This window comes from Pithys albifrons, chromosome 6 (assembly GCF_047495875.1).
Source record: "Pithys albifrons albifrons isolate INPA30051 chromosome 6, PitAlb_v1, whole genome shotgun sequence".
Lineage (NCBI taxonomy): Eukaryota > Metazoa > Chordata > Aves > Passeriformes > Thamnophilidae > Pithys > Pithys albifrons.
The window spans coordinates 26,851,438-26,923,526 of NC_092463.1; the positions used below are offsets into that span (position 1 = coordinate 26,851,438).

Consider the following 72,089-nt stretch of genomic DNA (forward strand, 5'->3'; position numbering starts at 1 on the left):
AAAGAGAGAGTCTGCAAAAGCACAACTTCACTGTAAACTGCATATGAACAAATAAATGTAGGCTAAACTTCTGTTGTGCTGCAGCTCAGTGCTAAAGGTACTTTTGAAGAAGATGGTTGTTCTCAGTTCCAGTTCTGTCACTAACTCATGCCAATGTCCTTCCTTTGCTTCTATGTCTGTGTATTGCCTTGGCAGAACACTCACAGCATAAGAGAATTTGAGGATTCCTTGAACAATTTTGGTTTCTCTTTCCCATCTTAACTTTTTTATTTTCAAACAGAGATCTATAAATGTAAAACTGAAACCACTTACCTTCAGAAATTCATTAAGGAAGTAAAACTATAATTATTGGTGAGTTCCACCCTGGCATAACATGAAATGTGGCTGCCTGCTTAATGCAATACAAGTCTGTTTGGTTTGGCCAATAAGAGATTTTCTAGTTAATAAAACAGCACTTTTTCCTAAACAAGAGGAGTAAAATGATCTGTAATGATCTCTGCTGAGCTCAATGGAAGGGAAGACCATGCCTGGTCTTGGCAGACAAAGGAATTGAACTCCAGGTCTTTGACACTTTACAGACTGTTTTGCAGAGGTATGCCTGCACTGACCATGCTCCTACAGAGGAATTTGGCTTGTGTTTATTTCAAGTGGTGAGACGCAGCTCCTCTAAGTTGGTGCAATGCTATTCAGAGATGCAGGAAGTGCTCCTTCACTGCTGAGCCTGCTGCTTGAACCTCCTCTCCCCACCTCTGCCAAGACACCGCTGCAAGTTGGATGCAAACACCTGCAGGCAAGAGTTGGGTGGGGAAGTACGTGGTAGGTTGTTCTGATCTAGCTGATGGGGTACTGAAATGTGAGTCTGGAAGCCTTGGGCTCTGGTTCCAGGTCAAGTAGAAATCTCCTGTTTTGCCCAGCCAAAACACTAAGGCTTTGCACCTGAAATATACATGGCTGTCCTTGTTGGGTTTGCTGGTGGTAGTGGGTGGGGTGTTTCTGATTTTGGTGGGTTTGGTTTTGTTTTTCTTTTTTATTTAATTTGATTTTGCTTTTAAGAAAAGCCTGAGGTGCATTTGGAAGTACAGAACTGTGAGAATAAAGAATATTTACTTTGGAGTCTGGGCCTGGGCTGCATTTTCCAATTTTTTTTTTTTTTCTGATCCCCAGAGTTGGGAAACTGAACCTTCTTTTTCCTGGAAGACAGGGGGAGGGTGGTGACAAGAATCAATGTGTTAAGCCATTAGCCACCAGCTGCTGAAGTACAAATATTGACAAGTGCAAAGGTTTGGTGGTCTTGCTTTTCTGCATGAATATCAGCAATCTATCACACAAAGCCTGCCTGTGTACTTCCAGGAGGCCTAGCCCTGTATAACATGATTATTGAAGTGCAATTGGGAGATAAATGGTTAGACATGGGTAGTACAGCTTCAACTGAACCTACATTACCAATGGCTGCTTATGCAGAGTTTTGCCTTTCAACATAAATATCATAAACTTTATGGTTCTAAAATCAGCAAATTGCTTTCCTGAATTATATTTCCTCATAAGGACAATCTTGTAAGTTCACATCTGATAATTTGATTGTGGATCTTGGGTGTCTGCTTTAAAAACATCAAATGCTCTGAGGGACATCCCCCAGGAAGAATGTTGTAACTATGTTGTTCACATGCTAGGAATAGTATCACTGTGGGAACTGAGCAATTTTCAAAACTGAAGCACCCTGCAGTGAGATCTATGAAATGGGTGGTCAGTGGTCTCTCAACATAGATCTGTGAGTAGAAGAGTAGATGCTAGTCTCAAAAATCTTGCCTGAAAAAAAGAAAAAAAAATGGAAAACTTTCCACTGTTGTTCAGTCTGGCTAAGCTCCATCAGCTTGCAACACTGAGTCATTATATGAGTCACTGGGTGCCGCAGGGAGTTTCAAATCCTTATCAATGAGAAAGGCTAGAAGCTCTGGTGCTGGAAATGTCTGCAACCTGTGAGACAGGTACAGCCAAGGAAAGAAGTGTCATCTTGGTCCATCATACTGTATACCCTGAGCCAAATTGCATACTCATAGTGCCTTCTGCCCATATCATTCTGTAGCTGAGCATCCTCTGCAGGTGTTGTCACCTCCTTTCTTTCTGAAAATCATGAATGACTTTCTGCACAAATCTCACTTTTTACCAGACTGTAACAGTCTGGAATCACTGCTTTAGTCTCCCTTCCTGGAAGCAGTACTGCTGTGAAAGGTCATAGGTAAATAGCTGCCAAACAAGGAAAAACAGCATCAATTAAGTCTTGCACTGGCAGCAGGTAAAATTCCAGTTCTGTTCAAAACCAAAGTATTAAACATACTTCCATTCCCTTTTGGTGTTCATAGAATCATACAATTGTAGAATGGTTTGGGTTGGAAGGGATCTTAAAAATCATCTAAATCCAGCTCACCTTAAATATCATCCAGTTCCAACCTCTCTGCAGTGGGCAGACACCTTTAACTGGACCAGGATACTCAGAGCTCCATCCAGCCTGGACCTGAACATCTCCGGGGATGGAGCATCTACAGCTTCTCTGGACAACCTGTGCCAGTTCCTCACTACCCTCACAGTCAAGAATTTCTTCCTCATATCTAATGTAAACCTCCTGTCTTAGTTTGAATCCATTCCCCCTCTTCCTGTCACTACATCCTCTTGTAAAAAGTCCCTCTCCATCTTTCTCATAGGCTCCCTTGAAGTACTGGAAGGCCACACTTAGCTCACCCCTAAACTGTCTCTTTTCTGGGCTGAACAAACCCAATTCTCTGTCTTTCCTTGTAGGAGAGGTGCTCCATCCCTTTAATCATCTTGGTGGCCCTGCTCTGGGCTTGTTCCAACAGGTTGATGTCCTTCCTGTGCTGGGGACTCCAGAACTGGACACAGTACCCCAGGTGGGGTCTCACCAAAGCAGAGTAGGGGGGCTGAATCCCCTCTCTCAACCTGCTGGCCACACTGCTTTTGATGCAGCTCAGAACACGCTTGGCTTTCTGGGCTGCAAGTGCACATTGCCAGGTCATGCCCAGCCTCTCACCCACCAGCACCCCCCAGTCCTTTTTGGCAGGGCTGCTCTTGGCCTGTTCATCCCCAGCCTGTGCTGATACTGGGGATTGCCTTGATAAAGGTGCAGCATCTTGTACTTGGTCTTATAAACCTCATGAGATACCCATGGATCCACTTCTTGAGCTTGTTTGGGTCCCTCTGGTGCCATCCCATCCTTCAGGAGTGTCAACTGCCCTGCTCATCTTGGTGTCATCTGCAGATTTGCAGAGGGTGCACTCAATCCTTTCCTCTAGGTCATTAATGAAGATATTCAATAGCACTGGTCCTGAGGAACACCACTTGTGACTGACGTCCATTGGGACTCTTGGTGTTAGCCTTTTCTGAAAACTACACTGTATTTGGTTAGCCTGGCAAATAGCTCCTTGGTGTCTCCATCTTCCTAAACTTGAAACTTGGAAATCCATGATGTGACCACATTTCCTTCTTGGAAATGCTTTTGCTTTGACAGCATGCATTTGTTATAGGTGGTTTATCTAGCTGCTTTAGGCACCTCTTCTTAGGATTGCTATATGGAACTCCTCTGTGTCCTTAAAATCTAAGAGGAGGTTTTGATTTCAGCTAAACTTTCCTAAATCTTCTAGCATTACTATTCTTAGAAGCAATCTTAATGAAGTTAATTGATCTTCTCTGAGTAACAAAGAAATTAGTTTGTTCTTGTGCAGGTTGCATGTTACATTCTTGTTAGCAGAAGTATTCAATAATGAAAACATTAATTCTTCAGTAGGGCTCCTGTGCTTTATTGGGTTTTGATCCATAAAGTTAACCCACGATATTTAATTTCTTTTTCTAAAAAACATTTTCTTCAATCAGTTGTGTTATATCATCTGTTACCTATCAGCTCTCTGGTAGATGTGGGCTTAAAGGCCACTGCCTACTGCTGGGAGCAGTGCAACGACTCTTACTCTCTTTCTTTGTGAAAGTTGTCACATCAATATAAATGGGAACCTTGTCTAAAAAGAAGCTGAGCTAACTGAGAAGCATCTGAATTTGGTTGTTGGGATGATCCATATGCACTAGGTCCTACATTTTCATCTATTTCAGTTGTATCACTTGAATTTAGGACATTGTCTCGTTCACTTTCTGATAATGAAGAGCTACAAACATGCCCCTTTGCATGCCCTTTTACTATCAGGCAGTTACATATCTGTCTGCCATCTGTGAATATTGCTGGAAATATTTTTAGCGTGACTTAACTGTTTGAAGTTTGAGTGTTGAGAATCAACTATTTCCATTATATCATACAGTACACTTTTGTCTTTGACACACCAACTTTTAGACTTGGTGCTGAAAACATGAAGCAACTCTGGTGATAAATGTGCAATTCAGTTATTCAAGTGACCATTCCTGAGATCAGGCCCTATATTTTTCAGACCCAGATGGGGACAAAACGTTTTTTCTGCAGTGAAACTACTATGCTGTCCTATCCCCGGGCATATTACAATACAACATATCATAGGGCACCATTCTGAGGTGGGAATGGACTATATTTCTATAATTTTTGCCTGGGACTTACATCTGGAAATTAATGTCTTGGTAATATAATATTTCTAAATTTCTATTTCTATAGTGTAAATCAAATCCTTCCTCTCATTTTTATCCCCTGACATTAGTTTTGAATTATATTCTATACAGACCGAGGTTGTACAAGTTTGAGAGCACTTGGCTATGAGTTCTGTGAAGGTGGCTATGGGGCTTTCATTTATAAGCAGGCAGTAGTGTTATTATAGTTTAGTGGTGGACTTAGCAGTACTAGGTTTACAGTTGGACTTAATGTTAAAGATCTTTTTCAACCTAAATGATTCTGTGATTTATTTTTTTCTTACTACTCAGTGGGTTGAAGATCATAATTTCTAAAAGATTAGAAGACTCTGTATTTGGAGCCCTTGAAAGATGGCATTGCATGTCAGATCTGTGTCCCTTCTGGTTATTCTAAATCTGTTCCACACCATTGCCCTAATTTTGGTTCACTTTTGCTTGTATCATGTAAGCACATTACACCAGGTAACTCCCCATCCAAAAGGCAGATAAAAAACCCTAAAGAACCTACACAAGGTTTTAAACAGTAAAACTTGCTACTCCTATTCCATCAGAAAACGCACAAGGACAAGATTTCTCGGGCAATGAGCTGGGATTATTACTGAGATTCCTTCAGCAACAGTGATAGAGCAATTTACTCATTATCTGATGTTTCCTTTCTGAAGCAAACCCAGTAATACTTTTCTACCTTGTCTGTAACTGTGAAGAGAGGGGCAATCTCAGGGAAGAAATTTGAGACTCACTGGCAAAATTCCTGCTTAGTGAGTAGACTTTTACTTCCATGCTGCAGTTTGACTGTGAAGAAATTCTTCCAGTTGCATGCATGTTCCCACAATTATATACATGCCTTGCCACAGCAATTTTAACAATACCTGGCAGTATGAAAAGGATGCGTGCCTCTGGAATAAAACCCAATGTATGGATGAGTTGATAGAACACAGACCACCAGCACTGAGATCACTTCATTATGCAAACCACATTCTCCCAATGGAATTCCCACTGTGCAAAAGGATTTTCAAGGAAAGCTCTGTGTGGCCTCACTAAATTTCTTTTTCAAAATGACACTTGTGTCTGAATGCTTTGCGAATGAAAGAAAGCAGGAAACAGGCTCTCACTCATTTTGCTTACCTGGTACTTTATGGTCAGTTTTGTCCTTTTCCCTGCATTTTCTGTTGGGTAATCAGTTTCTTGGGAAGTTTTGTGGCCTTTTTAAGACATGATATCATGTCTTGCTATTTATAACTGCTCAGGGTTGTGAAAGCAGAGGATTTATCTGAGAACGTAGACTGATGTAAACTATTTGCAGATCATAGGGTTTGTTAGAGGGACAGTGGGATTGCCCTGCTTTCTACTGCAATGTGTGGATTACCAGACTTGCTGATGACACAGAGCATTGTGAAAGGAGACAGTATGAGCAAGGAATGAAATGAGCTATATATGCAATGCATGATATGGATCACATAATTTATTACAAGTCACAGCAGCTATAAATAGATCAGATCTTGAAGCTGAGGTAAACAGCCACCAGTGGCTATTGTGTGGACATGGGTCAGATGTTAACAGCTAGGGAGAACTCAGATGTGTTTAGCTGTGGTTGAGCTCTTTGGTTCTGCCCTGCAGCAGGGAGAGGCAATAAGTGATCTTCTGAGGTCCCTTCTGGCCCTTGTTTCTGTGATTCCAGAAGCTACATGTAAATATTTTGTGTTGAACTCAAAAAGCTATCAGAAGAAAGATAATGGCTGTGACATGATCATTCATAGCTCACATACTTGTTTTTTCAGTATAACTACAGCAAAGATAAAATAAAGTAAATGAATTTGAATGAAAGTTTCACAATTACTTCCTGTATTAGCGAGATGATGGAATAAAGACAGCAGTGGATGCACTTGTATGTAAGTGACAAAACAGAAAGATACTCAAGTGAAAAACTGTCTTTTTGTTACTTTAGCTACTTACAATACTGATATGAACTATAAAAGCAGCACTACTAACCCCTTCATTGCTTAGGTTCTCAGGCTCTACAAAATAAGCTTGTTATGGGATAGTTATTACCTGTTACTGGTCTTGTATCATTGTGGGAAACAGCAGTCAGTTTGGACTAAAATGTCAGGAGAGATGCTGGTTACTGTAATGTTCATACAAGTAATGGTTTATGACATAACAAGCAATTCTTGTAATTTGTGGCCTTTATTTTACTTAATAATTTTGTTTAATAAACATTAAGACAATTGGAATGCAGTACTGTGCCCTATAGCATATTTTACCAAAAGTGGATAACACAGAATATACATCTGCAAAATCAGGTGCCTTGGTTATAAGGCACACCTCTCATGCTGAACAGGGCTTGACTGGACTAGTATCTGCATGGAAAATCCATTAGAGAGCAATTCTATAAAGGCATCCTCAAGAATGCCAAGTTTTCAGAAGTTCTGTTGTGTGAAAGATGGTAGTGCAGAGATGACAGTGGAAACGGAAACAAAAAAAATGACCATTGGAGCTTGACAAGTATATGGACTGTATTAGAGAGAAAAAGTACAGAAAAGAGACTACAGGAGTTGACTAGTGACTGCTTGAGGTCCTGAATGGTATTGGAGTTCATATTAGAATGTTCAACAGGCATGCTGGATCTGTATTTTTCTTTGCCTTTTATAGCTCTGGAACTAATTTTACTTATTAAATGAAGTACTTTGTCAGCTCAGTGTGTCTGGCACTGAACTTGTAAATCCATCCTTTCTATCAATCAGGCATGACAGTGTGCTGAAAGAAGTGACATGAATAATTCTTCCTTGAAATAAGTTCAGTATTATCCTCATGTGACTTGAGCTGTGTGGAGGCAACAAAGATCTATATTAGCAACTCTAGGTGCAGAAACATTTTGTCACAAGTCATACCTAATAATTAAAGAGTCACTACAATGATCTCTTTTTTTTTCAAGAAAAAAGTATTCTTCATAAAAAAGTATTTCAGCATCAAATTCACCTTGGGGTGAAAGAAATTTTGTCACTACAAAGCAACTTATGTCTTATACCCTTGTGCACAGTTACTAAAAAAGTTGCTAGTATTCATATTCTAGTTGGTCTGTCATCATAAGCCTAATCTTCTCTTGTCATATTAAAATGCAGTCTATGGATTTTTTGTTTTCTGTTCTTTTATGTACTTCTTATTTCTCATTTCATAACATATTTACTATTGTCAGCTACCTTTGCTATACATACAATATTTTCAATGTTAAAAAAGTGCTAATAGTTGACACAACCTGCTGCCTGTTTCCAGATAGCATCAAAAGGAAATGTTGTTGGTTTTTTTTTTTGTTTTGTTTTGTTTTTTTTTTTTTAAATTTAGTGTGGAAAGCTTATTTTGTCCTTACCACAAAAAGAAATGTACAATTCTGTAGTGATTTTTTTTCTGCAGAATGACAGAATACCACCAGCGGTCTTGCTAGTAGAATATTACAGTATCTTTAGCAAAATGAACTTGTATAGATTTGTCTTTGCTGAAAATATCCTGCATTAAGCAGTAGGTAATCTCTTTAGAAATGCTTAAGTTACCGATTTCACTGCCGTATACTTCTGTGTATCTCTTAATAGGGGTTCACATTTTGCACTATGTCTATCTAAATCTACTTAGAGAAAGGAATGATAAGTCAGGTGTATTGCATTGGAAGAACGACATCATGTTTTTCTCCTTTTCCTTACTTAACTCTAACTGTTCTTAGCACAAATTAAATAGCATAGGTAGGAAAACTTGTCTTTCTCATTTATACTGATTTATCATCTCTATGTATAGTATTAAATCCATGCCAGACAATTTTACAAACATGCCACCAGCTTCACAAACATAGGACTTTAAAAATTGCTGTGGAAAGTTTATGATCATGGATAATTATGACAATCCTATTTACCACACAGTCCCTTCTGTTTAGCATGGAGAAATGTTATGTCAGAGGCTTTTTAATCAATTGATATTTTACTTCAATATCAGTTGGTCTGGCAAAGGTGTGGAGTAATTCGTGCTGCTGTGTTGTGGGAACCACTTTCTGTAACTCCCAGATTATCTTCACATCATCTTTTGATTATTCCAGTGAGATTACCAAGACTGGGTAAAAGAGAGCAGATGGAGATATGGGTTTACATATTTTGCTGATGTTACAGTATTTGTTGACAAACTGCTCTCATTATTGGTATGTGGCAGGTCATAGACTACTGTATTTAAGTAATCTTTTTTATTTATTATTGATTTACCTGTTTTTTTTGTCCTAGTTGTGCAAATATAGCTAGAATTAATTATTTTTTTTCATTATGTTTCACAGTGGTGGACAGCTATTTATAGTGACAGTAATTAATTTTTTTGTTTAAGTCTGGCAGATTGCACAACTCTGGTTTTGCTTCGCAGTCTTTCTAGGCATAGCTGAAGCCATTCACAGCAGATTGCACCTCTCGTATTCTAAAGGCATAGAATTCTGGCCAAACTCAGTAGTCGAATCAAAGACTCATGCAAACATTTAGATTGGAAAAGACTTCTCAGATCACTTCAGTGGTGTAGGAATATGACCAAAAGTCAATTTCTTATCCATAGAAAATAGGTCAGGAGATTAAAAAAGGGTTGAACAAAGGCAGAATTAACATGAGTTGGAAAGCAAATTCTAGATATAGCAATTTATAAAACTGAAGTGGAACACATTTTGTGTGAAGGAACTGCAGTGATCTAGATACTTTGAACCTTTTGATTTATATAAGCCAGTTTATATAAGCTGACTCCTTTGAAGGTATGGGAATTAAATGTACAGGTAAGCTCTGTTCTTCAGAATTCAGTCAATGTGCTTTTCCCTAAAGCCAATGGTCCTTTTTAACACATCTTCTGGTGAAAAAGATATTTTAATGATTGGAGAATTAGAAATAAAAACCTGACATTGTCTTCTTCTTTCTTAGCCAAGCTACTGCTCTGCTAAACAAACTCTTCTGCACTTTCCAGGTTCCTGCCTCCATGGTCCAGTGTAAGGCAGTAAAAATGGAACTTGCACGCCCTAACTGTATTTAGACTGGTTTTCCACAAAAGCAGCTGAGTCTGATCTTAGAATTTAACCTCGCATATAAACCAATACAACACACCATAGCCATGAGCTCTTTAGCACTAAACTTAGTGATGAGGAATTCCCTAGATTATTTTTGCATTCCAGGGCTGCTACCACACAAGATTCATGGAGAAGTGAGGTAGATTCACAATGCTAAACAAACATGTGTGTATATATGTATGTATGTATGTATATGTCTCTATATATATATATGTATATACACACATAAAATTATATTATTCCTCAAACTGTTTGGTGAGCTAAAATTCTCTTCTAACATCACTAAATAGGTCTTGAAAAAAATCTGTGGTGTCACAGATGTTTCTGCAGAGGAAACCACACTGGTAAGCAAGGAGGAAATAGTAACAGTGCTTTTGTTAATTTAACAGAATAGGAGGTTTAACCCTTTTAGTGTTAGAACAGGGACAGGATCTGATGTGTTACATTAAATATTTTCATCCATTTCAAGATGTTAGTGCTTTTCCCCTGGAAAGAGTTTTGGCAGAGATTGACCAGACAATTCATGTAGGCTTCCTTACATTATGTCCCCAGGTACAAATGCCACTGTATCAAAAACTGGAATTTTGATTAGCAGAAGGACACTATATCGCAGGTTCTTTGGATTAATCTGCCTTCAGTCTCTACTGATAAAACTCAGAACAAAGTCTAACTCCACAGACCAGAGGGAAGAAAAATCACCTGTGATACAAGTAAAAATTAATAATGGAATGTCATTTTTCAAAATGTATGCAAGCAATTCTGATGACCATGCACTCAATCTTGTCTGTTCTCAGAAATACAGAACAACAGAAGGGTTGAGGATGGACGGGACCTCTGGAGATCATGTGGCCCAACCCTCTGCTCAAGCAGGACCACGTAGTGCTGGTTGCCCCAGACCATGTCCAGTTTGAATATCTCCAAGGATGGAGACTCCACAACCTCTCTGTGCCAGTGCTCACTCACCATTACAGTAAAAAAAGTGTTTCCTATTGTTCAGATGGACCCTCCAGTGTTTCATTTTGTGCCTATTGCATCTGTTCCTGTCACTAGACACTGAGTCTGACTCCATCCTCTTTGCACCTTCCCTCCAGGGAGTGGGATGATGAGATGTCCCCAAACCTTTTCTTCAGGTTAAACAGCCACAGTTCTCTCAGCCTTTCCTCATATGAGAGATACTTGAGTCCTTTTATCACGTTTGAGTCCTATTGCTGGACTGTCTCCAGTATGTTCATGTCTCTCTGATATTGGGGTGTCCAAAACCGGATGCAGTATTCCAGGTATGGCCTTATCAGTTCTGAGCAGAGGGGAAAGAATCACCTTCCATTGCCTTTCTCTTCTGTTTTCTTCCTTAAGCTAGGATCAAGGGCATTGTACCTTCCAACATGTTTACCCAAATTTGGTAAAAGATATTTACTCTTATAAAAACCCTAAAATAACCTTTTCTTGTCAAACTCTTGGGGAAAAAAAAAGATTTAACAACTGGAGTAGCCTTTGGGAAGTATTGTCTGCCCACAGGCATAGCAGAAACTATTGAACTTTCACAGTGGCACTTCCTAGTTTAATCCCTAGCTTGGGTCAAGACAGAGGACACTGGAAGGTTTCTGATGCTCATTTACATATTTCAAATGGTGAAAATTCTGTTTCTGCATTTAGTAAGTTATTCCCTTTGTTGTGCCCCCTATTGGTAATCCGAAATTGAAGCTTTGGCATGTAGCCATTGGATTGTTTTGTATGTTTGTATACCAAAGTAAGATTTTTCTCCCTGTGAAGTAATACAGTCTCCTTGGGCTACCTATAAAGTGGGTTTTCTGTCATTCCTATTATTCACTTTAGGAACCTTTCCTTTTCTTTTTTTTTTTTTTACATTGTCTTTAGGAATGACCAGAACAAGAATAGGACACTGGACTATTCCACTCATTGTCTGTCTGCTGTGGTGTGTGGTGGCACCAGATACACCTATATTAGCACATGCCACTTACGAATGCTTCTGTCTTTCAGAATATACACATAAGTTGGCTAAAAATGCAGCTGTTGAGACACAAGGGCGCTGATTTTGCTTACCAAAAAGTGTTATTGGTGGGGTATGGCTGCCTCTGAGCCCTGTTATATCCCAGCTCTTCTCTCCATGTGACAGTGTGGAATTTCATATGTGTTTAAGCAATGTCCGTGATCTTCCTTGCAGCTGTGTCCATTAGAGGTGAGCATGGTGACCACTCTGTGCAACAGGATGCTGTGAGCAGGTAGGGCAGGGCCTCACGGATAGGGCCATCCCACCATCCCAAACCAGGGGCCAGGGCAGGGTGGGGAGCACTAGGGGCAGACATATGGTCAGCCTGACATCTCAGCCTGTGGATGGGGGCCAGGATCAGGCCTAGTGAGGGAAACCAGGGTCAGACAGCCCTGGGATCGTTCAGCTCAGGGAGGAGGCAAATGGCAGAGATTTGGCTCAGAGCAGGTCCTGTGGAACGCAGGATCAGCCCTTGCTAAGGCTCCCAGAAGTGCTGCCTGGCAGCTTCTTACCACAGCCATCAAAGTGCCTTGAACCCTGCAGCTGGACCTCGGGGAGCAGGGATGCTCTTGGGGCCCTGTCAGCATAACATCCCTCATCATAATGGTGGGAGCTGGGGTTCAAAAACTGACTTTTGCTTTGTTTAATGTATTAATTTGACTGTCTCATTCCTGAGCCTATCATCACCCACTTGGACAAGGACTAAATAATTAGGTACTTTCCTACTGTTAAGTCAGGATATATGCTGCTGTAATGGAAAGGTCACTGGAAGTGTTTATGCCCAAGGATGGAAAACAATCCTGAGATGAATGAAGTGTAGCTGCTTCTGAGTGTTGTGTTTGCAGGACAGGTGAACAGTTTGGTGAATCTCATTGTTATACTGGCCAGCAATGAAACTAAGAACCCAAGGTGCATCATATCCTTGGAGCTGTGGATTTGCAGCAACAAAACATAGAGGCAGACTACAGTCCCCATATGCACTCATTACAAGTTCCTAATTGATTGTTGATGTAATTGATTGTGATTTTTTTTTAATCCTAACCCACCTACCCGGGAGATAACTGGGAGCTAGCATCTCCCATGTTAGCAGGTTACTGGGATTGCCTGTGTACCCTCAGCCTGGGGTGGAGAAGAGCATTAGGCAATTCAGGAAGCATTTGGCAAAACTGCTAGTAAGGACTTCTCCCTTCTTTAATTACCTAGTTGATACTCATGATACTAATCAAGATACTAGCTGTCCCTGTCTCTTCTTTTCCAGGCTGATGAAATGCAGTGCCCACTTCCTGCTGAAGGACACGACCGGCAAGTGACCACAGAGAGCGTTGAACAGTTCTTTGGGAAGTCTACAGACAAGTGAATGTGTCTTCTCATAGGGCTTAAGTTCAACAAGAAAACTACAGGAGAGGCAATCATTTTTGGTATATAAAATTTGCCACATTTGCTTTTAGCATGTGGGTGTACAGCCATTTTGGGTGGGGATAGGGAATGCAGTACTAGCTTGAGAGTAAGTGATCAAGATATAGGAGTGATTGTAAGGCTGCACCCTGGTGCTTATCTCTACTCTCCCTATTGTTCATCTCCTATCTATTGTTATGGTTATCACTTACAATAAAAGGGCACTGATCTACAAAACACTTGAACCTTATTAACAAGGCATTGTTGTAAGATGATGAAGTCAATTGGGAGTTCCAGAGGAGCATGAGGAGAAGGAGACTGGATTTGCTGTGATGTATGCATTTGTTGGTTGCAATGACTTGCATGCCTTCAGCTCGATAGGACTGGGCTTGTCTTTTCTCTATTATTATTTACAGTAGTTCTGTCTTGTGTTCCATTGTACAGATTGCATCTAGTTGCATGTCTTTCAGTATTTCTTTGCCATTCCCAGCAAGATGGCTATACTAGATTGGAGCAGAAATCCAATTACTTACCATTCTTTTTTTGACAACAGTAGGAACTGTAGGATTTGGCACATCTGTTAGTGCTTTGTTGACCTCTAGACATAAGCTTCCAAAATACACACTTGCCACTCTTTTTTTCTCCTATGGTTCAAACATTGACTGGAAATTTAGCAGAGGGGTAGTAAGATATTGCAGAAATTTGCTTCTTGAGGTCATGGGTGAACTGAAAAAACAAAGAACAGATAATTGTTCCTAATCTTTTTATTTCCCTGCTTAAAAACCTTTGTTTAAACCTTAATTATAGTCTTAAAACTTTGAATTTCTGTAAGCTGTCTTAGATGTCCTTTTCCCTTAGTTGCTTATATGTGTGCATCACATTCCACACCACATGTAACACAATCAATAAGTGTGGTTTGTATGCATCTATACATATAATTTACTCCTCTACTGTTTCATATGATGGCATTACAGAAAATTAGTTTTGTCAAACAAATCCAGTATAATACTCTTCATATTATTTAAATATTTTTCATTAATGAATTGAATTGCATGCTTAAGAAAGTTCAATGAATTGTTGTGTACTATGTCATTGAGGTAAAAATGCTGCCACCCCCAAGCACTGTCTTTTGCTCTTGCATTCAGCATTTATTTTGGCAATAATTGGGTGCCTTTGGGTGTTATGTGAGTATAGAAGAGGCCACTTGCTGGAAATTACTGAACTGTTATAAAAGAGGATTTTATTGAGTTTGAGAAACTTTAATGATCCATTTTCAGGAAACTGTTTGGGGGTTTGGGGGGTGTTTGTTTTAGGCAGTGGAGAGTCAGAAAAAAATCTTGCCAGAAAGGAAATGGAAGATGATTTGAAAGCATGTGAATGAGCTGGAGGAAAGAAAGGATCCCTGCATTTAAGTAAACATTACTTTGAATCCAAGGTAATTGTTCAGGAATTTGACAGAGATTAGTATCAAATGTTTTGTTTCTTGAGGAATAAAACTTCAGCCATGAGTGAGATTCTGAGCTCCATCTCTGTGTTAGGGTTGGACATGGACCAATGCTGGGCTTTCAGACAATTTATTGTACTTGTTCTTTGCCTTTCTGTCCAAAACAATCCATGACTTCCTCTCTGCATCTTACTGACCATGTAGTGAATGTTCATTGACAGGCAATAGAAGTGGGTAATGTAGTATCTCATAATATAAAAAGCCTTCATATCATTGGGACTTTGAATTATGGATAGAAGCACTCAAGAAGTTTGCCAGACACTTGACTGTGGAATGTGAGAAGACCTGCACTCAGATGGCTGTACCAGTGTAAGTCACCATATCAACTGCTCTGATGTGGCCCACTGGAAAGGGCTTGCACTACTAGAAAAGAGTGTGCCAAAGTGTCAGTAGGATGTGTCAGTGCCAGGTAGATATGGGCGTGGTGCACACACATTTCTACCAGAGCAAAATAAATTCTCATGGCATAATTTCTGTGCTTAGACCAACAATTCTGTCAAGATTTCATCACTTTCTCAGCCATGACCCTGCAAAGCAAACTTATTTTCCCTCACCTTTAAGGCTTTTTGAAAATCCCTGTGCATTCCAGAGCACAAAGTACATATAGTTCAACTATTATACATCTAAATATACATGCACACAGAGACTCACATCTTATCTATGTTCTTTGCTTCTTAGTGCATAGTTGATTTGCACTAAAATGTATGTTGTTGATACTAGACTGATTAATGTGATGATCCGCTTTTCTTTGTAAAGTCAGCCTGTCCTTTCATTGATGCTGTACTGGTCACATACTTAATAATATCTACCCCTGGTCATATATTTAATAATACACATATACTCGGACAACTTATTGATGAAACAGCAACTTACTTTAAAGATTATCTTTAAACTGTTGATTTATCCTTTCTGTGTTTCATTGAAAAGACATAAGAATGTATAACAGAAATGCCAAGAAAAAAGATGAACATGAATCAATCCACTGTGTGATCAATACATTGCAACCTACTGAGACTCTGGCCTCTAGAAAAGCAATAACTCTCTCAGAGGGAATCTCTTTTTTTCCCCAAGACTTTACCGAGGTCTCGTGCAAGATTTCAATGGACTTTTCATCAGGCAGTTTGTTCTTACACTTATAAGGCAGAGTAGCTCCTGGGATATAACATGCCTCAAAAATACTCTCCTGGGACCCCAGGATAGACTCATACCCAGACTGAGCCTAAGAAAATAGTGTAATCAACCTCTCAAATTACAATGCGATGTGGCACAGATCTCACTCCCAAGCCAGAACGGATAATCAGTAATTCCTGGTTAAGTAAGGGCACAGTCATTTGTTAAAAATCTTTCTTTGCAAAACATAAACACCTTTTTCTTCCTTAGGGAAGAGACAAAATGAACAATTTTAAGGCTGTTTGGGGGGGTTTTTTGTGTGTGTGTGTGGTTTTTTGTTTCTGTTTTTGTTTTTTTTTAAATTTTTTTTTTAGATTTAGATCATAATGTCAGATCATTCAGAGCACAGCAGATAAAAACCCAGGTGAAGTTTCCGTTCACCACGACACAATGGAGAGACAAGCTTAGTCATTCTCTGAGTTTTTCTCTTTCTTCCATGAATCCAGAAAAAATAGATATTTTTCTCTGAAAATTACTAAAGAATGAATCATGTAGAGGTTCACTTACTACAGACATAAAGCCCTGAGCATGTGCTTAGCAGCTCCAGTCTCTGGATACCACGAGTACCTGGTATCTGCTCAAATTATTCTAATCTAGGTAAATCTCCACTGAATATATTAACTGCTCTCATCTGGTTTAGGCACCCACATTCCCAAAGCTGGGATTGCTCTGTGATCTCTAGGCTTGACTTCCTTGAGACTGTGAGGAAGTGGAAACTCCACGGGGTTTTTGGCAGTAAACAGCTACTTACCCTCTGACTTGGAAATCCCCAGAAAGACAAAGAAGGAACTGTAAAGTGAGATTGATCTGTTTATTAAGTAAGAATGACATTTTGGACTGAATATAATTACTGCACTTTCTGTACTCAAAGAAATCCCTCATGGAAAAAAAAAATTATTGGTGACAAAAATGTACCTCTTCAAAGGAGATTATGGTCACCATGTCCAAGGGCTTTGTTTGCACCTATCAGCATCCTGACATGCTAACATTTCACAATCAGACAGTGAAAAAAAAAATCAGCCTCTATGGAGAGAAGATAAAAAACATGAATTAAAGTCAATTAATCCATTCTGACAATGAATTAGGAGTAACAGGATCCTTGCTTTTGGTACATGATGAGTTGTAGAACATTGGCTTGTCTACCAAATTAATGCTTTAAATGCATATACATTAAATATATGGTGACCTCCTTTGATTATAATATTTTTTACCCCTTTTGCTTTTATAACTAATTACACAAGACAGTCATTTCACAGTGGCCTGTCTCCACTAAACCCCCTTATTTATCAGTTATGTCACCATTTTGTGCCTGTGACACAAATTGCTTTTAAGTTTTCCCATAGGACATTGTAAACTACAAAAATAATTTCAACACTTACAAGAAAAGACATGCACAGTATCTTTTTTTCCCCCAGTACTTATAATCCCTTTAAGAGTTGGCTTTTTCTACACATGAAGGCTTGGATTTTCTTTTCTGCATTGCTTTTTGAAAGTTTTGCTGGTGAAAGATACTATAGGCTAGTTAGAAATACAAATGATGTTTGAAAAGGCAAGTTCAATTACAAGTAGTGAGTTTTTTGATGAGTTGCATGGGGTTTGGGAAAGGTGATGTCATTTGGCCAGCAAAGAGTATTGGAGCCCTGTGTCAGAGATGGTAAAGCCTTATGCACAGTGTTCAAACACCAGGACAAGGGTTTGCAGGTTTAAGAGGAATAGTGTGGTGTTTGGCCAACATGAGCTGAAAGCTCTGCCAGTGTGATTGGTAGCTACTCTGACTTCTGCTGTTAACTTTTAACATATAAGAATCACCTAATAACACTGATTTTTGTTGCTATTATGTGACTTGATAGCTTGTCAACAATGCATGAGACAGAAAAAAATTACAGAAGAAAAAAATTGCTCATCACAAAATCGAATGTGTGAACAAGGGGTAGCCACCCACAAGATCCTCAGAAGTGCATGAGTGTCAAGATTTTAATGAAATACTATTTACAAAAAAGGAAAGTTGTATTTTAAGTAGAAAAAACTCTATGTCCTGCCCAAAAAGTTGTTTAGTCAGGACAAACCGACTGCAGCTGTGTTTTAAGGCTGGCACTATAACTATGTATATGTATAAATTATCACTTTTATAACTTCATATGAACATGTATTTTATATTTTATGCAAAGTAAAACTTAGGCTCAGGGTAACATCTGGCAAACATCCTACAAAATAGATGAGTTTTATTAGAGAAATTAATTTAAGAGAGGAAACCAAACCTTTTGTGTAAGGTTTATTAGCAAGCCATTCAGAAGAGAATTTAGCAAACCATACTTTCATGGTTCTGCATTAAGGAGGAAAAATTGCTTTAATTAGATATAGGAAGTGATCAATTTTGCATGCTAAGATTAGGAGGACACCTCTAGTAATTATATATTGGATAAGATGTCCAAGTTCTGAACATCTGTTCCTAATCACCAAACTTACAATATAGAAAAAGCTTACTTTTGTAGTCATTCTGTATGACAGAAACCCAAATCCAAAATATTTTATTGTGATCTTTATGCAAAAATACCAACTCTATTTTTAATAAAATAATAGTCAAGTAAGTTCTATATTTTCGTTAACATAACTGAAAAAATATGCTACAGCTAAGCATCTAGGAAAGAAGAGGTATTGTATTTATGGTCTGGCTATTCACAACATGTATAATCAGTATTTTTTAGATTTTTTTATAGAATAATTCTATTAGTATAACTACTGATGTGGGTATAAACACAGTAATATGAATGTGCCTTATTTTTAATAGGATTTATTCTCCTTCTGATGCAAAGAAAAGCCTGCTCTTCATGCTGAATAATACCAGTTCTTTCAACTTGTCTTCATCAGAGAGGTGCTCCACCCCTCAGATCATCTTTGTGGCCCTCCTCTTGGCCTGCTCTAACAGGTCCATGTCCTTGTGCTGAAGATTCAGACCTGGATGCAGTACTCCCAGTGGGGTCTCACGAAGACAGAGTAGAGGAGCAGAATCACCTGCCTAGACCTGCTGACCTCTCCTCTTTTGATGCAGCCCAAGATGGGGTTGGCCTTCTGGGCTGTGAGCACACACTGTTGGCTCATGTCCAGCTTTTAATCCATAAGAATCCCCAAGTCCTTCTCTGCAGGGCTACTATTAATGTCTTCTTCTCCCAGTCTGTACTCATGTCTGGGATTGCTCTGATGCAGGTGCTTCACCTGGTACCTGGATATGTTAACTTCATGAGGTTCTCATGGGCCCATTTCTCAAGTTTGTCCAGGTTCCCCTGAGTGGCATCTTCTCCTTCTGTTGTGTGAACTGCACTGCTTTGTGTCATCTGCAAAGTTGCTGAGGGTGTACTCTATCTCACTATCTATGTCATCAGTAAAGACATTAAAGAGCACCAGTCCTAAGACAGAGCCCTGAGGAACATCACTCATCAGTGGCCTCCACCTGGACATACAGCCATTGACTAAAACTCTCTGGCTCCATCCGTCCATCCATCCATCCATCCATCCATCCATCCATCCATCCATCCATCCATCCATCCATCCATCCATCCAGTCTCCTTATCCACTGAATACTCCCTTCAAATGCTTCTCTCACCAATTTAAAGATAAGCATGTTGTGAGGGACTGTGTTGCAGGGTTTACAGAAGTCTAGGTACATTGCATTGATTGGTTTTCCCATGTCAACTGTTGCAGTCATTCCACCACAAAATGCTGTGATGATTTGCCCTTAGTGAAGCTGCATTGTCTGTCTTGGATCACCTCCTTGCCTTGCATGTGCCTTAACACTGCTTCCATGAGGATCTGCTCCATGATCTTAGCAGGCACAGAGGTGAGGGATATCAGTCTGTAGTTCCTCTGGTCTACCTTTCTTCCCATTTTAAAAACAGAAGCCAGTCAACAGGGACTTCACCTGACAGCCATGACTTCTCAAATATCATAGCGAGTGGTTTGGCAACACCAACCAGTTCCCTCAGGACTCTGGGATGGATCTCATCAGGCCTCATAGACTTGTGTCTATTCAGTGTCATCAAGGGGTCTTGAACTTGCTCTTCACTTTCTGTCAGAGGGACTATGCTCCCCCAGCCCTCCACCTAGAGCCTGGGAGACCGAGAGATATGGGAAGCCTGGCTGCCAGTGAAGATTGTGGCAAAGAACCTGTTGACTACCCCAGCCTTCTCCAGAATCAGTGTTCCTTCTGGTTTATCAAGACATTTGGTCCTGCCCAAGGGGGTCAGTCCTAATGATTCCCTTCCTTCCAGTGCAACTCACTGGACCAAGATAATTTAACTCCCCAACCAGGCATACAATGACTCTTTCTTTATTGTTTTACTCACAATTGCTTTTTTTGCCACCTTAACAAATAGGATTGGCCATGGAGTCCAAAGTCTGCTAAAGCAAGTGCAAAGAGAAGTGTGGGGGAAAAGGTGCTGAATGAGTAGCTAGATCAGCTCAAGCCATGACAGGTACCTTTGCCCTCACGCCTGCTTTCACTATGACATAACATTAGGGGTGCTGACAAAGGGGCTTTGTGAAGTCTCACTGCTGTAGTCAGAGGAGACACCACACCAAAACATGACTGCTCTGTCAGGAGTTGGTACCTGCACAGCAGGCAGAGGAACAGGACAGGTGCTAATGCCTGAGCTGTTTCTAAGCCCCCAGTGAAGGTGGGTGTAAGACTCTGGACTTTGCACTTTTGAAGAGGCTGAGGCAGAAACACATGTTCTCTTCTGTCAGCCCTGCGGAGGAGAGGTTGAAACCTGCAGCAGAGGAATGGAAAGGGCAAATGGGGTTGGTGGCCTCTCAAGAAGTCATGGTAAGGTGTGCTAGTGCTGGTGTGCCATGTCTGCACAAACACTACCTGTTCCTCATCTAGAGGGGTTGTATAACCATACCAACATTGTCAGAAATGTACCTTTGGTAGGCAGGGCTTCAATTAGTGTCTTACTAGATCATGAGACATCAGGTCTACAAATCCCATTGTGAGGTGTTAAAAACACTTTTTACAGTTTCTGTCTGATATAAAGAATACTCTTCCCTTTCTTTTGCTGGGGCCTTTGTAGTCCAGCCTTTGGCACGGAAGTGGTTGGGCTTTCTGAAAGAAAAAATACGAAAACAAGACTCCAAATGCTTAACTCAAAATGTTTGCTCTAACAAAGTGTGAAGCAGTTCATCTGTAAATTCTCTTGTCAAAAAAATGCATTAGTGTAACAAGTATGCAGCTTGACTGACACCAATTATTCTAATCCTCTGAAACAAATCTCCTTAAAATCATTCAGCCAGCATACTAATGTCCTGTTTTAGTCTACAGAACTTTACTATGTGCCATAGCAGCAGGTGTAAGCAACAGATACACAGGACTTAGAAGTTTTGAAAATGAGATTTTAGAACAGAAAATAAGAAAATATAGAATTCATTTTAAGGGGAAAAAATTTTGTACAGTGTAAGGATAAACAGAGCTTTACATAGGAGGGGAATTGTTAATATATAACAATATATTTAATTAAATTTTAATTAAAATGTGGTGATGCCTTTCATGCTTGTGATACATAGCAATGTAAACAAACTTTGTGTGTGTCCCAAAGTGCAGGTGACATCGTGAATTGCCTTCATGCTTTTATTTGTGCCCTGTACAACACTTACATTGTATGTCCTACATGACAGCTTTATTCCTCTGAGTGGTTCTTGTATAGGATAGCATACAATGAGGACTGCTTTGCATCTTCATTGGAAAGTTCATGCTTTATCTTTAGAATTACTACAATTGCAGGCCAGCATCTCTCAATTCAGCTTTGGTACCCCTATGGGGAACGAAAGAGCTCTTGCAGAGTGTCTGTGGGCTAAGCAGGAATTTGTCCTTCCTTGGTGATGGGGAAGGTGTCTGATAGAGGCTGTGATTGCTTAGTTTACAAACTCCTTCCGGTATAATGATGCTAAGAATGTTGCTTAGTGCAGTTTGTATGAATGGAGAGTTTCTAATCTAAACAATCACAATCTCTATCACACACCTTCGTAATCATTATTCTTTCTTATTTACAACTCTGTGAACATCACTCTGCAAGTGGGGCTGTATGCTCAGTCTTCTAAGACAAATCTCTAACTCTCTAAGGTAGCTTTTTCTGGTGCACATCTGCCTAACTCATAATTTCAAACTCTCAAAAGGAGAAAAATAGAGCTGTAACGACCAACTTCAGCTACTGCCAGAAGACATCCCTCTCAGCCACTGACTTGTCAAAGTGGCATCATTACTCTTGATGGAAAGGCTAGGTCAGAGTCTACAAATACCTGATTCTGGCACAGGACTGTGTGCTTGCATGTGTGTAAACAAGAAAAGGAGAAAAATCCAAGAAAAAAATCAAAGGATTTTGGCGCATAATGGCTTTTACATGACAAAAATGTGTGAAGAGTACAACACTGTAGCAATACTATTTCCTAACATATCCAAATTTCCTAATGGTTGACATTTTGCAGTTGAACTGATCTTGCATCCCTTGCTGATTATAGCTGCTCTATGATAGCTGCTCTTAGCTTATCGTGCCTGACTGATTTTTCAGATAAGCATTAAGGGATTAATAAGATCCAGAATTGTACCCTACTAGTTATAAACCCACTTAAATGTGAAGTGTATACCTAAATCAAATAAAGTCCTTTGATAGCCCGTACCTCACCAGCTATGAATTTATCTCTAGACAGAGCTGTCAGGGAATAACTTTAAAGGATTACACCTGTGTTTAGTGCTGTGCACTGAGAGGTAGATGCTTCTGGACTCAAGGAGAACAAACGTGGGATACGTGACCCGCTCTGGCATGTGCCAGGGCCTGGAGTTTGCAGCACGAGCAGCATCAGCGGTACGGACTGCTTGTAATCCCGAAAGGATTCGCGACGGGGAGGAAAAGAACCAGCACGGATTTTGCCTTTTTTGGCGGTGAGATGTGCCGGGTTTCAGCTGAAGCACATGTCGCTCCCGCGCTGTGCGCTGCGCTGTGATGCGGGGCACGTCCCGTACAGACACGCACGGACACCCCGCGTCCTGCAGGGATGCCGGGCGGCAGCTGAGCCTGCGCTGCCATCGGTGGAGGTGCGGGGGGCGGGTGCGTGTGTGCAGGCACTGCGGGGCTGCGTGGGACAGCACAGCTCGCTGCCGAGCAGGATGGATGCCCTCGTCAGGCGGGCTGAGGGGTGGCGAAATGAGAGCAGGGCGTGATGTTGGGAACTCGAGAGACACCGGGTTAGGCACGTCCGCGCTTCCCCGCATGGTGTCCCGCCCGGCTTGCCCGCAGGCAACGTCTCTCCGCAACGTGTCTTTGCTTTGGTTTTGGTTTCTGTAAAGGTTTCGTTTGTTTGTTTAGCGAATCCCGGGCATGTTGCGCGTGTGAGAGGAGCTGACTGGCTATCTACTTTTCGCTTCTCGTGAGACATTTTTGCGTGAAAGCGCGCCGCTCAGTCGGGGACAGACAGAACAGCGACAGCGGGACACTACTTCGTGGCCGGCCGGTGCAGGGACAGTGTTGTCGGCGCGGGATCCCGCGGAAGAATGGCGAGTTTTGGCTGGGAAGCGAGGCACGAAATTGGTCGCGGTTTAACTGCTGTTGTCTCGGCGTGGCACGAAGCCGCCGACGGTCCCGCAGGTGTTTCCCACTGGCAGAGCCCAGCAACCTGGCGGGCCCTTTGGGGTAGTAACTCAGGAAGTGTTATTACATAAACCTTTATAGAACAGCGCATTCTCACCCAGAAAAGCTGTACCTGCCGCCTAATGCAACACTTCCGTCTGCTGCTGAAACGGCTGCTGCAGTAGACGGAGGTAAGAGGCGGCAGGAGAACCCCGGGGGCCATTAGCAAAGTTATCTGCACTGGCCCAAGAGCCGGGCGCGGTGCGGTGCGCCCGTCCCGGCTGCGGGAGGACCCGGCGGGGCCTGGGGGTCCCACCCGCGACATGCCAGGGGCGAATTCCCCAATGGCGCTGGCCCCGCCCACGCCGCGAGCGGCGGGACCGCGCCCCCTGCGCGCACGTGCGGGAGTCCTCGCGGCCCGTTCCCCGCGGGCTGGCCCCGCCCCGCCGCGCCCCATTGGCTGCCTGTGCCGCCGCGGGCGGGCAGTGGGCGGGGCCGGCGCGCGCGCCGGCCGGCCCCACCCACGTGCGTCGGCGCGAGCACACATCCCGCACGTAGCCGGCGTGTTAATCAGCGCGGGGCCATCTGCCGCCCCGGCCGGGCTGGGCGGGGGTGCCGCGCCCTTCCCGCACCGCCCCGGGCCGTCCCGCACGCTGCCGGGGCGGCCGCAGTAGCAGCGCGAGGCTCCGGCAGCACCGCCGCTCCCGCAGCGCCGGGCCGCGGTGCGTAGCCGAGCCCGCCGCGGCGAAAGTTTTGGCTCGCCTCGTCTGGCCCCGCGCCGCGGCGTAGCCTCTGCCCGTCTCGGCCTGGAGCCGGCGACGGCCCGGCGAGCATCGCCTCCCAGCCGCAGGGCAGCGGCGCGCCCGTCCCCGCCGCGCCATGCCGCTGGGGCACATCATGAGGCTGGACCTGGAGAGAATCGCCCTGGAGTACGTCGTGCCCTGCTTGCACGACATCGGCTTCTGCTACCTAGACAACTTCTTGGGGGAGGTGGTGGGGGACTGCGTGCTGGAACGGGTGAAGCGGATGCACCGCGATGGGGAGCTGGCCGACGGGCAGCTGGCCGGCCCCAGCCGCGGCGTCGCCAAGCGGCACCTCCGCGGCGACCAGATCAAGTGGATCGGAGGCACGGAGGAGGGCTGCGAGGCCATCAACTTTCTCCTCACGTTGATAGACCGGCTGGTGATGTACTGCGGGAGCCGGCTCGGCAAGTACTACGTGAAAGAGCGATCCAAGGTAAGGGTCCGGGGGGTCTCGTCCCGCCTGTCTGCCCGCTGGCAGCGTCTCCCAGCCGACCCGACCCGCCTCGGCGCTGCTCGTGGGACCTGCGGGAAACTTTCCAGGGGCAGGTGCCCATGACGCGGGTGCCCGTGGCTCGGGCTGTCCCGTAGCACCGCTCCGGGTGGCAGAGGCACTGTGCGCGGCCCGAGGGACGCCCGCGACGGCAGCCCCTTGACGGGTGCGGGGATCCTGCTGAAAGCGGGGCCGACCCTCGCGGGTCCCTCGCCCCACCGGTGCAGGTGTCGCTCCGGGGTGGCTCACCGCGGCTACCCTTGCTGCGTTTTCGCCGGGCTCCTCAGCTGCCGGACCCCGGCCTGTCCCTTGCCTGTTCCCCTGTGTGCCGTCGGCGATCACTTCGCAACCGTCCCGGGGGCTGCGGGTGGCTCTCCGCTTCTCGACGGTGGAGCCGGATCCGGTTGCACCCCCTCCGCTGACTGCTGCTCGCTCCAGGTGCGAAGAGGGTGGACCAGCGTGGGGTGTACCCACCAGAAACGTCTAGCCTTGACTGTTTCGGGGGTCAGGAAGCTCTCCACCCGCACCCTGCGAACGTACCCGGCTCGGATCCGATTATTTGGTTGTTTGCGTCCATGTGGTAGTATTATACAAAGACTAAACTCATGCCGGCATCCTGTAGCTGAAGATTATCGTTATTGCATTGGGTATGTGGCACAAAATAAGGGATGCTCAGTTTGAGCACCGCAAACTTTTGTCTTAAAGAGAAGAGTTGTTTTAATTACGCTTTCTTGCTCAGAAATGGAGAGGACACTTATGTCTTTATAGGACACTTGTATTATGGGTTTGTTTCCCAATGAAGTTTATTTGCACTTGCATTTGGGATAAGTTGCCTTTTCTTTCCTTGTCTTTTTTGCTGTGGCAAAGTGGACAGTCTTGGAACTAAGTTTACTTCATTGTCCTGAATGCTGGAAACATCCCCATTTCTTTATTTCTGACTTGAATTCTCTAATACATAGCACATTATCAAAATGTTCACTGCTTTTAGAGGTATGCCAGAAACAAAAACAATGAAACTTTTAAAAAATGACAACAGTGAGAAGTTAGACATTCCTTTTGGTTCTTACTTGCACTGGACTAAGGGAATGTGTGAATGGTACTAAGATTTATTATTCCCCCCAGAAAAATGAAGAAAACAGAATGATGATGTTTACAGTTGTTTGGGATCACACTGAAACCTGTGCATGCAGCCCTTCACATTTCCACACCGTGCTGGGAATAACAAAAGGTTGAAACAGCTCCTATGCTTAGCTCCACTGAATTACTGATCGTTAATTCAGTTAATGCTTGGGTAGATATGGTTTAAAATGTGGGTAGATTGAATTTCACTTATTCCTGTTGGAAGCCTGGTATTAGGAGGTATAAATAGCCATTCTGCTTTGGCATACCTTTAAGGTCATCCTTGTCCTTTCTCTGGGTGACTTCTGTTTATCTGTTTATTGCTGAAAGTGCGTTACTGGCTAATGGGATGTGTGGGGCTGCAGGTGGGTGTTGAGAGGGTGAGAAATAGGGGCCTACTTTAAAGTTGCATTGGAGTGAAAGGTATTTCGAAAAAGAATCAACTGGATGAATGAAGGCTGTTGGCACTGGCCAGGAAGAAGGGTCTTTTGGGGGAATCAGAGTCGCTTTAGGTTGTAGAGATGATTTTAAAACTGTGTTATGTTATTCTTGAAGTCATTTTTGTACAAATGGTAATAACAGAAAGGATAGAACTTGTTTTATAAATAGACATCAAGCTACTTGCTATAAAGAGGGACTTTTGTGCTTCAGTGGGGAAGGTGTCGGACTCCAAACAGCACATGGAAGAGCTACACAACAGTCCAGGACTAAAAGGGATTCAATATTGTTTGTAAAAATAAATGCAGAGAAATTTTTTATTGGACATTAATAGTAACCAGTCCCCTTGTTATTATAAGCACCATGTATATATGAGGCCCTGGAATAGCAGGTGGCATGTGTAAGTGAGATGTGGGATGCCTTCAGCAGAAAGATTATTCCTGTGACTAACCAACTGACAAGTACAGTGCATGCAGGTTCCCACATCACCTAGAGATGTTTTTCTTCCACCATTAAACCTTCCCATTTTGCTTATCATCCAAAGTCTTGTGACTGCATATACACAAATACCAAATTCAGTGTAGTTTTATTTTTTTCTGACAGATTATACGCATAAATGGATGCCCATAAAACTTTCATAGAACTTCTTTCCTGCAGATGTGCTATTGTGATTTGTTGTTCTGGGTTATAGATATTAGACTGAGCTAAGAGTCCAGAACAATTTGTTAAAAATGTAAGCCTTAGACTGCGTGGTAATGCCTCGTGTCATGAAAATGTGTCCATCTTGTATAAGCCCATCATTATTTAAAGGTTTATACTTTCAAATAAATAGTATGACTTTAGTCTTCAGCCTGAGTGTTGGAAGAGAGGGAGAGGTTTGCCTAGTACATGAACTTATGTCAGATTACTATCAACTTAGTGTGAAGTGCTTCATGTTTTTATGACTATGCAAAAGAAGACAAGAAGAACTTTGGTTCAATAAAGGAAACTGCCCTTGTAGCTACATGAGAGAAACGACTCAGGATTTTGCTGTTTCCAGATAAATTTCAAGAAAGTTAAGATTGCATCAAAGGGAACGGACAGAAGTAAAATTTTACAAGGATATTGGATGTTGTTATGAGCTGAGCTGTTGGTTGACATGTGAGGGCTGATAATGAAATGTAACCTTTATCTTTGCAGACTAGTGACAAAAATCTATCTTCAGAGTAAGTCATACTTTAAAATATTAGCTGGTTAGATGATCAAAACATGGTTTAACTATCAGAATAAACAGATAACAAAAGGACTCTCTTGTTGACACACCCAATGCACTGCTTGCTGGGTTTTGCACTCTCAACTAGAGCCTCAGTTTTCTAGTAAGAATACAATGGTTCCTCTTTTCTAGTAGGTAAATGGGTAAGTATATCACTAAGATGTTGACGCAGGTTTAGTCCTCTGCTCAGAGTGAGTAGATTCATGTCCTTGTGTGGAGGGATGCTCTGGCCTGGGGACAGAGGTCACTCTGGTTTTGAGGACCTGTTTCTACTTTGTTGGAACTTTGCTTGGTGGAGAAAAGCTGGTGAGTGAGTGGGGCCAGGAGGCAAAGCTGCAGCTTGGTCTGTGAGGCCAGTCACCTGGAGTGCTCCTTATGGTCATATGATGCTCCAGGGACCACATGTGAAAGGCAGATATGCTGCAGCTGCCAATTCCTCAGGTCCCAGAGTCCCTTTTTGGGGTTGACTGGCATTTGTGGTGGCTTGAGGAGGTGCCATGTAGAAAAAAAATCTCAGTATTATATATAAGTAAAAGCTGTAACTGTTTAAAGGCAGGAAGATATTCCAGAGGAGAAGTCCTTTCAATTTCTCCTTCAAGACTTGAGAACTGTTTTGGTGGTGGGTGGAGGTTTTTTGTTTTGGGGGTTTGTTTTATTTTGTTGTTGTGTGGGTTTTTTTGGGGGGTGGAGGAATGGCCGTGGAAGTCCCTGCTGTGAGGAGGCAGGAGACAGAGGATTGCAGGAACCAGGCTGGCTGACTGGTGTGTGTAAACCTAAAAGCTGTGTTTGCGGAGGTTGTGGTTATTCCTGCTTTCTCATTTTGCCTCTGCTGGAGAAGGGCAGCTCTCCCTGGGGTTGGGCAGGGTCCTGCAGCAATGCTGCCAGTGCGTGCTGCCCTGGGCCACCTCATCTGAATTAGCGCTTGACATGCTGCCAATGGGCTGCGTTGGTCCTCACAGGCAAGGGGTGGAAGGTACTTTGAACTGGTGTGGCTGCACTCTGTGTGGACTCTGCACCTCATCCTGACAGCAGTATGTTCTGCTCTGAGTCACAGGTAGCCTCTTGGGTACCATCAAGGGCTGAAATCCATTTCAGGGCTGTCACTGGGGACCTTAAGCTCAATCTTGCAGTTGCTGGGCACCAGTGAGTCGTCCTGCTGGTTAGAGAATAAGACAAGAATTCATAATCCTAAGAGCTGATCTGTTGTTAAAGAAAGACCATGACTGATGTTTTCAGCTCAGAACACAAACTGCTCCCATTCTGTGTCAAGTATATGGCCTGAAGTTAAAAAAAAGTTTTCACTATGAGATTAGTTAATTGAGAAGTCCTTGTGGTATTTAAACCTTGTCAAAAACTTACTTCCTCTGCTTGTAGCCATAAAACCGCTCTGCTCACACCACCATGCTGGACCCTCTCTGATGGTCACAGGAAAAGCAGGTCTTTTGTGGTGGCACTTAATGGCTAACAAGTGTTTGCTGAAAACCAGAGTGGGTTCTTCTGTCTATCACATGATGGGGTGTTCTTAGGTCAGTTTTGAAACATGGTCTGCCTAGCAGGTTGTTACCAAGATTTCTGTTCCAGAGGACTGAAGAAATAGATGAGATGTCACAGCAGCAGTTTTACAAAGTCCCCCAGAACTCAGGTAATGAAGTAAGGATTTTTGCATTTATGTGTGAAGAAAGAAAAGGTCTGCTCTAGTATTCGAATTCTATCCTTTGCAGTTAAAACAGTGCAGTGCTGAATTTTCTGACTTGAGGTGTAGATTTGCAGAGCAGGATAACAGAAAACTAGTGCTATAGTAGGCTGAAGAGCAATACTGCCTATAGAAATACACAGGGTTATTATACGCTGCAAAGTATTTTTCTTACTTTGGTAGCAACATGCTTTGCAATTAGTTTGCAAAGGTCCGATGAATACCACCGTCCAGAAGAAACATGCATCATTTCTTTCTTCTAATCAAATTCACATGTTCTGGCATAATGGATAAGTTCAAATCTGTTCCTCTGGCCAGCTGCCGACAGAGTCCAGAGACATTGGAACTGTAAATACAACAGACAAGTCATTTTATGATATCAGAAGAATTCAGCATTGGCACAGATCCTAGAGTGGTTGCTTTGGCTCGGTGTCAAAAGCTGATGTTTATATCTCTGTTTGTCAAGCAAGATTAGTTAGCCTGGTTAATTATACACAGGAATGTATAATTTTTACTTGACAATCAGCTGAGTATAAACTTGGGCATATTAGCACTTGTTTTTGTTCTTCATCAAATTATCCTCAATGACTTTTGAAACTTTCAAAAGAACTACTTCTCTGAAAGAGGTACTTGGAGAATCTTTCAGATTTGTTTTTTGTTCAGCAGCAACAAGGTATATTAGAGAAAAGGGTCAGTATTTTACAGTGATGCACATACCTGTGAGTGTGTTCAGAAGTGTGAGGAGCCTCTATGAAATAGTATTTGATGTAATCTGTGGGTGCTGAAGTTACAATCAGCTAGAATTCAGTACCTGTTATGTATCATCACTCTTGAAAACCTGATTGCAGTGCACTGATAGACCTATTTCTTGGTAGGCAGTAGCAAAACCATGCTGCCTTCAGTGCGCATTACACCAGAGCCTTTGGCAACCAGGTGGCTTCTCTTGCTCTTCCCTTCCCAGTTCTGTGGAGAAGCCTATCTACCCAGTGACCTTTCTCACACTGTGCTAGGACCCTGTACATGTGCTTAAAAGTTGTAGTCCCAGAGGAAGGCAGAAGGTGGTTAATTCTATAAGAGAACGGAAATAAGTCAGCACTCTCAGGCAATGTAAAGATCATAGTGGTCTATTTATCCTGAGTTGGTGGCAACAGGGCAGGTTACTTAAATTTTTTATTTCTGTAGTTTTGCAGTCCAGCAGTTCTTACCAGAGTCTTAGTAGGCTCTGGAGTTACACATTGATGGCAAAGCAGAGAAGTTTTCCATAATCTTTCCCATATTGGTAGTGCATTTATCAGAGTAACTTCTTATTCATTTCTGTGTTTGCTCTCATATCGGTCCTTGTTAGCACCACTATGCCAGCTCTTAAAGCCAGGGACTTGCAGTAGCCCTATTGGTGTGCTTGCCAATATCTTGATTACTTGCAAGCTCTAAGTATGTGCCTCTCAGTTTACTTTTGTATGAGGGCTCATTGCTCATTAAATGCCAGTGTCACTGTAATAGATGTGGCATTAAGGCCTCTGTGTACAGAGAGTGTTTGTCCTTTGGACTGGAGGGGAGTGTGCAGCATTGCCAGGTGTGTTATCCTGGGGAGACCAACCGGGGAAGTGGCAAGATTCAGAGTTCAGTGCTCACTCCTGCTGAGCTTTCATTTTGGGAGGGAGAAGAGTCAGTCACAGAATCACTTAGGTTGGAAAATACCTCTGAGGTCATCAAGTCCAACTATGACCGAACACCACCATGTCCCCTAGACCATAGCACTAAATGCCATATTCGCTCTTTCCTTAAGCACCTCCAGAGGTGGTGACTCTACCACTTCCTGGGCAGCCCATTCTAATATCAATCATCCTTTCTTTGAAGAATTTTTAATGTTAAAGCATTTCTTCCTAGCGGTCCTTGCTATTAATATTTGTATGCTTTTTCCCAAGGTAATTATTAGTGAATAATTCAGTCCATTACATACAGCTCATTGCTAACAGTATATGTTAAATGGAGACTGCTCATTACCCTGATGCAGAGGAGGATGTGCACAGTAAAAGTGGCTTTTTTCTTTGCATTAAGGATTCTAGCTGTGTTAATCCCAGTGTCATTATTTGATTTCACAATAAAATCTTCTTTGACTTCCGAATTTATCTGGATGGTGGCTCAGTGTGGCTCAATACAACCTTACCCTGAATGTTGCTTCCTGAGAAATTTGCTTGATTTATTATGTGGAAGTATCTTCTTCCTCCTCCTCTATGTTGCATAATTATTTTATTAAACTTTTTCCTGTGGTGGTGGGGCTGTTCAACAATGTCTTTACTCCCTCAGTTAAATCCTTTCTATATGTGTGTGGAAGGGGGTGAGATAGCTCGTGAAGACAAAACCGCAGTGATGCAAGTGTGAATGTATTTTTACTTGGGTGAATTTTTGATGGTAAGTGTTGCTGGTTTCAGATTTATGGAGATGGGGTTGGATTTATCATAACTGTAATCTTTTTGTGACAAAGCTGAAGACTGAAACAACATTGTTAGAAAGCTGCCACCAACACAAGCCTCTCTAGGCTTCTGTGCAAAGGTTTTTTTGGATTAGTAGGTGGGTTCTTGGAAAGAGGTGCTTTGGAAACTGCTTGTGGTACCTGTGCCTAGGGTAGGTGATGGCTACTGTGTTGGGCTCCAAGGTGAGTAACTGATGCAGTGCTACAAAACGTGACAGGGCTTGACAAAGGATTTTGACCGATGCATAGCACTACATAGCGGTTTAGTTTAGACTTTTGTGTGTGTGGCTCATCTTCGTGAACGAAGATTTGGGAAGGGCTGTCCCCACATGGGTGTGCCCTTCCAGCCTGCGCAGTGGATTTTTAGGTGAGGCTCAGCGTGCGCAGAACTGGCCCCACCGTTTAAGTCCTGAGGTCCATCTGCCACGGCCGAGCGAGCTTGGACAGTGCCAGTGAAGTCCTCAGGACTAGAACCTACAGCACCCGGCATTTTCCAGGAGGTCTCCCATCCAAGTACTAATCCGGGGCTGACCCTGCTTAGCTTCCGAGATCTGGCGGGATCGGATGTCAGGGAGGCATTTATTGTTTTGAAAAAAGCTGACAGGGAGTTGGTCAGAAAAGCAAGAAGGTTTCTCTGTTCAGGCAGTGAGGTGGAGTAAGACCATGAAGGAGGCTCATGCCGAGTAAATCATCTATCTCCTACTGTTTAAACTATTCACAGGCATGTCATCCTGTCAGCACACCACTCATGATCATTCCTGAGAGTGATTTGATTCTCTGCGTATAAGCCCCGTTTCCCCTCCATCACTCACACATATGCATCTACTATTTCTCAGTGACAGAAAGGAGCTTTTTCCCCTGCAGTAATTTTTCTCTTGATATTATGCTTTGATAAGATCAGTAGATGAAGAAACTCAGTGCCAGCATGCAAAGCAATTACTGGAAACCAGTTGATTAAACAAGCTACTTGTTACTCTGATTTTTTGCAAATAAAGTAATGCAGGAGATTTTTGCTGACCATAATGGTTCCATGGAGGCTTGCTAAATGTTCATGCCATCCAGCTAAAAATTAATATTGTAAATTACAGGAGTACAGCATGGCACACTGTCTGCACTGACCGAGAACAGCACAGTTTGTCCAAAGCTTTGTCAGTTGGAAATGGCAGGGTAGCCTCAACTTCTGCATCAGGGAGTTGCATCCTACTTTGCAGCAAAAAAGATAACCATTTGGAATCTTGTATCTATCTAGTTCATATTAATTCTTTGGTCACAATAGTCTGTTTTCTGTGCTTTCTTTCTGGACCTGAAAATCCAGAAAAACATGTCTGCATTTTTCTTGTCTCTAAGTCATAATTATTGCGTATATCTTCCTGCACTGTAATTTTTTATACAAATTGGTAAGACAAATATTTTCAAAGTTTTGACCCCAGCTTAGCAATTCACTTAACTGCTTTTATTTAAAGGCTCTTTCAGATAAGCAGGACCTGAAGCACATCCTTTGGTGCTTGGCTTAAAGTATGCTAGAATATGTTTAGAAAGCTTTAGGAAAAGTTGCAGTGATTTCTTGTGCTGTCCCTGGTCTTGGTGTAATTTTTTTTCATACATTTGAAATGCAGGTCTTATTTTATATAGTCTCTTGGGAGGCAGCAAGGAGCCTTGCTTGATGGAATAGATAGCAGTTACGATTTTTATGACCTTTGCAACTGACTGTCATATGGCAAAACTGTCTTATACCATTAACAGTAGCAGTTATTGCAGTAATGCATACAAAGAGATAGGCAGTGCATGGTGGGGAATGCCTCCCTGAATGGGGAAAGCCTGGGATGTAAAGATGGATCCCCGTCAGATAGATCATGTTGCTACTAACACCAAAGTTGTGGGTTTGATCCCTGTATGGGCCATTCTCTTAAGAGTTGGACTTGATGATCCTTGTGGGTCCCTTGCAACTCAGAATGTGATCCTGACTGATTCTGAGTGACAGTGGACTTTGTGGTGGCTGATGCCAGCATGGAGCCTTTCTGACTGTCCTGAGACTTCAGGGAGTGAAGAAGCACCTTGCACAGCCCCTCACTGCACCATGTGGGTAGAAAGAATAGTGCAGAACCAGGAAAATTTGTGAGAATTAAAGAAGCATGGGGATGAGGGAAATGTCAATTAGTCCTCAACTAGCCTGTTCTTTGGTTGTTAACAGTCTTAGGGTGTTGTGCTTGCTGCTGAAGACTATGTGTAACTGCACCTTCCTCTTCTGATTTCCCACAGGAAATCTGGTAGAAGTGGTCTGAGAAGTGGAAAAAGGAGAAGCTTCACTTTAAATGCTGTAACATGTCCTGTCGTTAAGACATATAAGCCATGTCATATAACCAGATATGCACAAACAGAACAGGATCCCCAAGGTTGTATCAGTAACTCTGTCCCTTACAATATTTACCAGTGTTTTCACCTCCCTAAGTGAATTTGTCATCTGCTGTCTGGAGCACACATAGGGTGTTTTTGAATCAAGCCAACAGGAAGGGTCACTGCCTGGTTAACTGTTTTATAGACTTCCTCTTCATGAAGGAGCAATGAGAGGACTCGTGAATGCTGGTCCTTATTGCCACATTTGCTGTAATCAACATTTCATGGTGGTCAAACAGTGGTGTCAAAGGCTGTTGTATTTCTGAGTGCATAACTTGATGTTTAACTGGTCACCTAAAGGCTCAGGGCCAGTCTCACACTTTTTTGGCAAGGTTAAAAATGTAGTTGACTCTGTTTTTGTTTGTTTACACTTAGATGTCTACAACTGAAACAAATGCAATTTTATTTCTTTGTTAGGTTAGTTTTGTCTCTTGCTGGCACTTGACTTAAAGTTTCACTGCTTTTCATCTATAGACACTAGTGCTGCTAGTTATGAACTGAATTAGTACGATGTTTTGGCTTCAGTTAGGAAGGCACAGGCTGTGCCAGTGGTGACCATAGCGATGGGCAGACATGATGCCTACTTCAACCCTGCACCTAAATGGGCGTGTGTAATCCTATAGCTTTGCCTTCCTCCCATGTATTTATCCTGCCTTTTCCCACTCTGTGTTTCCCATAACAGAGATGCACTTGTACCCCACACCCCTAGCAAAGCCAGCTGCAGGATCCCCACCAAGGGCTTTCTTACCCTGACTCTGACCACAGCCTGTCCTACCTGTGCAGTCACCATCCCAGGGAAGAGATAGGGATGAGGGCTGCTTCTTCCTGTGGCTGCCCAACCAGCTGGCACCCTGTGAGAGCAGCCCCTGTCCAACCTCCAGCTTGGCTCAACCCTGGCTGCCCCAGAGGTGGCTCTGAGGACATCTCTGTTACACTGACAGCCAGAGAGGAAAGATTATGGAGAGGAAGAGGAAAAAGGAGGAAAATGAGCCAGAAAGACCACTCCAGGCTTTCTGCATCCTCAGGAAACATCCTGAACTCACACTAGAGAGACCACCTCCTTTGCTCAACAGCTGCTGTGCTTCCTGCCAAAACTACCTTAAATGCCAAAGAACTTTATTACTTTGACTCAGTTCTAAGCTGGCTCTTGAGAAACTTCCAAAGGACGGCTGCTTCAGTGAGTTGTGGTGAGAGTGACTGCTAATATTCCAGAGGGGGCCCCAGCAAAGCAAGAACAGCAGGTGCGAGCAGGCTGGAGCCTGTCAGGCATGGCTGTATCCCTACGCAGGGAACCTGTCAAGCATGACTGTGTCCCTGGGCTGGGCCACTGCCTCAGCAGGAGGGTTGAAGCCAGTGCAGTGGCTGCAGTGGTCACAACACAGCCAACCTTTAGGGTTGGTCTCTTCTGTCAGGTGGTGGCAGCATAAATCCATGGGAGAGATTTGACCAGTGGTAAAAGGGAAGTGGGAATTCCGCAGCTCATATTCAAATCCAGAATCGGATGTCCTGCAGCTGGGTTAAGGACCAGACTTCCTTTTTTAAGAGTTGAGAGCTTTTATCAATATCTTTAAGGTGGGCAAACATAAGGCTGGAGCTCAGTTTGGGGTGTGTGTGTGTGTGTGTCTATGCAAGCATGCCTCATTCAGAGTTGCTGTCTATATGTACCTCACTGGTGTCATTACAAACAGTATAGATTGTGGAGAGGTGGACACACTACAACACTTAGAAAGAGATGAGTTTTTTACTACTATATTTTACTGCCTAACCTTAGAACAGGAGTAAAGTTATATTATTACAAAATTGCCTTGAATCTGAATCTCTTGTTTCCCTTCCTACATTGAACGATGGTGTGTGTGTGTCACTCCATGTTACATCCATTCCCTTTAACTAAGAGACTGCACTGTTTTAATGTGCACAGGTACTCAGAGCAGTACAACTTTATGTGCAGGCAAAGCCTTAGAGGTAAAGACCACACGCGCTGTTGCAGCATAGCAGAAATTATTTCAGATGGTAAGTCATTACGGGTAACTTTAATAAGTTTTACCCCTAAATACTTGTTCACACAAAATCCTATACAGGAAGAAATGTACTGTTAGGTAGGCGAGGCCCTCTGTAAAGATGTGGGTGAGCAAAAGATATGTGTGGGTCGAGGCTCCTTCCTTACAAAATTAACATAAAACGTAATTGATCTCATCAAATTAGCCTTGATTTTGTGCTACTGCTGTGATAACAAACCACTGATCTCTCTGTTTGTTTAGTGCAGTAATGTCTTAGCAGGCTCAGAAGCCCAGACGGCTCTGACAGTTTTGGGAGCACACTTGAGGAATATTTGGGGTACCTGCCAAGTGTGATGGTGCTTGTCTGAACCCTTTGTTCCTCTCTGGCAGTGGAGAGAGACTTTCACTGAGCCAAAGGGGACAAAGAAAAACATCTCCTGGGTGTGGTGCTGCCTCGGCCATGGAAGCATGTAAGGTCACAAGAAGTGTCCTGGGTGGTATCCCCAAGGAAGGACTGTGCTGCACAGCTGGGGCCTCCTGTCATCTTGATACGTCTGCGTCAAGGTGGCGACTCATCACCTCTGCTGCCAGGGTGCCCAGGGCTTCCCCCGGTGAACTCACTGGAAGTGTTTGAAGTGCTGCAGACCAATATGTGAGCTGTTAAAAGCCTTGTGGGCAGTGTTGCTCACCTGCCCTGGGCCCATAGGCTAAAAATAAATGGGTAATAATTAAAAAAGGATGTTGGCCAGTTTGGGCAACTCCAAAACTACCAAAAGTTTGCCTATGTTGTGGCTGTCTTTTGTGCCCTTCATCAGCACAACCAGAAGAGCATCAAAATGTGTAGAGTTCTTTAAATGGTGAGGGGCGGGAGAGAAGGGTGGTGTAATCCTCTGGGTGATTAGTAGCAGAACTGAGGAGGTCTTAAGTGCTGACAAAGAATAAAAAGCTGGAATATTTCAGGAACTGTGAAAATATCTTTCTGCCACACAGATGAAGATGTTTCTCAAGGATGTCTGTGCTGGTTACCATGCCTTTATTCCCTCCTGAGAACCTGAACATACAGGGATGGTCCTTGCAGATTTCCTTAATGAGCCTGCACTTGTGAGTTTGCCTTTCTGCGGGGATGGTGCTTGTCACGGTGTCCCCCCAGGGCTCATTACAGGGCTGCTTTCTCTATCTGCATCAATTGCTTGAGATGCTTTCTCATTAGGGCAATTTGGCCAGGTTTGGTTCTTGGAGTAGAGGAAGGGACTGAAAGAGTTTTCTGGCTGCTGAAGGAGGGCTTCAAGAACAGGCAAAAATAATCCTAAAATTTAATTCTCAGTTTATTGTTTGTTTTTTTTTAAGTGTGGGAAATAAGCGTGTGCATCTGTGTGTGCAGCAGGAGGGGAAGAGCACCCAGTAAGAACGAGAGCCGAGAAGCGCTGTGAGTGCCTGTGGGCTCGCTGCCTGTGTGGGTTTCCCGTCTTCCCTCCGCAGCCCATCTCTGAAGTGCACTCTGGAGTAAAGTTTGCATTTGATCGCCGATCGCCTCACGCTCCGCACGTAGCACTGTCGTTAAGCCATCATCCCGCTGGCCCCGAGCCAGCGCTCCGCGGCGCAGGGGCGGGCGGTCTCTCTGCACTGAAACAGCCTTTATTGATAGATCCTTGCACTGCGCATGTTTACAGCTGCTAATTGGAGACTTAATCTGAATATCCTTGACTGAAGTTATTCACTGGCAATAGCCTTTTAAACTGGAGGTCCTGCCGTGATGCTCTAATCGCTTCTCAGGCGGTAATGTCCTGTGCGTGTGCACGGCACAACTGCACAGTAGTGTCCCAGACCAAAATGTAGTTTTAGATCAGAGAAGGATGTAAAATAAAAATCTTATCTGATTTTGCCTTTGCATAAGATGAGGGAAGCACTGAACTGCTAGAGAAGAGTGTTAGTTGACATGTATGCAGACATGTGTAGATTAATTAAGCGTACAAGAAAGGAGGTTAATACTTTTAATTATTTATTAGAACAAAGATGTACACTGCAAGGACAGTTGGGATCCTATGGCAATTTCAGATTTGTTTCCTTAACTTTCAGTCTTCTGTTTCTCTCTGCCATGGCCAGAAGCTGAATATAGAGAGTTTGGGTGGTGGTCTGAAAGAAGTGTTATTTTTCTTGGCTTTTTTAAGTAAAGCAAGCAGTGTAGTCAGTATACAGTGGCAGATGAATATCTGTGACTCTTTTGCCCAGGAAATCACAAGTCAGATTTCTCTCCTTGGAAGCCTGGAGAACTTTTCCCATAGTTGGGTCCTTTCACAGTTTCTCAATTGCTCCATTACTTCAGGATTCCACAGGATTCTAGGAAGTATCCAGCACTCCAGATAGCTCAACAGAACTCATCACTGTCTCCAAAGTTTGGTTCGCAAATGCTCCCTATTCTTTTGACAGTTGCAGGTGGCCACCACTGACATGAGGTGTGGCTGTTCCATGCCTTCCTATTTGACAGTGGCACTGCTCTGGCAGTCAGCTTAAACTTGAAGGGCATCCAGATTGATCTCTAAGTGTGTGTTCTGCTGAGAAAGGACATTTAAAAGGTTGTCACAGGCTAAAGCAGTCTTCCACATTAATAGGACTCTTCAGACCATGAAAAACTAAATTTTGTTGCCAATTAGTAGAAAAGCTTCTTAAGCCCCATCACAGATGCATTTAACAGGGAGCTCATTTTTAAAGCAGCATCAGTCTGTGATCTGGCTTCCTAACAGACACATTCCAAAACATTTGAAGGCTTATTAGGGGCTCCTTGATGACTGGATAACATTGCCAGTCATCAACAGCTGTGTGGCATGGAGATAATCCATGAACTATCCATGAACTACTTTCATGGGTAGTTCTTTGTTTCTATCCTTATTTCTTAGAAGGAATTTAACAAGCAGGAACAGTTTTCCATCCTAGGGTAATTAGAATATTATAGGTAATAATAGACTTTTGGTTGGCAAGCAAAAATTAACCAGTATCTTGGCATCTTCTTCCTGCAGGTGAGAGAATAGTCTTTCTCACAATTCACACTCTCAGGCTGTTCCTCAAAAAATGTGCTTTTATGTACCTGGAAACAATAATCAAGCTACAATGGTGCTTGCAAAAGACAAAAAAAAAACCCAACAGAAAAGGAGATGGTTTCAGTTCTTGAAGGTTCTGAATCTGATGATCAAGGCTGCACGTAAGCAAGGAGAAACAAGTATCAGACCTCCTGGCTAGAATGTTATCCAATTCAAACTGGATTTTTGTACAGTTACAAGCACTTGCCAGTGGGAAGTTATTAAAAAAAATCCTATCAAAAAAACCCCAAACTCCTGATGGGCATCATGAAAACAGCACTGTGCTCCTGAGATGAGAAGTTGTGAGAATGGATGTATTTTCCCTTCTGTGATTGCATCTCTGGCCATAGAAATGTCTTCTCCTTTCCTCTAAAATGTTAAAGGTTGCTGACATAATACAAGAGCAAGGAGCAAAAATAACTGCGATTGTGTCAATCTTGTCTAAGATGTACTCCAGAGATGAGTCACTTACTGGTATAGGGTCCTGTCAGTCTTTCATACCTTTTTTGCTGTGGGTCTTCTGTCCCTTCATTAGAACTTGTGACCTGCATCCAAGCTAACTTTGTGTAGGACCCCTTCTGCAAGCTAAAAAGAAAGTGTTCAGTAACCTGTGCTTGGAGCTGAGTTTGATCTGCTTTGTGTTTCATGACAGAAGGTAACTGCTTCACCAGGGTGTTTGTTATTTCTGTTGGCTTTTTTGCTTTTCAGATATCTTCCACATGGCTTTGGTTTAGGCCTCCATATGAAGAGGAAAGTTGAAGTGAAAAGTTCCATGTGTCTTGCCCTGCCAAATTCTAACACTTTCCCCAGTATTTCTTAATTTCAAAACATAGGCTCCTTCCTCACTAAACTTTTCTTCTCTCTTGCCTCCACCTTTGAGCAAGAAGCTGATAAAAGAGGAGGTGGCAAGGTTTAGCTCTCTAACAGCTGTTTGATTGAAGGCTGATAATCAAGCTATGGGTGTGGAAATGAGGGACTAGTTTCTTATGCAATGCTGTTACTGAAGCCCATTTTGTGTGTTGCATGACTGCAGCAAGCAGGGTTTTGCCCCCTTTTCAAACTGGCGACCCCCTTTCCAACAGGCACAAAGCTAATGTTTGTGGCTTCTTGATGTTTTAACATAATTTTCTTCCCTCTGTCCCTTCCCATCTCTACAGAGTATTGAGTTAGACCAATTTTCCTAGTTCATCCTTTAGTATAGCAGTCAAGTGTTTTAACTTTCATAAATTCAAACAAACTAATATTGAATAATGTTCATGAATATTTTATACTTAACCATTATAAGCTACATGGCAGAAAACACTTGGGTGCAATTGGATGCAACAAGAAATTACTAAAGAAACACCCCGTTGTGCTTGTGTGTCAGACAAGCCTCAACTGAGAATCTCTTGTCTTTGATCGTGAAATGTCAGACTACTCATGTTCTTTTAATGTAGAGCATGCTGGGTGCCTTTTCCTTTCTGGACGTACACACTGTGTGTGACTATGAACCAGAATCAGACTGAGCACAGTACGCACTCGGAACTAACACCATCAAGTGAACCCTGGTAGTCCTCATTTCCTAGAGGACTGGTCAAGTGATATTTGTTTGCCTTCCAGTTCAGGACTGAGAACCACATATTGGGCTGAAATTTGGAAATTGTGCAGCCAAATAAAAATATATTTGAAAGCTGCAGTGGCTATAGCACTGTTACTTATTAATGCCTTGATTTTTCTAGGCAACCATCATAGTGATATTGTAGATCATACTGCTTTGTTCCTATATAGCACCTTTCATCTCACAGACTTTACAAGCAATTTCTGAATTTAACTGTTTGTTGTACAAGCTATACACAGGGATGATCTATACTAGGGATCAAAAGTAGCAACTGTTCAGCAATATACAGTACAAATCTGGTACAGAAAATGGGAAAGCATATTGTGGAGTATTTAGCTTCATCTGCAAAGGTGGTTGGTGTTGGCAGTGTAGAGTTACACAGGTCAGGATCTTCTCTGCTGGGTGCAAAGGTCATACTAGTTCTGAGAGGATAATGCAGGATTAGTATGGGGTTACAATACCACCTATGCACTCTGCCCAAGGAGTGCACTGGGACCCTCGCTTAGTGCTAGGAGGCACAGAGAGCTGCTTTCTCTGATCTGGTGTCATCACTGCTGCTTATTAAGTAGTGTTCATTTCTTCTTACAAGCATCTTCTAGCTGAACCATTTTCTGAAGTGTTTTGTTGCGTCAGGTTGCTCTAGCACTGCATATTTTGTGAACTGTAGCAGAGGCATGTCACACAGCATGATCCTGGCCATCAGCTAAGAGAATTTGTTTTCTTCATTGCTAGAAGCACTGGGAGTCAGGGAAAAATTCTCTCTATGGAACAGTTGTTTTTTATCTGCCTCCAAACTTTGCTGGTGCCTTGCAGTTTGACTTGCAGATTTCTCTGGCTGACTTGAGTGTAATACTTAGACTGAGTGATGGGTAAGTTATTTTTGCAAGCTCTGTGCAATGTGGAATTTACTGGTGATTCCTGGGCCCTTACTAAAGCTGGTAATTGCTGCTTGTGGTTGATTTGCACCCTCTTAGGAAAGCCAACATCCCTGAAAATGACAGTGCAGAAACTTCAGTCTTGATGATTTGCTTTTTTAATTTTCTGAGTTTTGTAGGCTGTAAGTGATGACTGTTGACTAGACTACCAGAGCATCGATCTTCATATGGTGGTGTGTACATGTGACTGCAAAGGCATCATCTGTATATGAGAGTTTTTCAGTGTTCAGTTGCTGTGTAAGACAAACTCTTTTAAGTTAGCAAAGGGGGTAGTGTTGCTGAAATTTTCTGAGTGCTTACCCTGGGAAGCCAACTAACAGCCATTGTAATGGATTGTATTGGGGAAAACAAAGTTAGGTACATTCCTGCTCATCACTGCCTGCTATAGATAGTTTAGGTTTGGAGTTCGTTAATGAAGAGAGGAGGAGTTGCATCCAAAAATGGAGTGTGCTCCTCTGGACACAATAACTAAAAGTATAAGAAACATTTTTTACTAATATTCCACATGTGTAACTCATAAGTTGTTTGATTACTGTGACCAAACCTCTGGCTTTTGTAGTTAGACCCTGCACTAAACTGACAAATAAGAGTGTTCACCAATTACCTAAATTAAGTCTGGGTCACGCATCTCATCTCCTGTTTCTTGTTTGCTTTGAATGAATCCAAAAGTAGTGCTAACAGCTGGAATCCCAGCTGAGGCCAGCTTGATCTGCTCTGAAGCTGCTCCAGCCAGTGCTCTGATAAAGCTTGATATCACTTCAAAAGTCTCTAGGAGGACCAGAATGATTTCCCTTAATTGTTTAAGGTTTCATTCAAATATTCTCTGTGCCAGGAAAAAAGTATATTTCACTTGTGCTTTTCTCCTTTTGCTTCTGCTACTAAAAAAACTTTTTTTCTCTTTTCTTTACTGAAAGTTAAGCTAGAGTGATGCAAGTGCTTTAGAATTCTGTGAGAATTGTTCCACTTAATCTCCAGGGACTCAGTGTTGCAGTTGCAAAAGGTGCACACTGTAAGTAAATAAATAAATAAGCGATGCATCAATGTGTCAGACACAGAGCACATGCTCTGGTAAGAGAACATATTATGTGGGGGAGGCTGGGGAAACACTGGCCTTCGGCCCAGATTTCCATAGTAGGTAAAGCACCTAAATGCCTTTATGGTTCTGGCCTGCAGTCTGTTGTTGTTCAGCAGCTTTTTGATTGTGGCATTAAAAAATAGTAGTAATATTGGATTGATTTTCAGGGAGTTCAATAATCTTGGGATAATGTCTACTCTCCAAAGAGAGACTTAAGACCTCTATAATTTGTGTTGTACATGGACTTAAAAATGTGGTAGTATCAGTCAACAAAGTTGTGTTCCCATCTGGCATCATCCCTCCGATACGGTTAGCAAAGCTGTGCTGAGCTGTGCCTCACAGTGGCCGTGTAGGTGCACATCCCCTTTGGAAGGAGCTCTGCCTGTGGCAGAGATTGAGCACCCAGTTCCCCCAGCACCGCCCACCTCCGTGCCTGTCTGTTGGAATCGCTGCCCCCTCTTCTTTGCACTCTCAGCTCCCAGCATGTGTTGGGTTTGCAGGGCAGTTTTGGTAGATGGGGGGGCTACCAGGAGGGTGGCTTGTGTGAGAAGCTGCTAGAAGCCTTCCCCCATGTCTAACAGAGCCAGCTGGCTACAAGGAGGACCCGCTGCTGGCCAACTAGAGAACTTGGAAGTGAAGTTGAGCCCAGGAAGAAGGGAGGGGTAGGGGGAAGGTGTTTCAAGGTTTTGTTTTATTTCTCCTTTTCCTACTCTGATTTAATTACCAGTAAATTCAACTAGTTTCCCCAAGTCAAGTCTGTTCTGCCTGTGACAGTAACTAGTGAGTGATCTCTCCTTTTCCTTATCTTGACCCATGAGCCTTTCATTACAATTTTCTCTCCCCTGCCCAGTTGAAGAGGGGAATGATGGAGTGGTTTTGGTGCGCTCCAAGGTCATGTTTCCCAGTGTATGAGGATCCAGTTTGCAAAAGGTTCCGTTCCTATTTAAATTGTTAGATCTAATTCATGTTTTAATTGTTAGATCTAATTCATCTCGCTGTGCATGAGATGGGTGAAGAGTTCACCCACATGAACTGCTGTGCTAGCAGCTGGGATGGCAGGGGATGCTGAGTTATCCTCAGCTGGGTTATCCTCACTAGTGAGGGCACAGCTCCCTCAGGCCATTTTTACATTGCAGATACATCTGACTTGTGGTTTCCATCAGACTTCAGCCTCTGAAGAAGTTGGTTTCAAGCACTGGCTGTAGGCTGGCCATTACTGCTGTTATCAGGCTGATAGTGAAATATAGGTGCAGCTGTGGAGCCATTTGTAACAGGAGAATGACAATAAAGCAGACAGGGTCTACAGCAAGGCATCTAGCCAACTGCCAGGTGTGATGGAAGAGGGCTTGTTACTTAGAATTAAAGGCATTTGTTTTTGTTTAGCATGATCTGCTGCCTCTACAGGCCACCAGTCTCCAGGCATCTGTGGCCTGAGGTGAAGAGCGGGCCCTGGTGACTCACTGCTGCCTGCAGGTACTGTTCCGATGCTTGTGGGGAGGAAGGAAAGTTAATTCATACATGGCTGACTCCTGTGGGTAGATTTTGTTCTTCGTAGCAGAGGGTTCAAGGAGTCCACTGTGCTGGCTGGCAGTAGCTTCTGTGCTGGTATTTGCTGGCATAATAAAATAACCTTGGTGGTTAAAGCAGTACATGGAATACTCTACCTGGTCATGTGTCCCATGAGAACAGCATGGCTTTGGCATGTGCTTGGAAGCAGAAAACAAGACTCCTGGGGTTCACTTGCTTTTAGTAAGGCCTATACTGTCCATCTCCAGTGCTATCAGCTGTGCATGGCAGGTCATTGGAGCAGGTCATGCAAATGGTACACAATCATCTCATCCTGTGGGGCAGGCATGGACGATACTCTTGTACCTGAAATTAGGATGTTATGGTCTGAATGGATGGAAAACTAGATGGGTAAAAAAGTGATTGGATGGTTGGACTTAGAGGGTTGTGGTCAATCAGTCATGTTATATCTGAAGGCTGGTAACAAATGGAGCACCACAGGGATCTGTCATGGGACCTGTCCTGTTAACCACCTTTATTTATCAGTAACTCTGAAGCAGATGGCTGAGTGCACTCCCTTCAGGTGTGCAGAAGACACCAAACTGAGCGGGCGATTTGATGCCTTAGAGGGCAGGGCTGCAACGAAAAAGGACCCAGATGGACTTGAGGAACAGGCCACCAGGAACTTTACAAAATCAAGCATGGGCAAATGGAAGTCCTGCTCCTGGGAAGGAAAAGTCCCTTGCAGGAGTACAGGTTGGGGGCTGCCAGCAGCTTTGCTCCCCAGAGGAGTATGGAAACCCCCAAGTGGTCTTGGAGGACAGTGAGGTGAACATAAGCCTGCAGCATGCTTCCTACACAACAGAGTTCAGGGCACTCTTTACAGGAGCACAGCACACAGATTGAGGGGAGCGATTATTGCCCTCTCATGTCTGGGGTAACCACAACTGGATACTGTGTGCAGTTTTCCAAATCACACTTAGTCCATCACCTCTCATCACCCTTACTGCTAATACTGGCAAGCAATGAAAGGAAATGTCAGAGGAGTGGGAACAGGACTTCTGCAACAACTTTAGTGGCGATTTGTATCACTACCAAGTAGCTCCAGTAGTGAAGAAGTGACTCTGAGACAAAGGTCTAGTACCCTACCAGCGGTCTCAGCTGCTCTACCCTGCATTCTGCTTAGGCTGCTAATGATGTCAACTAAGTTTTAATATGTTTTTGCTGTAAAAAAAACTTCTTAAGACATGTTGACTGTCATGCGGTTTGGCGTAATTCATGTTAGGCTTATCTCATCATTCAAGGTGAAATTTAAACTGTGAATTAAGTGATTGTATCAGCAAGTCTGAAGATGATCAAAGAGAGAAGTATGCTCTGAAAGCTGTTTGGTTAGTTCCGTGGCTCAGTCCATGAAAGCAAACATACACTACCCTGCACAAACATAGCACAAAGGAGTTGCAGTTTTTTGCAGACTTTGCTCTATGGACTTTTACCCACACTTCCTGGGGACCCTACTTTGTGTTGGACATGTGTATATGACAACGACTGGAAGATACGAATAGAGGAGGATGGGGGTAGTAAGGCATGACATCCTGGGATGGCTTTCTACTTCCTTTATGACTGGCAAATCCATTTTGCAGTGATTGCTTATCTTTAGAAATCCCAGAAAACCCTCAGCTGAAACTGCCTCAAAGTCATGTAGCTTGTAGATGACAATAGTCTTGTACCATACATATTAGTGCTTTAGTTGAATTCACTTTTTCTTCTATTTTAGTGTATGTATTATGAAGGGTATTTATTTTCCAGTTTGGAATCTCATGCTGACTGACTTGCCCTGTGAAAGAAGTTTGTACAAAGATACTTTGTAGTGTTGTCTGCTGTATGTTTTGGATTGATCATCTGAAAAATACTGAGCCAAACTGTTGGTGGGAGGATGCTTAGAAAATTAAAACTGAAGGTAGACTACTTGTAGAATTAATTATTTTACAATCCTTATCTTGCAGGCCATGGTTGCTTGCTATCCTGGAAATGGAACTGGGTATGTTCGTCATGTGGACAATCCAAATGGCGATGGGCGCTGCATCACTTGTATTTATTACCTGAATAAGAACTGGGACTCCAAGGTGAGTAAGCCATGAGGTTGAGTCAGAACATGAAAGAAAAACTACTTCAGAAAAGAGTTTTGGAGCTGTCGGTTGTTTCTGTACACTGAACTTCTGAACAGCTGGTCCATTCTTCATCTCTACATTTGTTTTTTCTCCTTGGTGTTTATGGGAGCCCTTTGGAAGTAAGAATCTGAATTGTTTCCTTATCATTCTCTTTCCCATCCTACACACATACTGGTTTGTTGCTATAAAATAAGGTTACTAAGCACTGGGCTTTGTGCTCTGAACACTTTGTTTAGAGGAAACAGCAGTGAAAGAAAAACAATCCACTAAAGAATACTTCTGGGAGTAGAGTAAAATGACAGCTCAGATTTGTAACTTTATCATTCTTGATTCTTCAGGTTAACCTGCAGAAGATCTTTAGGCAATACCCTTTGTGGTTTTCTTATTTATGAAGCAATGGGGCTTAGCAAGAGGAATAAGACACATGGTTTGGTTTGTGCTCTCCAGGTTTGATTCTACCAACAGGTCTCTTGACAGGATGGAGCTCTTGTTTCTGCCAATATTACCATAAGGCAGTTAAGTTAGCCTTGAATGTACCATACCTTTAAGTTAGAAACAAAAGAAGGGTTTGTAAAATTGAAGGATGTCTTTTTAGAATTCTTTTGTCATAATACAGCACAAACCATTCATGTGGATTATCTATTGAAAGTTGTCCAGTGTTTTTTGCTTCTCTAACCTATTTTAAGACCAAGATGGTCTTTAAGCACATCTAAATACTGTGAACCCTTATTAAGTGAGTTCAGATATAGAGGCAATGCCACTGAAAAATACACTGTTGCAGAAAACCACATTTTTACAGAGAGGTATGACAGTGAAACATCTCAATGTAATAAAATGGAGGAGATGTGTGAGGAAATACCAATATCCAGTTTATTTTGTGCACTGAACTCTTACTGAAAGTGAGGAAGCACCCAAGTGGGGAGTATGAAAAGCTAACCGAAATTCAGGACACTGATGGAGTTCATTATGTAGGTGCGATGTTATGCCAAGTGTATGCTGGAGAAGCAACATAACAATATAAGCACACTGGGCTCTGAAAGCAGCCACGTGACTTTCAACCTGACCTAATAGTTTCTCACTGAGGAGGTAGTTTCCCACATGGAGGTACTATGTTGGGTCAGTTCTGGGCTGACAGCATCTTCCGTGTCCTCTGGTGCAGAATAAAACCCGCCAAAGAGCCCTCTAACAGTGGCAGGCAGGAGGCGGGGTTCATCTTTCGAAGTTTCTACAGGGCGTGCAGGTCACCAGACCTGTTACCTGAGGATTGTGACATATGGAAAGGCAGAAATTATATGCTAGAGAAACCAGGCTATAAGTAGGGAAAATAAGGGATGGGAGTTACAATGAATTTAAGAGAAGGTTTACAAATCCAAAAAAAGAACAGACTTCACTCTTTCCAAGGTGTAAAAGTTAATTCCTATATGATCAGATGCAGGCTCTGAAATAACAGAAGCATTATCTAGCATTGCTAGGAGGAGAGTCTGAGTTCAGGCTGGTCAAGTGGAGCAGCTCTGTGGTATTCTCTGGTTCTAGAGATATGACTGAGAACTCAGAAGTTTCCCTGTGTTTGCTATAGGGCTAGTGGTTTCTTTAAATTGGTTCCATTTACTTTTGACAGAACCTTATGCTGAAACATTACAAACTGCTGGTGAAAACAGTCGCCATGAGATTCAGTAAGGTTTTCCAGTGTTGTCACGTAGCTGTCTTGGTTATCATTAGATGTTTATTCCCCATTTTTTAGGTATTAAGGAGGGAGAAATAAGTCATTGTTCACATGAATGTGTGGGTGTTTATATATATAAAAACAACGTTTCCTTTTCTTTCAGTTGCATGGTGGAATTCTTCGGATATTCCCAGAAGGAAAGTCCTATGTAGCAGATGTGGAGCCAATTTTTGACCGATTACTTTTTTTTTGGTCAGATCGAAGGAACCCACATGAAGTCCAGCCTTCTTATGCAACCAGGTAAGTAGCATATTTGGTATTGGTGTTAGACTAGGAAAAAACCCAAAGTATCTCTCCTACTGATATTTGTACCTAAAATTGTGGCTATCATGTTAAAATACACACATGCATAAAAAAAACCAGACAGATTTTCAGTGATTTTTCTAGTTTTGAGTCACTGGGAATTCTCTCATTAAATAAGGAAAAGCAAGCTTGAATGGTAAGTTTCCTTGTGTGATGGAAAAAAAGGCTTTTAACCATTGGCAGGAGAAATCTTCCAAGCCAGGCATAACTGTTTAGCTGGGAGGTGCCCTTATAATACTATAGGGGTTGTTGGGAGTACCTATGAAAAACTGATGTAATGCAGGGCAACCCCCAAGCTGCCTACAGGTGCCCCAGAACAGAAAACATGCAAAGGCCTGAAAGCTACTTTTGCCCTCTGTTACCAAGGGTTGTGGTCTCTTGTGCCTCCAAGCAGAAATTCTCACCTGTATTTCTATCTGACTTGGTAAATACACACTAAAATGCTGTCTGTATTTGTTTATAAAGACGAGCCATTTTCATCCTGTTTATTTAATCTAGTAATCCAGTTTTGATTTTTGCTTTCTTCATGAGCATAAAATTCCATGGCTCTATTTTAGTAGCAAAAATTGAAATGAATGCAAGGTTTCTTTCTTTTATAGATATGCCATGACTGTGTGGTATTTTGATGCCGAAGAAAGAGCAGAAGCCAAAAAAAAGTTCAGGAGCTTAACTGGTATGATTTTTTTTTTGTATATGTTCACCAGAAAGATTTTAATGCATTTTGATATTTCCAAAGTCAGAGACAGACCAGGAATGATTCTGTAGCTAGAGGGGTTTGTAATGCCTTTTTAGAAAGCTTTTTTCACCTCTAATCACTAGTCAGTTATTTTATACAAAATGGAGAAGTTGTGGCAGAAGAAGATTTAGGACTGGCCCTAGTATCCCTGATGAATGTGATGTGGAAAATGGAAGAGACAGTTTCTGATTTCTCTCCCAGATGACAGAGATTTTTTTCAGTCCCAGGTGGCTGTTCCAGTCACAGAGACTGAGCTCTTCTTTTGATATTTGGGAAATGTATTTCTGAGTGGAAATATTCATAATGACCTCGGAAGGTATAGATTCTGACTTGGAAAGAAACTAAGTTTAGAAATACATGTAAGAGCATCTTCTGGCAGACAGTAACTAGAGTAGCTGTGATCATAGTGCACTTCAAGAGCTACATGGTATCTTAAAGTCAGCCCAGAGACACTTTTGTGGAAGCCCACAAAGAGGTGGCCCAGCTTTCTAATGGCAGACACACTGCCTGCTTCTGTAGTATTGGCATATGAGTCATGGACTGAGTTGTCCAGATGTGCCCCAACACCCTACCTGGGACCATGATCAAAGGTTTGCTGTTTGGAGCAGTGTAAGATTTAGTCTTCAGTGGCTGCCTCAGGCAGTTCCTCAAAATACAGTATGGAGAGCACCTGTCTTTTTGAAAACATGTGCAGCTGGATCCAGCAAAGTTGTAAGAAGTCAAATGATTTTCAGAACAAGCTGTTGTCATCTCTGTAGCTTGTATGCAAAGCAGATACTGACTTCACCCTTAAAGGGGATCATGAGCAAGGGGCCAAAGAGTGGCTGGGGAAAGTATCACTGATCTGGAGTGTGGAATTTTATTGGACTGCTTAAATACTGCATGGGTCATGTACAAATCTTGATTTGACTCTATCATTAATGTGCTGTGGTATCCTACAGCATTTCAGTCCACATAGTGGATTCATATAATGATTCTGAAATGGAAAGTACTGACAATGAAAACAAACCAATTTTTTTGTGTTTTTGAATCTTCAGTACTGTCAGAACCCCCCAGGTTTAACCATGTCTTCTTTTTGTCTTATTTTTGATATAGATGCAAGGAAGAGAGAAGCACCTCTTAATGAAGACTAATCAACTGTTTCTGAACTCTTTGTGAGGAAATCGGATCCCAAAGATGACTTCCATTTCCAGCAAACAATGGCAAAACATTGTTATGCACAAGAATGTACTGGTTGTGTCTAGCATGTGCATCTACTGATGGTACTTAAGGCAGCCTCCTGTCATGCTGCATCTGGCAGAAGGAACATTTGTCTTCTCTTTGCCTCGTGCTGGAAAAAGTAACCAGGGTTAAAAAAAGTATCACTAAGCCTAGTGATAGTGGCTGAGCCAACTGGCTTTTGATCACTCTTGTAGCTAAGATAATGATCATTGGAACTAGTGGTAAAACCTGAGTCTTATTTGCACTTTATGAGGGAAAAAAAATCTAGCTCAATGGGAAGGAGCTTTGCAAGTTTAAAATTTTTGACAGACTGCTAATGGGCATGGAGATATATTGGGCATGTGAAATTAAATTGGATATTTGTAGAGTGTCATCTCACGCTCTGTCCCAAATGGACCTGTTGGTGTACTGTTCGTCACTTTGCTATGCAGAATGTTGGTTCAGCTCTTCCATAGCATGACTTTCCAAACAGATTTTTGTCTACACAGTCATCGCATTTCTTGGATTTTGTTTGCTTTTCAAGAAGCAAGTTCTAGCTAGTTGTGCTGCCCCTTTCTGTCTGAGGACTGAGGGGAAAGTAGTTAAGTATCTGCTCACAACTTTGTAAAGCCATTTCTTCTCTGTTCTGAGCAGGATGGGTTGTGTGTTTTCTATTCAAAGCTTGGTACAGCAGCTGTTTTCTCCCAAAAGTCTGGTAAACTTGGAAGGCTTATGGCACTCAATACTTTGGCACTAAAGGCCAATGATAATGTAGAGTTCAGGGTTTGCTTTGTGACTTGTCCATCTGCTGTGTTCCGTATGACACAAATATGAATCTGAAAGGAAAAGAGATGTCTGTCAGTCTGAAAAATATATGATAAATAATGGGCAACTCAGACTTGATTTTTATGCTGCTTATTCTTGGTTAACACACTTGTTTAATTTTGCATGCATGTGTAAGTTGAATGAAACAGCAATTCTGTTTCAATTGATCTGTTATGCCAGATAACTACTACTGTTGTGCCCAAGCCATGAAATCAGTTATTCAGTGGCAAAGCACACTTTTTTCTCCATTATTTTTTTAAACTTAAGAGACTCAATGAGTAACTGGTGAGCTATTTCCAATTTTTCTAAGCTTCTACAACCAGCACTTACTATGCAGTTCAGAATAGCTCTTACTGAAGCTGGGAGCTGGCAGTGGATGTGTTTATCACTCACACTAATTGTTCTCAACCTAATATTCTCACTAGCATTCATTTTTATCTCATGTTGTCAGTGTTTATGTCAGACCTTATTAAATGTTCCAAATAGATGCTCTCTTCAGTGTCCCGTATTTTCGTGTGACACCTGCCTGCACCAGGGATGGTGGTCTGTCTGAACTGCTGGCCCTGCACTGGTTCATCCCGCTGTGCTGGTGATGGGTGTGCAGGCCAGCTCTGTTGCATTTGAGCTAGGGAATGAAAAGTAGTGTGCAATGGCAACTGTTAAACGTCAGTCACAGAAGGGTAACAGCTGCATAGGACAGAAAAGAAATAACTTTCATGACTTAGAAAATGATAATATAAAAGGAGTATTTTTTAAAGCAGTTTTGTGTCTTAGAAAATAAACTGGGCATCCTTCAACCTGTCCTTGAATACTGAATGTAAATACAGTAGTGCTAAGAAACCCCTCATTCTCTCTGGCTTCTCCCAGAGATCCAGCTATGGTCTTACAGCCTGACCACTGTGCACCTTACGAGAGGAGTATGAGGGAACATGTGTGACAAATACTCTTACAACTCAAAACTAGAAAAAGACGAAATCTGATGTTATGAAAAACATCATTCCACTACAGTTCTAAGTAACACAACACAGATTTGAAGGGAACTTAATGATAACTTAATTCTCATTCTGCAATGTTCATGTGAGAGGAGAAAGAGTTAGGGCTCTTCCTTGAGAGTGAGGTAACCCTTTGATACATGTGAGGCATTGGAAAAGGGAGCCCACAGGATTATTATTATTAAAAAAAGGTGGTAGAACACAACCTGTTGTATTACTATGCAAAGTTGATAAAGTTATGTAAATTTTAAACTCCTACATGCGGAACCAGCTAAAATGGAACAGAGCAAGTATTGCTTTGGCTCTGGTAACTGTAACCTTAAAAATGCACTAGAAAGAGATGTTAGTACATATCTTACTGGAGTCTGGAACAGTGGAAAAAAAACGTTGCGGGGAGGGAAGGCTTTGTTTACAGCCTGAAAAAGGAAGGTACTGGTTACCACTGTTGCGGTGGATGGAGCATGGAGCAGTATGACTGCATTTATTGTAAATAAAGTATTTGTTTTCATTTTTAGCCAGTATCTTCCCCATCTAGATAGAAGACAGAGCAATTATGAGCAATTATGATAGAGAGCCCTGTCTTTATTAACACATGTAATCAAGTGCAAATAATTTGAGGGCACTGGATTTTGAAACTATTTCCTCAGTCCTCTGTTTCAAACCTTTACCCTGTTTCCAGATGAGTAGGATTATCTGCTTGAACATCCTGTAGTTTAATTGGGAGTGAGGTGTATGGAGTGTTGCTCATGTAGGAATACACAGATGTGATGTTTTCTACATAAGTTTCTCTTGCCTGTCTGGAATTGCTGGAAACTGCTCTATAAGAATGACATTGTCTAAAGAACTTGTAGGAGAAGCAGGCTGCGACAGAGGGGAGGGCATTTTGACAAGGCTCTTTCCTTGTCTTCACAGCAAGCCATTTAAATCATATGTGGCTAAACAGCACGTGTTAGTCAGTTGTAAAAAGGTGTTTTTAATAAGGCATTTAATTTTTAATCCTCCAAAAGTTCTGGGCTTTTTTAAGCCTTTAGATAATGTGCCTTCATTTGTATTTGTGAAGATGTGTCATGCCACATGTGCATGTCATGCAAGTTTTTCATGGCTTTTTAAGAAATATGGTTGCCTTTTCAAATGCAGTTGCACGGGAAAAAAATCCAGAGCCACCAAACCAAACTCAACAATTTTCAACAGGTGTTTTTTGTGCAGGGAGGAAAAAGGTCAGTAAACAGTGCTGAAAATCAAGAGACTATTCTTAAACCTGCAGCCACTGGCCTTTTGAGCAAAGTAGCCTCTAATAAATCTTTTTCTCTGGATTACTTCTGGCTCTATGAGAAATGACCTCTACAAAGTAGTGTTTAAAAAGATCCACTCTTTTTTCCTCTGTCTTTAAACAATTTTAGTGCTTTCCAATTGTGTTTTTTAGAATACTGGAATATATTATATGTATTTGTTGTTGTTGCAAAATAGCTGGCTCTAACACCACTTGCATCTAGAAGACAATGTATCTATTTGCAGGCAAATAACTACTCTACTTTGACTGTGATGTACTCCCAGCAGATATCTGAGAGTGAGTTACAATTACATCTTCTCTTGTCAGGTTGTATGCGGGTCAACAATGCTGGCACTTTGCATTGAATTCATATAGAAACACCTAGTAGTATTTTACCATACATCACATTTTGTGTTCCTATCACTATTAAAAAAATGTAGCAGGAATCAATAAACACTGGGTCACGTTAAACATTGTCTTGTGCAAATCTCTGTGGTCTTGTGTCTTACTGTGGCCAGGGATGTGATGGGTGGGTGCAGTGCCACGCAGCTGGATGTAGGGTAGTGGCACTGCACAGAGGTGACACTGAAATCCTTATCCACCACTGTCTTCTGCTGTTGGAAAAACCTTTTTCTTCTGCCCTCAGTTTGGCACATTTGGTCACTTCCTGCAATTTGGAAGTTATTTACCTTGCTAGTTACCCTCTTCTTGAAATGCCTATTTGTTTTCACACTCCTGTTGAACCAGATAACATTCTCATGATTCAATTGTTGTCTGATAAGTTTTATTTTTAACAGTGTTCACATCCTCCCTCTGCTACTTTTCCAGTCCAAGTCACACAGTTTTCTCCTGTGGCTGTGTGGGAGACTTCTCCTCGCTCCCACTAACAGTGCAGTTGAATGAAAGCCAGGGCATTTTCACCCGTTTAGCAGAGCTGTGAACTTTCTCATTCCTTTGCAGTATTATGAATAGTGAGAATTTCCCTTTTCCTTCTTAAAACATGCTTGGTATCATTGAGGGCTTGCATTTTATTTTCTTTGTTAAAAAGGAGGTGAGAACTCTAATTTAGCATTTATTTAAGCATTTCTTTTACACTGAGGAGTACTTAGGGCATGTGGAGAAGACCCAAGGAAAGCAGAGGCATTTCTCTTCTGAGCATGCTTCTCACAGACTAAAGGTTTGTAGGGACAACTTGAGAAGAAGCTGGCTCTTGGCCATCCAGCTGCCAAGAACTTTTTTCTGAACTCTGACTAAACTTTCTCTAAGCCAGTATGTTTGCAGTAATTGTTATCTTATAGCTATTTAGGGGTCTCTTTCCTCCCCCACCTACCCAAAGGGATATGGCTAAATATATTTGCACTGACAATTCCCATGACTCTTGAGAATACATCTGATATTAGAGGTTGTGCTGAAAATTGCCAAGTAGCATGACAGTGGAAGAGAAGTTAGTAAAAATTGATTCCCTTTTCCCACATAATGTTGCCTCTATGGAGTACTTCCACTTCAGAGAGTTGGTAAAACTGCCATCCTCTTCCACAAAGCATAGATAATTTTTTTTATCTGTCTTGTGGAAAGCAGGGATAATTTCATCTGCATGTGTGCTTATTTTAAAGAAAGTTGGAGATGCTAAACAAACTACACTGGGTCAATTGCAGTCAACAGAAATTCCTACGTGGTGGCAACTGCAGTCAGTGCCAGCATGCCCAGTGGACACCCACAGTGGTAAGTCTTTCTGACAGAGAAGAGCCAATTTGTGATCCCTGATCTTAGCAAAAACACTGGACACTAATTTGACAGGAGCGGAGTCCGAGTGTAACTGGTTCTTAAAAGCCTGCTGTACTGGGGACTGGTGAGAAGCATGGAAAGAAAGACTGTGTAGTCCAAATTGGCAGAGGTCTGAAGATCACTTGTTACATGCAGCTGTTCTTAATTCCTTTGACATTTTCTTAGCTCCTACCTGCTGGCTGTTTTGTGCTAAAATACCTCAGAGCAGCAACATCAGAATGGAGGTTTAAACTTGCGCGCTTGTGGAAAAGAGCTCTCCAAAGAGCAGAGCCAGTGTGTTTAAACAGAAGAGTTTCTGTGCCAGAATGTGTAATTTTTTTTCCCAGCTGTGGCAGTCTGATTGATAAAAAATGCAAGCCTTGTTTCTCTGATACAGCTGTTAAAATTTACTAACTTCCAGAATTGTGGACTTATTTTCCTGGTCCCTGCTGCCTATAAAGCAATGCTGCTGCATGATCTTTTGAACACCATAATGCTTTATGCAGCATAGACAATTTCTCAATGAAAAACCATTATCCAATATAGCAAAGCAGTGGCAGAAGGGATGGCACACTTAAGAACAGCTCCTTTACCCTGTAGAGCTGCTGGCAGTGCTGTGGCATGCAAATTTTGTTATGCTTATTTAGTAACAGCAATAGGTGAGAGTAAACCAGGGCTGGCAGAAATGACCACAGGCCAAGGGTGTGAGCTTAAGGGAGTGATGGACAAGTTGGCCCAGCACCCTTGAGCTGCCCTCTGCCAGTGTATGCTGCTTCCAGGCATGTTGTCTTGCCAATGTGGAAGAGCCCAGGTAATCTGATACAGAAAGCTGAGAGTGGGAGCCCAAGCATTTGTTTAGGGGTTACAGTATGGAGTTGTGACCACGCTCTGCAGGCTTTGGCTTTGCTCCTGGCAGTGGGGATTGAAGTCACAGCTTTCATTAGGATGCTGGGCAGAGGGAGCAGATCCATCCTCCATCCAGACTTCTCTGTGTTATGTAGAGGAGTAAAGGAGCTATTTGAGGAATGAGCCAGCAGCACAGCAGTAACAACCCTCCCCTGGGAAGTAATGAATGTGTTTTGAGCAGTCTGTTCAAGAACTGCAAATTGCTCTGGAATTGTGCAAAAAGGGGTATTTCCCCCCATCTTCAGTATTAGTGGTGGCCTGGCTGAGATATTTTACAAGCCTAGGCTGCTAGCTGACATGGCAGTCAAAGTGCCTCTCTTTTAAGTGAGGATGTTAGTGATCTGCTCTGGGAACTGAAGGTGTGACCTGTGGGCACTGCAGCATCCAACACTGTAATGCCTGCATCTTGTGAGCACTTAGTTTCAAATCCCTCCAGTGCATGAAAACAGTGAAAAGAGAAGTTTTTAAAAAACAAAAAATTGAGAGTGGAACTGGCAAGAGCCATTTCCCGTTCCATGGCGACACTTGCAGCTGGAGCCCTGTGGAGCAAGATTTCTTTCTCCTTCAGGACAGGACAGTAATTCACCCATCTGTCTTCCAGGAGAATGCCCAAGTGCCTTGCTCATCTGTGAGCACAGATACGTCCTGGACCAATCTACATGGGGTTGTGACAGCACCAGTGCTGGTAAGCTTTATCAGAAGACTGGGTGAGACAAAGATTCCTAGGGGTATCCATTGGTGTGTATATAGACTTGCCACCCCTCACAGGGTGAGCCACCTGACCACACAGTCTCTGCTGGCCACCCCTGCCTGTAACTCATATCCCCCCTTTCCTATGGCAAATGCCTGTGGTTGTCCCAGTTTTACATTCCTGTTGATTCACTTCCTTTCTGTGGAGTAAGGTTGTCCTTGCAGCTCCACTATCTGCTGCCCTGCCTGAATCAGGAGTGGCAACAAACTCTGCTTTCACAGTGGAGAAAATCTGCTTTGAAGCCAAGCCCCAGGTATCCCTGAGAAGAGTGCCTAGCACTGAGTCCACATGCCACCATGGGAGCCTATGCAGAGGCTGGTCACCCCAGGTTTTCAGGATGGATTGTCCTTTCCCTGGCAGAGGATGTTGAGCTTTTAAAGCTTATGAAAGACGACACCTAGTGTCATTGTCCCCTCTTACTCTGATACTGGTACAAGAAATGAGCTACATCTCTGCAGTGCTGTAGCAGAGACTTGGAACCCAGTACCTCTGGGAAGTGGGAAGACAAAAGCATCTGAGGTGGTGGGCAGGTGTGTGTGTCTGCATATGTGAGTGTGTGTTTCTCAGGGCAGCTGGAGGAAAGCCTGATTTCCAGGAGGAATTAATTTGAGAAAACTGAAAGGCACTCTTCTGTTAACAGCTGAGTTTGGTAATATAAACCAGTTTTTTCCTAAAAGGACTGCAAAATGAAACCACATCTTTGAAAGTGGAGTAATTTAGACAGCAGTAATTTTACTACTGAGGCCTTGTTATGGCCCAGCTAACCTCCCAGGCTTTTCACTAGCTACTGTTACCAGAGAAAAGATACATTGCATTTTCCAGTGTACAGAAGGGACTCATTCCCTTTGCCAAGACTCACATAGGAAGGGAACTATATTTCAAATATTTACTGTTCCTGAAAGGGGTGTCTTTGAAGTTCTTTTTCTGTTTGTTTTTTATTTTTTTCGCAAGTAAACTAAAGCACAGGAGTTTAAAAAAACAGTTATATCAAAAGCATCTGCTCTTGATGTAACTAAAACTTACTAGCGTCATTCTCACAAGGGAGCAGGCCCAGGTTGGACTGCAGCAATGTAGTAAACCACAGTTCTCCTGCCTGGTCTCCTGCCAGCTGTTTTGCAAGATGGCATTACTGCATGTCAGTCAGGAGCATGCCAAGAGGGAAATATTGGTGCTATCACTGTTGTCACAGTTGCCAACTCTGGATTTGCTTAACTCAGCTGCATCTCATGTCCCATTAAATGCCCCCATGGGGCAAAACTCAGCTCTGGGCTGTTTTACTGAGGCTGCCTGTGATGGACCTGACAGCTCAAAAAAATACACTCCAAAGTTGTATTCCCAGACAGTTTAATGCTCTTACCTGGAACTCAAGGCCTTTGCCAGCTTACCCGCAGCAGTCATCCCCTCACCACTGGCTTCTAAACTGTTGGGGATGAGCCCCTGTTCACCATACTGACAAGGCAAATGGCCCAGGATGAGCTTCAGCAGCCTCAGGCACTGACTTGCATGACTACAAGCATGTGTCCCAACTGCTCTGAGACCTCAGGGTCTGGAGATGCCTTCTGAGCCTATGGTCAGTGTGTTGGCCAGACTTCAAGGCAGAGATAAGAAAGGGCCATTAGCATGGAAACCTGAAAACAAGCATAAAAACTACTGAAATTCAGGAAAACTTCACAGCACTTCTGTATTTTGTATGAAAAGAAAAAGAAAAATAGAGAGACTGACAGTTCACATTTGGCCAAAAACTTGGGCTTGTTCAACCTGCCAATCTTACTATTTTTAACCAAGTGCAAAGAACTCAAGAGGGCTTGGCATCTCCCTGTAGCAGTACTGTAAAATCTGATCACTCATGGGAAATGCCTGCTTTTCTTCTCAGTGACTGCTGATACCCCAATAAAGTGAGGAAAATTCTGGCGTTTTTGCCTCCCAGAGACAGAGAGTATAATCTACATTTTATGCTGGAAATATTTTTGTTTTGATATGTGCTGTATTGAATGGAAAACACTTTCAGAAAAGTAAGAAAAGAAGATTTAATGTAATTTTTCTGGCAGGAAATCAAATCATTAAATCAAGAAGAGAATTAGAACTCCCATGTTGCATTTAAGCACTCTGTCTTCATTGTTAGTCCATATAGAGAGCAGAAAGTTACTACACAAAATTATTATATGTGCTATACAAAGGCGGTAAACTGGTAATGAAATTGCTTTTTCAATCCAAGTGCACTGGTTGCCACTGCTTTTTTCAGGACCCTTGAGGACATTGCTGGGGCTCCACTGAGGGTGCTTGAGGCTAGCTGGTGTAGGGTATGTTTTGCTCATGTGAAACTTTCCCCACACATGACCAAGAGGTTGGTTAGGTTCTTAAAAGGGACTTGGCCCCCTCTGTAGCACCCAGAGGTTGTCTGTCAATGATGCTGACATAGATGGGCCAGGCAAGGTGGCTGTGCCTGAAAAAGGTCTGGTCAGAATGTAACTTCAGGGGGATGTTGTGGTATGCAGTGACACCAAGTTGTTTTTAGTTTATTAAACACTGTACGCCAGCTTTGACACTTGTCCCACCTTTATGGTGGTTCAGTGGATGACCTGTGTTCATCACTGTGATATGTGTTAACATAGCACCCCATGCTCCAACCAAGGAAGAAAATGCTGTTGTTAAGAGGTACCAGGAGCTTCTCTTATAAGAAGAAAAATCAAGGAAGAAAAGAAAAAAACAAATCTGAACAGACATTTAGTAGTCAAAGGAAGAGTCTTAACAGACTTAAGCTCGGCTGTCTTCAGAGAGTTTTCAAAAGCTTACTGCAAACACTTCTGTTTCAAAGCTTATGCTCTGTTATCTATGAGAAGCTAAACACTGGCTAATTCTTTAATTAGTTCCCAACAAGATGTTTTTCTCTGTAGCCAAGACTTGCAACAGGATAATTATGTCTTTAGTTTAAAAAAGTGTCAATACAGAAAGTTGTTTTGATTTCTCTTTCTTCAAATGTTTTATTTTGCCTTCTACTAGGCTTACACTGTTGATTCTCACCTGCAATATCTTTCCTTGATTTCAGAAAGGTTGGTTATTTTTAGCTTCCTGCTCTGCAATTCTAATGCGTGGACATGAACAAGCCAAGCCGGTGTTGTCATACGTGGTACCATTGTATGCATGCAGTGCTTGCACCCCTCCCAGGGCCAAGGAAATAGAAGAATCTGAGCCACCATCAGCTGAGCAGCACAGCTCATTGAACTGTAATAACCATGTGGCCCTGGGTGCCCAAGTGCTACACTGCATGCCAAAGACCTACATTTGGAGCATTACCAGAAATTTGGTTGGAGAAATGTTTGTCAGGAACTATGTAAATAGAGGTAATTTTTTTTCTTGGAGCATGGAGTAAGGACCAACCAGACTAAGTGACATGTCCTGTGTCATGGCAATGTAAGCATGATTTTGGAGCCTAAGGAGTCAAGGTACTCCATGAAGGGAAGAGGTTAGGACTTGTCCTGTTCCAGCCAAGTGTTATGGAGACCATGAACACCCACTGTTGCAAGACTAGGTCAGGGCTGCCCTTCCCAAGGGATGAAGTTCGGCCTGACCCTGCCATGAGCAGCCGTTTCCCCCCCTCTCATTTATGGCCTGATACACTTGCAGGTTTCCATGCTGCACACACTGCAGAGCAGGTCTGCCTTGGTGAGCACATACCCTAGGAGACCCAGCAGCCTGGCACTGCTCTGTGCTGGGCAGCACCTCATCTTCCTGTGCAGTGAAGGGCTGAATTCACATTTTCCACAGCCACGAAGCATCAGTATCTCATTTTTAACCTGCTTGCAGTGTTGTGGGGGAGAGGGAGATGGTTCCTGCCTGTCGTGAAACTGCGGAGAGCTCAGACACAGATCTTGGCACTCCAAAAGCAAAATACACGAGGCTTTTATGAGGTCCTGGGTGGAAGGTGCTGGAGCTGGGACTGGATTGGATAAGGATTGGGTGGAAGGGAGGCCGTTAGGTGCCGACTAGCTAATGGGAAAATGGAAGGAATCACAGCCAATGGAAACCCAAGGATTGGGGATAGAGGGGTGCTGTAACTAATGTGGTTTGGACAGGGGCGGAAACTGGCAGCAGCGGCAGCCACGGCACTGCGGGCGCTCCGGAGCCACGAGGCAGCGGCATCCCGAGCTCGGGGCTGCGCGGCTTGGACCGGCAGAGGCAAACCCAGCCATGCTCCTGTTCATGCAGGGAAGGGGGAGCCCGGGACTATCCCTGTCCCGGGTGTCCCCTGGGCGGGACCACGTCCAGCCTACCGAGAAACAAAGCCGGTGCTTGATGACTCATTTGGAGAACAAAAGCCTCCCGGGGACACGGAGGAAGACAAGGGAAGGGTGGTGATGACACTGCAGGGAGGTGATAATGATGGGGAGAGGTGATACAAAAACTTTGTAACTAAAAACCCAGTACAAGTAAAAGGCATAATTTTAAAACTTCAACAAGTCTCACGTATGCAGCTGGTCAGGTTCAGGGTTCTTTTCAGCGCTGCCCTTCTTTGAGGTCCACAATCAAAGCTTGTTCTTTTCATACCTCATAGTTAGGAGTGTTTCCCACACCTGCTTCCTGTTGGATAGTTCATGCAGGTTACACTTAGCCTCTTGATGTCCAAACCTTTGGATCTTGTGCCTAAGGCTATGAATTCTCTTCCTCCTCTTTTTCCTGTCTCAAATTCAGGAATTGCAATTCTGAGTCTGATGCCCCTTTTGATCTGGACTCAAGATATAGTAGGGAGCAACATTCCCTTCTGTCCAGAGCAGCCGTGAATCTGGTTGGGTTCTCTGTTTTCTAGGAAGTGTGGAATTATAGGTCATCTTCAGTCATTCACTACTAACGAAAATAATACTGAGGGGAAATAAATGGGAATGATGAAGAAATATATAGGGGGATATAAGAAGTTAGCCTTTGGGGGCATATGGGTTTGAAGACAGGAACCTCCACTCCCTCCCTCAGTTCATGTTCTGATTAAAACGAATGTGCATCTGTCCAACTGTCAACATTTGCTACCTCTGTTGAACATTTTCTCCCCTTTGCAAACCTGTACTGCTTTCCAAGTATATTGTAAGTAATTCTTCTGAGTCACTAATTGTTTCAACACATCTGAAAGAACTTAACTAATGTGATCATAAATTCAAGCACCTTGAATATCAATACTTGAGTCTAGATGTGCTTATTATTAATATTAAATAACATGAGTAGTTCTTGCAAACTTTTCTTTCACTATTAAAACTGGCAGTTCATCAAAATTTTATATAAAGTTGGAGCCTATACTATTCTTGCTGCTGTGAACATGTTAATATTATAAGCCAAACATTCCCCCCTTATTGTTAGTGTATTTCCTTTGCTAAGTCTCTGCAAATGTGCCCAGAGATCACAAAATTTGTTGGTCTCAGCTTCCTTTCTCTCCCCTTGTCAGCAAATCATGACTATAAATTTTAGACAAGGCCGTTTTGGAGAATGTGGGGCTTCCCCAACCTCCACAGACGGCATGTTCTCCCCAGGCTGCCTCAGGCCTTTGAGGGGATGGATCCTACTGCCATTCTGTCTGGATAGAGCAGCCATGCCAGCACCCTGATCAGCATCACCCTGCACAGCAGGCACAAAGGAGGTTTCTCCTTTGCAGTCTTAAGCCTCAGTGTCTCAGTTTGCTGTGTCTACTGTGTTCCAGCTAAGCTCAAGCTTATGCTTACTCAGCTCAAGTTATCAACAGTATCAGCTAATACTGAGTGTTGATTTAGCACTCGGATAGGTTAGAATGTTGAGGCAGTTCAGGAACCTTTCCCGCACAGTGTCCAGGTCTGCACTGGAAATCAGTGAGTGAGGGCTGGCGTTGTGTGGATTGTCCCGGTGGCTTTGACTGCAGTGACAGGGCATGTGCAGGGTCCCCATATGTCCAACTGCTCTAATGCCTGTTCTGTTTTGCTGGGGTGGACATGTGTGTGGAGCAGGAGCATGTCTGCTGTGTCAGCAGCCCTGGCTCCTTCTCTTGCAAATGTAACCTGGGCTACAGGCTCAGCGTGGGTGGAAAGAACCTAACCCTTTTAAAATCCTGAATCTTCTAGAGGCTTATACTAAAGTCTTGAGGAGTGAAGCTGAAACTCAACAGAGGACTTGGCAAGGTCAGTAGCAGCCTGGGTGTTCTGTTCACTGGGCTACTGCCTCCCTTGTCTGTAATGACTGCAGGCACTCAGCATTGCTAAATCCAAGCCAGTTACCTGGTCATTACAGTGCCTTTGGCATTGTACACCTTGCGCCTGAGGCTACCCTGGTCCAGGCTGGTGAACACTCCTGCAGACTATTGCAGCACATGACCCTCACCTACATTATCTGTGGACTGGACTGTTTTGCTACCCAGAATCTGCCTATGGCGGTGAATAGAGACTCAGAAGCATCCCCATTCTGAGTACCACTCCTGGGCTGCTGTGTGACTTCAGGTTGTTTTTCCCAAAGCAGCTTGCCTGCCTCATCATGGCCTTAGAGTGACATGTTAGTGTAGAGACAGGAGGCAGAACAGGACACCACAAACTGCAGGCATGGGCCCAATGCTAGTGAGTTTGTACATCCTGTAATTCAGGAAATTGACATGAATGATGTTGCTTGTCAAGTTTAGTGGGGTGCCCAGAGTTGAGCAGGTGAAGACACTGAGCGACCTTAGCTGGAAGAATGAATCTTGCAGATCAAACTTAAACTGCAAGAAAGAGCCATGGCATGGCTGTTGCTTGTGCACCATACAAGACTGCAGCTTTAATGGCATTCAAATGTTCACCTGCAGTCCTAAAACACACTTGCAATGGAGAAACCTGCACAGTGGTAGTAATCTACCTTGTCTTGCTTGAGTACCTGGTGCTCTGCAAGCTGCTGGTCAACACCTTTTCTATGATTCTGGTTGCACATTGAAAGAAATTATTTTCTGCCAGTATTGAGATTACTGTACAAGGCTTCTCAGTGATGTCTCTGAGGAATGTGAAATTTTCCTGTTAGAAATGTTTCAGGACATAAAGTAACATTCTCTTATAAAGTATTTAGTATGACTCCTGGACAGAAAGTAATACCAAAGCTGTTCAAAGCTTTTATTTTGATTCTTTACAGTACTTAATTGCACATATCAGAGCCTACACTTGTCCTTTCAAATATCAGAAGACAGATTATGAGAAAGGTTCAATAAATCAAACATGGAAGTGTTGCCACCAAGTGGTACAAGTTGTAATTTATAGATCACAGTGTTGTAGCTGAGATGCCCTGATGTATTTATAAGAAGATTCCTTTTTGCTTTGTTTAGCTATCTTTTTCTTTTCGCGATTCATTTTACTTCCCATGATGTTAAATGATCATGCTAGCACCCATCTCCATGGAATCATGGAGTGTATCACATGCCTCTTTCAGCTTCTTCTGCAGTTGCAGATGGTGGGGAGGCAAATATGAGGAGCCTTCTGGATGTGTGGAATCATTCAGGCAGCCTTCGAGGCAGTCCCCTGTCTTGTTAGGAGGTGGCATATCCCTCCCTCCTCAGCTTTATGTGTGAGCAGAGAGTGGCCCTGCAGTGGAATGTGTCCCACAGGCCCTGAAGACTGGCTGAGGAATGTCCCAGCCCTCCCCTGATTTTTCTAGTGCAGTCTTCCCGAGGGACTTGGACAGTTTTGAAATCATCTGCATATTTATATTTCAAAAGTTTGGGGTTTTTTAATGCCATGTGTGTGCTAAGGTGTCTTGCTTTTCAAAGTACTAAGTATGCTGTATTTCAGTCATGTGTTTTTCATTAATGTGCAGCTTAATAATGGCCTTTGCTTTGCTGTTTAGGAAGCTAGAGTATTAAAAAAAAAAGAGACAACTTGTGGAAAAAAGGCTGAGGTACTTATTTGTTATTTAGGTTGTGAGGCACACACTGTTCTTGAGAGCTGTCTCTCCAATGGGGACAGGGCTGCCGCTTGGGGCACAAGGCAGCAAAAGGCAGCATAGGGAGGGATGTAGAGACTCGTGCACACACACACACAGATCCCACCTCTGGGCGAGCATATTTAAATCCCAGCATGCCCAGTATCTTTTCTCAGCATTTTTCTCAACAACCTCTCCCTTTGTCTCTGTCTTTGGACAACTGTCTTGTGTTTCTTAGAGCGTAAGCCTCAAGTATTTCACATTTTTTCTTTTTTTTTTTTTTTTTTTTTTTTTTTTTACCATTGTCAATGTTGCCACCATTGTCTTCAGACCAAGTAAATGATAGCAAAAGACAAATTCAGTCACCAAGCTCTTTTTATCCCAGGTTTAGTTTCTGTTAACTACAAATTGCAGCAGAGGAGTTAAATAAATGCAGCTGACCTCCTGAAAGAAACCACTAGAAGGGAATTGGTAAGTGTATATGTTAGTGAAACCTGACAGGAGAAAAGGTCTCCAAAAATCTTGCTGTATAATTTCCAAAGCTCTTACAAGTGTGATTGTGAATATATTGCAATTTCATTTTTTGACATTATAAAGAGAAAGAAAAGAAATGCAAAGGGTTATGTTAACCTGAATAACATCTAGCATTGTTACCCAGAGGGAAAAGAATAAAATTAGGATATCAAATCTATTTAAAGTATGTCTTATCAGGAGAAGAGGAACTTGCCAATAATGGCTTGTGTTTCAGTCTGTTATACAGAGCAAGTTTGACTTGACCATTTATGAATAGCGAATTATTTTCCAATATGATGACTGCTCTTTAGACATCACGTGTGCATATGATTCTTCCTCTTCTTATTTTTACTCTGCTCCCTTAAAAAGTAATTAACACAGATAAATCCAGCAGACAATGTAATATAATAAACTCACTAGCAGATGAAGTAATTATTTGGAAATTATTCTAGCAAAATTAGTTTTTTCTTTGTTTTCCTGTGGAAGAGGCCAAATCTTTAGACAAAGTTTGTACATAGCTATATTTGTATATTTGTCACACCTGCATTTGTAAAGACAATATATACTTTTTTTTGTCCTCTATTCAATTGTTTCTCTTACTGAAAAGATATAAACATAAATGGAAACTGTCATAAAACCATGTAAAAATGAAATACAAAGGAGTCACCAGACAACTATGACTTCAACTATAATTTTATCCATCAGCAAAGAATAGTTTTAAGCAAAGTATTTGACAACTGTTTAGAACCATCTTCATTTTATTGAAATTTTATAAAATCTAGGAAGCTTTCTATTGTTTCTACTTTTGCTTATGGTACACCGCCTGTACTGAAGTTGTTAAATTTCTAGTGAATACTGTTCTCTAACTTGTTGGAACAAATAGAAACAGACCAAAATAAAGTAAAACCAAAAAGCTCAAATATATTTGGGTGAGCAGAGTGTGCACATTTTGATGATCAAAATGGTAGACTAAATATTATAGTGAGGTGAGGACAAATTTGGAGGCAATTGACCCAAATTAAAATGGCCATGAGCAATATGCAGATCACTAACAGCAAGTACATGTGCTGTTTTTTTCAAGGAAGTAGGTGACAGATGTGGCATGCAGCACACCATGGGCCAGGATCATTGTCTTCTGGAGTGTATGGAAGCAGTTGCACACAGTCCATCAGAGATGAGGGGGTGAATGACTGTGTTTGTCACTGCTGACTTGCATGGTGACTGAATTAGGTAAATAATCTTCCGGGCTAATCTCTCCAGGTGTCTGGAAATCAAAGCATGAGAATAATTTAGGTTGCAAAAGATCTCTAAGGTCATTGAATCCAACCATTAACTCAGCACCACTGTGTTCACCACTAAACCATGTCTCTTGAGTGACACACCTACATGTCCCCAACACCTCCAGATCACAACCCAGGTCTTGCCTGGCTTGAATCACCTCTGATGGTGCCAGCTGCTCCCACCAATGAAGCTGTGCAGGCCCACAGTGGGTATATCCACACACGCCAGACAGAGCAGCCCTGCACTAACACACAGCCCCAAGTGCTGCTCTATCCCTGCCTGTGGTTTGCTTTTTTTGCAGAACGTCAAGGAGGGATTAAACCTTGGTAATGACCTCTGAGGAGCAGGAAAGAGAAACAGTTTCTGGCCTTGACCATTTCATTTTATTTATTTGTTTTGCAGCTGTTTCTGAAAGAAGGGGAAAAATTGTCATGGGACATTAAAGCTGAAATATTTAAACTCCCCTCTTTTTGATGTATAAGAAGAAGCTTAAGCATTTAAATAATTGAGTTATATGGCTAATCTACTTTCAGCCCTGAACTTTAGTTGAAAACATATTAAAGGATTATAAAATAATTGTTGTATGAGAATTATTGGGCATGAACATGAGCACAAAGAGACCTTTCCAGACACTACTCATGCAAACTCAGTGAAAGTTTCATTGGAGGACTCCTTTTCTGCACAGAGATTTTCACCACTATGGCACCTTCCCCAGATATGTTCCTGGGGTAGCACACAGTAGGAGATGGTGCTGTCACACAGTGTTGCTGCTAGTTTTCAAAAATATCTCAAGCGCTTGTACTTGGAGGAAGAAGAGTGACATCTTTACATTCCTGTGCTTTCTTTTTCTTTAATTCTCTCATATTAATTTATTTAGGAAATATCCATTTTGAAATCCCCTAACCACGATTTTCTTACTTTCTCCACTATCTCTTTGTGTTGTGATCTAAGAAACCTCTTCATTGTTTGCTGCTAATTAACTGTGGCCCAGTTAATGGTGTCACGGGGCTGTTTCTCCAGCAATAGCTCCTGGCATGAGCCGACTTTGTAATTTTCCAGAGGCAATATTTCCTCAGTTTGTGTGGAAAAACCCAGGAAAACAAAACAGCACCTGCAAAGAACAAATATAACTGAGGTTTCATTGTAACCTTTCAGTAAAGAGTCATGAAAACCTTCTGAAAGCATATGTAAACTTCCACTAGATACTGAAGCCTTTCCACTAACAATTTGTCATTGCTGACATAGCTCTTTTTCACTCTCCCTGTCCGCCTTCCTGCTAGCCCATGTCTGTGTGCTGTGGTGTGGGAGAAGACCCTGATTTCATTAGGTGGCAAAGGTATTATAAGTGATGGATTGATGAAGACCTGGAGGTCACAAATCCTAATATTCCAAATAGTAATGTTGTGCACAAGATCTACGGTGGTTTAGACTTGAATGCACCGTATATGGACACTTCAGCAGTATAAAACTGCGTCACAAATATGTCCTCCCTATTGTATTTTCCATTAGTCATTCCTTTCCAAGTTTCTTCTTCCCATAATCCCCTAGGGTTCCTTTCCCGCCACTTTTCCTGATTGGTTACAGTTCTGTATCCCCCTTGGCCTTTAGCTCTGTTTGATGATTGGTTGTTATCCCTGTTTGGTTATTGGTTGTTATGAAGTTCCACCCCCACTCCCCATTTGTCCGTTTTTCAATCCTTCCCTGACCAATGGGAAGCATGATTCCTCCCCTTTACCCAGAACCTTCCCTGCCTAACCCTATATAAACGAGGTGTTTCCAATAAAGTTGCTTCTTCTGTTGCCACCGAGCCTGGAGTCTGGACCTCTCTTAAGGGTGCGGCAAGGGATCAGTGTGGAGGGAGCCTTCCTGAGCTTTGAGGGGCTGAGGCTGATGCGTAAAAGAGCTGATATCACCAGAGCTGATTTATCACTCGCAAAACTAAGCCCCTCAGAGCTGAAAACCCTCACCAATATTTGGTGGACCTATTATCCACCATTATTGTGGGGCTTGTAGGCACCCAGAAAGGCTCTCATTTAAGCATTTTCAGCTGCTCATCTGTCACAGAAAGAAGGGACCTTGTAATGGACTACAGGTGTATCCACCACAGTGGGGATGAGTCTTTGAAATACCTATGCTGAAAAAGTGTTATTGTTTCCAGTGATGTTGTGTGTGGGAATAACTGCTCTCCAAGGAACAGAGACATTTTGCTTTCCTCCAGGACAATATGGGTTATGTTTTATCCTGAACAAGGAAAGGACAGTCTGAGTGCAGACCCACTTTGGTGCAAGTTGAGAACAGGAGATGGTTGTTCCAGGGCATGATCAGGTAGCACTTTTTCCTCCTTGCCCCATCCCCAAGGAGCCTCAAAATTGCACAGAATCTCATTAACTTCAACCAAGTGCCATGGTCAAGGAGGTGGTGGAAGGACAGCAATCATGTAATGAATGTGTTGCTTCTCCTCATTCTCTGCCCACCCTCGGGGGCAGTGGGTCCCAGGTCTCTGGCATCTTGTGTGGTTCATGCAAATATATATATGTAACCTTTTTTTGTCTCTGGCATCCATTGGTGGGTTGTAAACAGGGCATGGCACTCACCTGTACACAGGGTTGCAACATACATGCCAACCCAAAAAGGAATGCAATGGGACACCAGCTCTATGTAGCATGTGAGGAGACAAAGGCTGCTGAATAAAGTAGATGTAGATAAAATGCCTAAATGTAGATTAAATGCAGGCAAATTAGTATGTAAATAAATCAGGAGAAATCTTTCCTTTGTTTTAAGGACAAATGAGGTGCAAAGGTGCTGGATTGGGCAGTAGAATGGGGAACATTTTTGTTGCCTACATACATGATTCTTGTGTTTTACCTCAGAGATCATTTTGGTGTTACGAAGACTATAAATAGATAATCCAGGGCAGAAAAGTACAGGAAGGAAGAGGAAATCTCTCATAAATTACATCATAAGAGGATCTGAGTAGAGAGAGTAAAAATGTACCTCCAACAAGAAAGTTTAAGAGAAGCTTGTATGGTATATTATAAATCCACACGAGAAAAAAAGTCTTTACTTCTTCTCTGAGTGTGGGAAGACACAAAGGTTTCACTACTTTGTGTTTAAGTGGGGAAAAGGTCAAGACTGCTTTTGCCATACTGTGATTAAAAAATCATGCTGTTAAAATTGTATTAAATGAGACTCCTGATTTCTTGCAGCCACAGATTTAAGAGCAATTGCTTCTCATTTAGCTTGTCCAAAGGTTTGTATGTCAAGAACCTGGCATGACACTAAACAAAAAAATATTTTTTAACTTCTAACATATACAGCAATCTCATCCCAAATGTGAACAGTTGTGAGTCGTGGACAGATCAGGGAGACCAGGTCCAATTTTGTGTGGGGAGCCTGGTGGATGTTTTGGATGCCAGTAGGATTTGGCTTGTGGTGAGTTGTTGTGGCAATCCAGGTTCCCCATGCAAGATGCCAAGGGTGACAAATACTCCCCCAGCAAGCAAAGTTTTTCTGCTGTCTCTTGTTGGGAACTGGGGATGTCCTGCAGAGAGGTTCCCAACCAACCCAAAAATTCTTCCACAGGCAGCTGCTGTTGGTAGCCCTGTTGCTACCGAATGGCTTTGCACATGGTCTGTGAGAGGAAGCTGTTTGCCTTTTGGTTTTGCTGGTAGACCGTGAAGAAAGTGATCTGAATTTGAATGGAAGGTGCCATAGCATGAAGACAAAACTGTGTTTTCCAGCCTCCAGCCCACTGCTTCAAAACTCCCATTTCCCTTTCTAATGAACATGAAGAAAACCCCCCATGCCATACAAATTCACATGCACACAGAATGAAGAATCATGCAGTTTTTACAGTCAAATTTGAAGATGAATTACTTTTTGATATACTGTCTGTTTAAGGATTATATTGCTAATAACCTAAATCTGACACACATTTTTTCCCCCCTTTAGTCACTACCTGCAAAGCCTCTCTGAAAATTATCTCTTATGAGGCAGTGTCATTAATGGCTTCCTGCGAGGTTTCTTTTGGAAGCGGCAGAGAGGTAAATAAAAATGAATTAATACAGTGTTTTGGGTTTGTAGGCAAAATATGCAAATATCTTACTGACAAAGCCTTAGTAGAATTAAAGGCTTTAAGATCCTATCCTCAGAGGCTCTGCTTGTGGAATCAGAAGGCTTTAGGCAACCTTTAACTTAGTTTATGTGTAATACACACAACACACACGCACATGCTTTCTTTTTCTTCCTCTCTCTCTCTCCCTCTTTCCCTAATGTCCTCTTGGACCAATTCCCTCTGGTGCAGTTTCCAGCTTCACAGTTCATGAATTTTATTTGCAATCAATAAATAAACCTCTTATCAAGTTTTGTATTCTCATCATATATTTTCATTTCTCATAAACCATTTCACTGTATAGGTCAGCTCCACTGAGCACATGCCACTCACCTTTATGGCTCAGCAGAGAGTTGTCAGGTATGTGGATGGGTTGTGTATGAAGATCAAACCATATTTCAAATCTAACAAATACTTATGAATAAGATTGTGCAACAATTCATCATTATTATCATTATTATCTTACTGTGCTGATTTAGTGATCAGCGTTCTGGTACTCTTTGAGCCCTGGTCTGTGACATGTTCTTACAATATGGAGCGGAGGATTGTGTTGCAGTTGCCAAGAGCCATCCATATCATAAAGAAAGTGTTATTTCTGACATATAACATCACAGCTTTTATCAGCCATTTTAGACAACTAAAGAAAAGCTTCTTGCATGCCCCTTACAAGGTTGTCAAGTTCCCACTGTAGCAAATTATAAAGTGATTAATTTTAGGAGCCAGTGACCCACCATGATGAACTTCTCCTAACAGTGCATGAAGATTTCTTTTGGCATCATCAGTTTTGGCACAGTGTGAAAAGGCAGACCATCTTTGTGATGCTGAGGCCCATGGACAGTTACTGATTTGGGCCTTGAATTTTGTCTATCAGCCCAGAGAGAATATTAAAAGCTGATGTCATATGCTGTTATCAAACGATAGTATTACAAGGTCAACTGATAAATAATATTCTAAAATGAAGTCTCCAAATTGCCTGCTTTACTAACCTCTGGCAGTGTGTAATCTTGTATACAAATGAAAAAATGAGTCTATCCATGATCAGAAAGGGTAGAAGCAAGCAGGGAGGGTCAAGGCAGTTGGAAGCAAACATTCCAATTAAGTGCACTTTCATAAGCACAGGGAAATCCAGCAGTACTTTGTATTTATCCTAGTAACACCACCATCACTACTACATAGCAGAAGTGATACTATTACTACAGTACACCACCATTACTACTGATGCAACTGCTACTGCCAACAGCAGCATCATTGTTGCACTACTCAGTGCTACTAAGTAGTATCATTACACATTTTTAGATAATTAGAAGTGACTGTTTTGTTAGATCCATTTATTTATCACTCTCAAATATTTTACTTTCTTTTGGACCTGACCACAACAGCTGGGGTGAAGATATTTTGAGCCAACACAAGAATCTTTCAGAGGAATCATTTTGGATTTTCCATTTTT

At 42.5% G+C, this 72,089-nt stretch overlaps 1 protein-coding gene and 1 long non-coding RNA gene across 4 annotated transcripts; both read left to right on the top strand.

The window, feature by feature from the left end:
- The first annotated feature begins 520 nt into the window (after positions 1-520).
- LOC139673037 (uncharacterized) lies at positions 521-14,370 on the top strand. 3 transcript variants are annotated; one of them, XR_011698030.1, is made up of 3 exons: positions 521-816; positions 11,862-11,919; positions 12,946-14,370. It is a non-coding gene; the product is annotated as an uncharacterized lncRNA (long non-coding RNA). The 3 variants fall into 3 exon arrangements; XR_011698029.1 differs by having other exon boundaries at positions 521-790; XR_011698031.1 differs by lacking the exon at positions 521-816 and adding an exon at positions 10,669-10,956.
- Positions 14,371-23,891: 9,521 nt separating this feature from the next.
- On the top strand, positions 23,892-53,903 carry EGLN3 (egl-9 family hypoxia inducible factor 3). The gene is made up of 5 exons (XM_071557952.1): positions 23,892-24,605; positions 46,219-46,338; positions 48,210-48,346; positions 49,009-49,082; positions 50,241-53,903. The coding sequence occupies exons 1-5, from the start codon at positions 24,249-24,251 to the stop codon at positions 50,276-50,278; spliced, it is 726 nt and encodes a 241-aa protein (XP_071414053.1). The 5' UTR covers positions 23,892-24,248; the 3' UTR covers positions 50,279-53,903.
- Positions 53,904-72,089: the final 18,186 nt, after the last annotated feature.

Coding starts and splice junctions, on each gene's coding strand:
- EGLN3 (XM_071557952.1), top strand. CDS start 24,249: ATGCCGCTGGGGCACATCATGAGGCTGGACCTGGAGAGAATCGCCCTG. Junction 24,606..46,218: donor ACGTGAAAGAGCGATCCAAG/GTAAGGGTCCGG, acceptor CTTATCTTGCAG/GCCATGGTTGCTTGCTATCC. Junction 46,339..48,209: donor ATAAGAACTGGGACTCCAAG/GTGAGTAAGCCA, acceptor CTTTTCTTTCAG/TTGCATGGTGGAATTCTTCG.